Source organism: Macaca nemestrina, chromosome 1 (assembly GCF_043159975.1).
Source record: "Macaca nemestrina isolate mMacNem1 chromosome 1, mMacNem.hap1, whole genome shotgun sequence".
Lineage (NCBI taxonomy): Eukaryota > Metazoa > Chordata > Mammalia > Primates > Cercopithecidae > Macaca > Macaca nemestrina.
This window is the reverse complement of record NC_092125.1, coordinates 189,513,855-189,584,768: the sequence shown is the minus strand read 5'-3', so window position 1 is coordinate 189,584,768 and position 70,914 is coordinate 189,513,855. Positions and strand designations below refer to the sequence as shown.

At 44.1% G+C, this 70,914-nt stretch overlaps 2 protein-coding genes and 1 pseudogene across 3 annotated transcripts; 1 reads left to right on the top strand and 2 right to left on the bottom strand.

The window, feature by feature from the left end:
- The first annotated feature begins 15,095 nt into the window (after nucleotides 1–15,095).
- Nucleotides 15,096–32,411, top strand: LOC105494906 (KLF transcription factor 17). 2 transcript variants are annotated; one of them, XR_011621838.1, is made up of 5 exons: nucleotides 15,096–15,198; nucleotides 25,257–26,100; nucleotides 26,400–26,638; nucleotides 26,980–27,169; nucleotides 29,459–32,411. XR_011621838.1 is itself a non-coding variant. In XM_011763913.2 (4 exons), exons 1-3 carry the CDS (start codon nucleotides 15,118–15,120, stop codon nucleotides 26,636–26,638), a joined length of 1,164 nt encoding a protein of 387 aa, XP_011762215.2. In that variant the 5' UTR covers nucleotides 15,096–15,117; the 3' UTR covers nucleotides 29,459–32,409. The 2 variants fall into 2 exon arrangements, 1 of the variants encoding a protein (XP_011762215.2); XM_011763913.2 differs by lacking the exon at nucleotides 26,980–27,169 and having other exon boundaries at nucleotides 29,459–32,409.
- Nucleotides 32,412–34,101: 1,690 nt separating this feature from the next.
- LOC112428978 (KLF transcription factor 18) lies at nucleotides 34,102–36,996 on the bottom strand. Its single transcript, XM_071072106.1, has 2 exons — nucleotides 34,945–36,996; nucleotides 34,102–34,308 (listed from the first exon to the last, which is right to left on the bottom strand). The coding sequence occupies exons 1-2, from the start codon at nucleotides 36,872–36,874 to the stop codon at nucleotides 34,118–34,120; spliced, it is 2,121 nt and encodes a 706-aa protein (XP_070928207.1). The 5' UTR covers nucleotides 36,875–36,996; the 3' UTR covers nucleotides 34,102–34,117.
- A 9,812-nt stretch (nucleotides 36,997–46,808) lies between these two features.
- Nucleotides 46,809–68,975, bottom strand: LOC139356170 (zinc finger protein OZF-like; annotated as a pseudogene).
- Between the last annotated feature and the right edge of the window lie 1,939 nt (nucleotides 68,976–70,914).

Below are 70,914 nucleotides of genomic sequence, written 5' to 3'. Positions count from 1 at the left end.
TTTACTTATATTTTCCATTTTTTTCTTTTTAATTTTTTTATAGAACAGTGCGTCTTAAACTTTAGTGTGCACACTGGGGACTCTTACTAAATGCAGATTCTGGTTTAGTAGGTCCCAGGGAGGGACCAGGGATTCTGCATTTCTAACAAGCTCCCTGATGCGGTCCTTGCTGCTGGTTCACGGAACCCCTCTTTGAATGGCAAGAAGCTAGAGCATTTCCAAGTGGAAAGCGGCCTCTGCAGCCAGGTTCAGTGGCTCATGCCTGTAATCTCAGCAGTTTGGGAGGCTCAGGTGGGAGGATTGCTTGAGCTGAGGAGTTTAAGACCAGCCTGGGCAACATAGTGAGATCCCATCTCAGGAAGGAAAGAGGAAGGAAGGAAGGAAGGAAGGAAGGAAGGAAGGAAGGAAGGAAGGAAGGAAGGAAGGAAGGAAGGAAAGGAAGGGAGAAAGCTGTGAGTGTACTGTTCCCAGCCTGATGCCACACACTTCATGATTCCATCCTATTCCTGCTTCCACTCTCCTTCCATCGCCACTCCCATCTCCTTACGGGTTCTGAGTTCGTAGGTCCCAGGGAGGGGCTAAGGATCCCTACAGATCCACCTGCCCATCTCTATTCCATTCCCACTTATCTCCTTCTCTGTCCCTCTCTCCATCCTCAGATTCTTCCCCAACCCCATCCCCATCTGGTCTCCATTGCATCCATATTGCTATCTTCATTTCTGTCTGTTTTCCCGTCTGTCTCAATCTCCAGCTCCAGGTGAATCCCAGCTCCCATTGCTATCTCCATCCTATCCCCACTACATTCTGATACACTTCCTTTTCATCCCTATTCTGATACACTTCCTTTTCACCCTTACTTTCTCCAGAGTGAAAATTGAGGCAGATTCATAAAGAAGTCTAAGAGTTGTGGGGATGTTGGGGACTATCAAGGTTGACAGTCTCTCCATATAGAAATTCTTCCCCAGATTCCAAAGAGAAACTTTGAAAGAAATTACTCAAGTCAAGATTTCAGATATAACTTCTTCACTTCCCATGGTGAGTATGGGGGAGGGTTAGGACTGCAATGGGAAGCAGGAGGGAATCAAAGGGAGATAGGGCTCTCCGGAGAGACAAGAAGGGAACGAGGGAAGCTAAGAAGTCACAGACTGGGAGACAGATAGAGGCAAAAGAGAAATGTATGGATAACAGATCTCAAATATAGTTTAACCTCTTCTGCACCCTCCCATCCCCACACAGGTCAGACTTTGACACAAGGAATTTAGAGAAGAAAAAAGGTGTGGTCTGTTCTTTCATTCAATCCATTATCTGTTGAGCATTCCTTTTTTATTCAAATGGAGCAGAAGAAAGAAGCTTGAAATGGACAGTTATCTCTGGTTTATCTGGCTGCAGAGTGCAGAGATGATTCTCTTTCAGGATGGGAGAGGGGGTGGGGAGGAGGAGAGAGGTGGGAACATAATGATGATGGTGATGGGGTGATGAACGTGAGACTGGAGGTTTTTTGTTGTTGTTGTAGCTTTGGTTTTTTTTCAGACTGAGTCTCGCTCTTGTCCCCCAAGCTGGAGTGCAATGGCGCGATCTCAGCTCACTGCAGCCTCCGCCTTCTGGGTTCAAGCAATTCTCCTGCCTCAGCCTCCCCCCGAGTAGCTGGGATTACAGGTGCCTGCCATCTCGCCTGGCTAATTGTTGTATTTTTAAGTAGAGACGGGGTTTCACCATTTTGGCCAGGCTGGTCTCGAACTCCTGACCTCAGGTGGTCCACCCGCCTCGGCCTCCCAAAGTACTGGGATTACAGGCATGAGCCACTGTGCCTGGTCGAGACTGGAGTTTTAAATTACAGTAGTCCTTCCTCCTTCCTCAGGTATCTGCAGTTTCAGTTACCTGAGGTCGACCACATTCTGAAATTATTAAATGAGAAAATCCAGAAACTATTCATAAGTTTTAAATTGCGTGTTGTTCTGAGTAGCATGGTAAGATCTCAAGCAATTCCACTCCGTCCTGCTCGGGAGGAGTCATTTCTTTGACTTATCCCTTTGTCCAGCATCTCCACTCTGTCTATGCTACTCCCTCATTAGTTGCTTGGTAAAGATCTCGGTTACCAGATCAACTGTTGCGGTATCACAGTGCTTATGTTCAAGTCACCCTTATTTTACTTAATAATGGCCCCTGAGTGCTAGAGTAGTGATGCTGGCATATTGTTATAATTGTTCTATTACTACTGTTAAACTCTTACTATGCGTAATTTATAAATTAAACTTTATCATAGGTATGTGTTTTTAGGAAACAAACATAGCATATATAGGGTCTGATATTATTCAAATTTCAGGCATCCATTGAGCATCTTAGAAGGTATCCTCTTGGATAAGAGAGGACTATTGTATATCGAATGACTAGAACACGAATGAGCCCGCCCAAGATATTGTTAAGGCACAGAAAAGGGAAACATGACAAAACTGAGTTGAAGGCAGTGACTGGAGGATAATAAAACAGTTTCATGTTTGTACCCCCACTGAGTTTCAGATTATTCGACTAACCAGTCACCTGCTGCGTAGAGCCTCTTTCTTTCCCAAGACCTTGCTGTCTTCTCCCTTATATTTATGCTGGGAATTCAGCAGTGGAAGCTCTGTCCAGTTGCCTTCTGTTGGAATTAGCAATAGAATCTCACAAATTGTTTAAACCCAGTTATGTCTCTTCTCAACTTCTGGAGTGAAACCCAAGAAGCATTGGAACTTTACTTTTGCTGACTGTTTCCCCATTTTTCCTTCTGATTCTTTCAGTTTCTGGTTATTGGCTAGGGCTGCTTGTGACTCATCTAACTTGTATTTTGGCTGTTCCATAGCCTGTCCATGAATGCAGGGGATCGGGATGAGAAGGTAGCCCACACATTCAAGTTGAATGTGTGCAGGGTGGTGAGTTTCCACCTGGGTAGGTAGCAGCCTTGGTTAGGAGCCTGGTTTCATGGTTTGACCACTGGTGATCTCTGCTGGGTGGCTGGTGGGATCTAGTCTCTGATAGGTGGGAGATGACAGAGAATCTGGTTTGTTAGTTCTTTTTTTTTTTTTTTTTTTTTTGACAGAGTTTCCCTCTTGTTGCCCAAGCTGGAGTGCAATAGCCCGATCTCAGCTCACTGCACCCTCCACCTCCTGGGTTCAAGTGACTCTCCTGCCTCAGCTTCCCAAGTAGCTGGGATTATAGGTGCGTGCCACCACATCCTGCAAATTTTTTGTATTTTTAGTAGAAATGGAGTTTCACAATGTTAGCCAGGCTGGTCTCAAACTCCTGACCTCGGGTGATCTGCCCAACTCGGCCTCCCAAAGTGCCGGGATTACAGGCATGAGCCACCGTGCCCAGCCTGTTAGCTCTTTTTCTATGACAGATTGTTTATTTGTGAGATCAAGTCACTTAAACTCTTTTGTGCCCAAAAGAAGGAGAAGAGCCCTTTGAGATGTGTCTGAACTGGTGAGCTTTTGTGGTTCTGTGGCTACTGACCAATGAGGAGTTATAAAAATGAAGCTGCAAACTCTGGAGTCTCTAGGCCTGTAAATGAGAAAAGCCTTAAATCTCATTGTGTGAATGGGGAAAATTTTTCTACCTCCTGAGGGTATTAACAAATTAGATTGTAAAGATTTAAATTAAGGCCGGGCGCGGTGGCTCAAGCCTGTAATCCCAGCACTTTGGGAGGCCGAGACGGGCGGATCACAAGGTCAGGAGATCGAGACCATCCTGGCTAACACGGTGAAACCCCATCTCTACTAAAAACACAAAAAAAATTAGCCGGGCGAGGTGGTGGCGCCTGTGGTCCCAGCTACTCGGGAGGCTGAGGCAGGAGAATGGCGGGAACCTGGGAGGCGGAGCTTGCAGTGAGCTGAGATCCGGCCACTGTACTCCAGCCTGGGCAACAGAGTGAGACTCCGTCTCAAAAAAAAAAAAAAAAAAAAATTAAAGGGGCTTTGTCCTGATTGGTTTATAGAGACCAGTAAGAGCTTTTGTAAATCCAATTTTGCCCAAACTCCCAGAAAACAAAGAAGCTGAACTCCTAATACTTTAAATGGGATAAGCAAAACAAAACAAAAACCTTTTTCATAGAAACTGCTAGCTCAGAAGCAATTTTATACAAGAATCCATGGTTCATGTAATCAGGAAAGGTTTAATCCTTGGACAAGTCAGACTGGTTTGATGATTTTGCCCTAAAAACTAACATCTTTTTCCTGATTTTACCAGTGTAGAATATAATACAAACATATGTTTCAGTTCGTTTGATTTTTTTAAACTGTACCTGCTGGAATAGGATTAGTCTGATGTTTAAGAATTGCTTTTGTTTTCTCACGGAGAGAATAATCTGAATACCGAACACACAGACATACTCCTCTGCCTCTGTTGGTCCCGGTATCAATCATCCTCCTTCCAACTTTATCAATCACACTCATTCCAACTTTACCTAAGTAGCTAAGTTCTGTTTCAGGGAGAGAACTGGGAGGTAGGGCATTGAGAACTCTCTATGATATACAAACATTTTATCAAATCAACAGTGTTTACAAAGAACACATAATATGACCCCCACAGCCATATATGTCTTTTTTATACCTTTTTTTTTTTTTTTGAGATAAAGTCTCACCCTGTCACCCAGGCTGGAGTGTAATGACCCGATCTTTGCTCACTGCACCTCCGCCTCCCAGGTTCAAACAATTCTCCTGCCTCAGCCTCCTCAGTAGCTGGGATTACAGGCATGTGCCACCACGCCCGGCTAATTTTTGTATTTTTAGTAGAGACGAGGTTTTACCATGTTGGCCAGGCTGGTCTGGAACTCCTGATCTCAAGTGATCTGCCCGCCCCTGCCTCCCAAAGTGTGGAAGTATAGGTGTGAGCCACCGGCCCTGGCCTATACTTTCTTAAAATGGCAATGAAATGAACACACTCACGAAAATGACCCAAAGGTTAAGCCACTCCATAATATAGAAAAGAAGTAAAGGTAGACAGACTATGCTTGGTGACCCATGTTTGAGCATTCTATATTAATTAGAAATTATCCAGATACCCAAAAATTATTACTTAATATTTAACCTAGATTTTAAAGTTAGCTGGCCAGGCGTGGTGGCTCACTCCTGTAATCCCAATGCTTTGGGAGGCCAAGGCGGGCACCTGATCACCTGATGTTGGGAGTTTGAGACCAGCCTGAGCAACATGGACAAACCCCGTCTCTACTAAAAATAAAAAAAAAATTAGCTGGGCGTGGTTGTGCATGCCTGTAATCCCAGCTACTCAGGAGGCTGAGGTAGGAGAAGCATTTGAACCCGGGAGGCAGAGGTTGTGGTGAGGTTGCACTCCAGCCTGGACAACAAGAGTGAAACTCCATCTCAAAATAAATAAATAAATAAGATTAGCTAAAGAAGAAAAAAAAAAGTTAGCTAAAGATCTTGGGGATTATATTTGAACAGATGTATTGTAGAACCTTGCTACTACTTATACAAAAAATTGCTCAGAATTGTGCTTCAGCTGGCATGGTGGCTCACACCTGTAATCCTAGCACTTTGGGAGGCCAAGGCAGGAGGATTGCTTTGAGCCCAGGATTTGAGACCAGACTGGGCAACAAAGCGAAACCCCATCTTAAAAAAAAAAAAAAAAAAAAAAAAGTTTAGTTAAACACATTGTTTTGTTTTTCTTTTTTTTTTTTGAGAAAAGGTCTCTCTGCCACCCAGGTTGGAATGCAGTGGCATGTTCATGGCTCACTGCAGCCTCGATCTCCTGGCCTCAATTAATCTTCCTACTTCAGCCTCCCTAGCAGCTGGGACCACAAGTGCACACCACCACTCCCAGCTATATATATTTTTTTCAATGCTTTGTAGAGATGAAGAAGTCTCACCGTGTTGCCCAGGTTGGTCTCAAACTCCTGGGGTCAAGCGATCCACCTGCCTCAGCCTCCTAAAGCACTGGGATTACAGGCATAAGCCACCATGCTGGGCCTATGTTTTTCTTAATCTTACTATCTCAAATTAGGTTGAAAAACATGAATGTTTTTACGTCTTTATTACATACGTTGGTGTATCCATAAACAATTTCTACTATTTTGCATGTTTTAAAGCTTTTTGTAAATGCTGTTATTTTGCATGAATTCCTTTGCAACTTGCTTTTTTTCTTTTAGCTTATATTTTTAAACCTTTTCATTTGGGAATAATTTTAGGTTTACAGGAAAGTTGCAAAAGTAGTACAGTTACTGTATGCCTTTCAGTCAGCTTCTAATGTTAACATCATACATAACTGTGGTGCATTTATCAAAACTAAGAAATAGCCTGTAATCCCAGCACTTTGGGAGGCTGAGGTGGGCAGATTACGAGGTCAGGAGATTCAGACAATCTTGACTAACATGGTGAAACCCCGTCTCTACTAAAAATAAAAAAAATTAGCTGAGCATGGTGGCACGTGCCTGTAGTCCCAGCTACTCCAGAGGCTGAGACAGGAGAATCGCCTGAACCCAGGAGGTGGGTTGCAGTGAGCCGAGATCGCGCCATTGCACTCCAACCTGGGCGACAGAGCAAGACTCCATCTCAAAACAAAACAAAACAAAACAAAAACTAAGAAATAAACATTGGTACAATACTGTTAACTAAACTACAGACTTTATTCAGATTTCACCAGTTTTTCCACTAATGTCCTTTTTCAGGATCCAACCCAGGATACCACATTATGCCCAGCAGATTGCATTTTTGAGATTTATGATGACACAATGACATTCTAATTTATTCATTCTAATTGAAGTTGGATTCCCATTGTTTGACCATACCAACATATATTTATTCTCATATTGGTAAGTATTTAGGTTGTTTCCAAATTTCTTTTACTATTACAAACTATGGTGCAATACTTGTACCTCTGTCCTTATCTTCTTTACACTGTCAGGAAACAGAAAGCATCTACCTATAATTTATGATGAAGTCTAAGCCTGTACTTTCAAAACCTGCCTCTGACTTTTTCTTCCAGCTTCATCTTCATCTCCCACCAAACCTCCAGGTTCAGGACTGGTTACTCCAGCTCTCTCTAACGTTTTCCCTTCCTTCCTTCCTTCCTTCCTTCCTTCCTCCCTCCCTCCCTCCCTCCCTCCCTCCCTCCCTTCCTTCCTTCCTTCCTTCCTTCCTTCCTTCCTTCCTTCCTTCCTTCCTTCCTTTCTTTCCCTCCCTCCTTCCCTCTTTCTTTCTTTCTCTTTCCCTCCCTCCCTCTTTCTTTCTTTCTTTCCTTCTTATCTTTCTTTCTTTCCCTCCCTCCTTCCTTCCTTCCTTTCTCTCTCTTTCTTTTCTTTTCTTTCCTTCCTTCCTTTCTTTCTTTCTTTCCTTCTTTCCCTGCCTCCTTCCCTCCTTCTCTCTTTCTTTCTTTCCCTCCCTCCCTCCCTCTCTCTCTCTCTCTCTCTTTCTTTCTTTCTTTCTTTCTTTCTTTCTTTCTTTCTTATCTTTCTTTCTTTCCCTCCCTCCTTCCTTCCTTCCTTTCTCTCTCTTTCTTTTCTTTCCTTCCTTCCTTTCTTTCTTTCTTTCCTTCTTTCCCTCCCTCCTTCCCTCCTTCTCTCTTTCTTTCTTTCCCTCCCTCCCTCCCTCTCTCTCTCTCTTTCTTTCTTTCTTTCTTTCTTTCTTTCTTATCTTTCTTTCTTTCCCTCCCTCCTTCCTTCCTTTCTCTCTCTCTTCCTTTCTTTCTTTTCTTTTCTTTCCTTCCTTCCTTTCTTTCTTTCATCAGGGTCTCACTCTTTTTATCCAGGCTGGAGTACAGTGGCACCAACATAGCTCACTTTAACCTTGAACTCCTGGGCTCAAGCAATCCTCCCACCTTCGCCTCCCAAGTACTAGGACTACAGGCACTTGCCACCGTGCTGTCTATTTTTATTTTTTATTTTTGTAGAGATGGGGTCTTGCTTTGTTGCCCAGGCTGGTCTGGAGCTCCTGGGCTCAAGCAATTCTCCCACCTCAGCCCTGTAAAGTGCTGCAATTACGGATGTGAGTCACCACACCTGGACTCGAGCCTTCCCTTTTCTGGTCATCTCTCTTACCTCACTGTCAGCCCCAGCAGTGTCTCTTTGAAGCTGTGCAATTTAAGAATAAAATAGGGTTAGTAAGGAAAGCTTGGACTGAGCATGAAAGAGACTTAGGTTCATGTCTATCTACCTCTTCATTTGACAAAGGGTTCCTAATAATCTCCCATGTGGCAGACACAGTGGTAGGGTTGTCCTTAGATGCTCCCCTTTTCATTTCACATCTCAGGGGCTCTTGTTCGCACTAATGGCTTCAACTCTGAAATCCATACCTCCATCCCCAGACTTTGTTTCCTGAGCCTCTAGCTCATATGTCTGATTGCTTCCTGGACATTCCCATTTCTCATAGGTAACCTCAATTTGTTCAAAAATTACTTCATGGCTGGGTGCTGTGGCTTATGCCTGTAATCCCAGCATTTTGGGAGGCTGAAGTGGGAGGATCCCTTGAGCCCAAGAGTTCAAGAAATTTCAAGACAGCTTCTTTCAATTTCTGTAGCTATCCAGTTGCAGACTGGTGAAATTTGCAAACCGTTGTTAAGCACAGACCACACTTTGAGTAGCACCAAAGAGAGGCAACAGAACAGAATGTATATATGTGGCCCTTAGAGCAGGAGGGCAGAAGGCAGAAAAAGAAGATTCTCTTAAGCAAACAGATAATAACCACATCATCAGTAACTACAAAAGCAATCCGTTCTCTGTACTAAGATATGGGTAACCCGGGGCAGTGCGAGTGCAGAGGAGGCACCTAGGCCAACCTGGGTATCAGGGAAGGCACAAGACAGGTAGGAGTCGGGTGGGGGAAGCACTAGTGATGAGTGGGAAGGACACTCCAGGCAGAGAAACAAGTTCTGGAGTCATTCTGCAGCATATGGGTTAGGGGATGACCTTTCCTGTGATTTGATGGTTACTTGTCTCTGAGCATCAGCATTCATTTTCCATGTGTATAAAATAGATATGATAATCCTTTCTTTGAATCACAAACAAAAGAGAAAGCATGAGATGTGCCTGCTACAATGCCTGGTGCTTGCTAATGTTGTTGTTTTGTGTGTAAAAGATGCAGGAGTCAGAGCCGCCACAGACAGCGAGTTGCAGCACTTTGCAGGGGATAGTTCATGGACCCAGGACTGGAGCCCAGAATGACCAGGGTTCTGGGAGGTAACAGGGAAAATGGCAGAGGGGTGGGCAGCATGCCTGCCCCTGAGTCACGCCCAGGCCCAGGTGTGTGTCTCCAGGATGGACTGTCAGTGGAGGATAGGGTGCAGTGTAAGGTTGGGGGAGGAGGCAGGACCCCAGGGCAAACTCCTCTGACCCACAAGCCCTAGGCATTCCAGATGTCCACACAAAAATTGGCTCAGAATTAAAAGGCTGAAAGGTGGGGCTGGCTCTGTCTTATTTTGATATGTTTTGAGGCATTTGATAAAGATGTTAATGGGATCATTCATAAATCAGGAAACTAATCCTCTGAGGTGCTGGTTGCTAATGAAGCAAGTGAGAATCAGAAAGATGAAATCACAAATTTCAAAATCTCAGGCTGGAATTTAATCCCAGACCTTGAGTCCAGACTTCATCTCAAGCAGATGGCACCGTTCGAAACATATACCGACTGCAGTAGTCACTTGGAAATGAGTTCCCAGTGGTCCTTGCAGTTCACCCAAAGACTACTCCTGGGAATGGGACACGGAAATGGGAGGTCGGGGTGCAGCAAAGGCTTCCTAAAGGAGGTGACCCCAAGGGAGAGTAGCCTATAGTAGACACTCATTAAATGTTGGTAAAACAAATGCGATTAGTAGATGAAGAAATGGGGGAAGAACATTCCAGGCAGAGATAATACAGGGCCACCTGGCAGGGTCAAGAAGACTTACAGCCCCTGGGCATATTAAAGTGGGTGGTGGTAGCAGTCTGTCCATGTGCAGGCTAGAAGGGGTGTATATCTATAAAGAGCTTAACGATAATAGATCCAATTAAAAGTTGGTCTGCCTTTTATTATTGCTGTGTGCCAGTAATTTTTAAATACTATTGAAATACTCCTCTCCTAAAAAATATTTTGTTGGTTTAAGTTCTAAATAATTGCTATAGATACTGGATTTTATTTGTATATGTAAACTTCACACTAACACTTTTTTTTTTTTTTTTTTTTTTGAGATGGAGTCTCACTCTGTTGCCCAGGCTGGAGTGCAGTGGCCAGATCTCAGCTCACTGCAAGCTCCGCCTCCTGGGTTTAGGCCATTCTCCTGCCTCAGCCTTCTGAGTAGCTGGGACTACAGGCGCCCACCACCACACCCGGCTAGTTTTTTGTATTTTTTTAGTAGAGACGGGGTTTCACCCTGTTAGCCAGGATGGTCTCGATCTCCTGGCCTCATGATCCACCCACCAGGGCCTCCCAAAGTGCTGGGATTACAGGCTTGAGCCACCGTGCCCAGCCACACTAACACATTTTTATTAGCGATCCTTTAATAAATACTGCATTCTATGTAGAAATTCATTTGGAGTATGCTCGGTTATATAGTCACACCAATACCCATGTTTGGAGCTCACTTTAGGCAAGGGTCAGATCTCTAACCCCTGTGGTATTAGATACATCCAAGTTTACACTGTAGATTCAAAATAAACAATCATGAGTTACTGTCAGTGATGACAAAGACAAACAGGGCTTAACTTTTTTCAATTCTGTCATTCTTTTTTTTTTTTTTTGAGACGGAGTCTCGCTCTGTCGCCCAGGCTGGAGTGCAGTGACCGGATCTCGGCTCACTGCAAGCTGCGCCTCCCGGGTTCACGCCATTCTCCTGCCTCAGCCTCCGGAGTAGCTGGGACTACAGGCGCCCGCCAACTCGCCCGGCTAGTTTTTTTTTGTATTTTTTTAGTAGAGACGGGGTTTCACCGTGTTAGCCAGGATGGTCTCGATCTCCTGAGCTCGTGATCCGCCCGTCTTGGCCTCCCAAAGTGCTAGGATTACAGGCGTGAGCCACCGCGCCCGGCTATTCTGTCATTCTTTGTAACCAGTTAGACTTTTGTGTTAAAACAGTGGGACAGGCCGGGCGCAGTGGCTCACGCCTGTAATCCCAGCACTTTGGGAGGCCGAGGAGGGCGAATCATGAAGTCAGGAGATCCAGACCATCCTGGCTAACATGGTGAAACCCCGTATCCACTAAAAAAAAAAATAATAATCAAAAAATTAGCTGGGAGTGGTGGCAGGTGCCTGTAGTCCCAGCTACTTGGGAGGCTGAAGCAGGAGAATGGTGTGAACCCGGGAGGCGGAGCTTATAGTGAGCTGAGATTGCGCCACTGCACTCCAGCCTGGGCGACAGAGCGAGACTCCATCTCAAAAAAAAAAAAAGAAAAAAAGAAAAAAAAAAAAAAGTGGGACAGAGTGCAAACTGAGAGGCAAAACATTTTTGTTTGTTAAGTGCAAATTTTTAATTTGTACATGAAATATTTTACTGAATTTGAATAAAAATGTACCTTTGAAATGAAAACCTATTCCTTTAAACTTGTTAATGGTTTTGAAATGAAAGATGAATAAAGGAAATAAATGTTGTGGCCTAAGTGTTGTTGCCTATGTTGTATCTTATTTAGATGTTTTGGTTTTATTAAACTTGACTTGTTGGTTGCTGGATGATTATTTACATAAGGGAGTATATCAGATTGTAAGGAAAGGATCAAAATTTAAGCAGGTAGATGTGAAAGTGATTGAAATAAATAGTGTGCCTTTTTCATTTTTTGGAGCCATAATATTAATTTTATTATTTATTTTATGATGTGAGTATGCATACAAAGTTTTGGCAAATAAATTTTTCACTTTTGCCTTTCCTTTTTCTGGCCATTATTACAATTTGTTTCATTTTATAATCATGTGAAAATATGACATTTGAATTATGGAAATAATTTGGTTTTTTTTTTGAGATGGAGTCTTGCTTTGTTGCCCAGGCTGGAGTGCAGTGGTATGATCTCCGCTCACTGCAAGCTCTGCCTCCCGGGTTCACGCCATTCTCCTGCCTCAGCCTCCGGAGTAGCTGGGACTACAGCGCGTGCCACTACGCTCATCTAATTTGTATTTTTGTTTTGTTTTGTTTTGTTTTTTTGAGACGGAGTCTCGCTCAGTCGCCTAGGCTGGAGTGCAGTGGCACGATCTCAGCTCACTGCAAGCTCCGCCTCCCAGGTTCACGCCATCCTCCTGCCTTAGCCTCCGGAGTAGCTGGGACTACAGGCACCTGCCACCATGCCTGGCTAACTTTTCTGTATTTTTAGTAGAGACGGGGTTTCACCGTGTCAGCCGAGATGGTCTCGATCTCCTGACCTCGTGATCTGCCCGTCTTGGCCTCCTAAGGTGCTGGGATTATAGGCGTGAGCCACCGTGCCCGGCCTATGGTAATAATTTTATCTTTAGAGGAGGGGAGTATAAAAATGATCTGCTCTGTGTGTCAAACATGATCCATTCTACGAATATCTCCTAAATGCCAAGTTAGGAGAAACACTAGGTATGTGAGAACTGAAAGAGGCATCAAATGGGAGTCAGAGATGGCCCCAGAAGGAGGTGATCCTGGAGTTGAGAGCTGAGCAGTTGTTAGCCATAGAATCATAGCCACCACTTCTCAAGGGCCTGCTCTCAGCCCCACTTCATGCTAGTAGTTGGGGACCCTAAGATACATAAGAGCCTTCTTACCCACTTGTTATGATAGAGCAAATATCCCTGCTCTCACCAAAGGCCCACTTGTCTATTGGTACTCCAGATCCTGTCCTTTCGTAATTCATCCACGACTTTGCTCTTATAATTGAGCCCTCTATTTCTGTGTCAGTTTCTCCTTTGGTGCATCCCCATCAGCCTATAATATGCCCTCCCTTAACTGCCACCTCATTTTTCTGCTCTCATTCGTAGCAAAACTTCTTTGTTTAGAGTTTAGAGACAATGTCCCACTCCATCAACTCCTGTTCCCTTGGCAGTCCAGTCCAATCAGGCTTCCATCTTACTACACTTGGTTTTGGCAGAGTCACCAGTGACCTCTGTCTTGCCAAATCCAGTAGTCACTTACCTGTTTATCTCAACCTCTCAGGCTCTTTGGATGACTTTGCTGTTCTGCTGGGCCTTAAATGTAAGAGTCCCCAGGCTCTGTCCTCTGTCCTTTTCTCAAACTATCTCCGGTGTTGATAGCATCCACTCTAACTACCATCTCTCTATGCTGACAACACCCAAGTTTACATTTATAGCCCTGACCTTCTCTGAGCATAATTAATAGACATCTCAAAATCAATGTCTAAAATGGAATTCTTGTTTCAGCCACTTCCAAATCTGCTCCTCTTCCTATCTTTCCATATACCAAGTGGCACGATCATCACACAGTTGCTCAAGCCAATAATCTAGGAGTCTCTTCGATTCCTCTTTCCCTTCCTTCCTACCCCCTTCTGATCCATTACAAGTCCTGTTTTTCTTTTTCTTTTTTTTTTTTAGAGATGGGATCTCACTATGTTGCCAAGGGTGGAGTGCACTGGCCATTCACAAGTGCAGCAATCCCATTACTGATCAGCATGAGTTTTGACCTACTCCATTTCTGACCTGGGTCAGTTCATCCCTCCTTAGGCAACCTGGTGGTGCTCCACTCCTGGGAGCTCACCATACTGATGCTGAACTTAGTGTGGACACCAGATCAGCACAGCACACTACAGCCCAGAACTCCTGGGCTCAAGTGGTCTCCCGCCTCAGCCTCCTGAGTAGCTGGGACTACAGGTGGGCACCACCTCCATGACCAAACACTGACATCTCCTTCTTGGACAGCTCCTTTAGATTTATTTATTTTATTTTATTTTTTGAGACGGAGTTTCACTCTTGTTGCCCAGGCTGGAGTGCAATGGTGCGATCTCGGCTCACTGTAACCTCCGCCTCCCAGGTTCAAGTGATTCTCCTGCCTCAGCCTCCTGAGTAGCTGGGATTACAGGCATGCACCACCACGCCTGGCTAATTTTGTATTTTTAGTAGGTTTCTCCATGTTGGTCAGGCTGGTCTCAAACTCCCAACTCAGGTGATCCGCCCACCTCAGCCTTCCAAAGTGCTGGCATTACAGACATGACCATTGGCCCAGCCACAGCTCCTTTAGATTTCTAACTGGTGTCTCTGCACCCCTCTGGCCCTTTATAATCCATAAGGAGCCAAATGGCTTATTTTAAAAACATGTATCAGATCATATCAAGTTCCAGAATAAAACCCAAACTCCTTTCTACTGTCTTCAAGGCCCTATCCCTCTGTCCTCGTGTCACTGCCCATGCGGTATCACTGTGGTCACCCTGCCTTCAATTTCCTTCTAGCACTGTCGGGCTCTTTCTTGCCTTAGAGCCTTTCAATCTTCCTATGGCTGGCTCCTTTCAGGCATTTCGTTTTCAGCTCACATTTGTCTTTTGGTTTTCCATAGCACTCACCACCATCTAAAGTTATAATAGTTAACAACTTTATTACTCATTTCTTGTCTGCCCATGTAAAATGGAAATTGACAGCAAGGACTTTGTTCTGTCCTGTTCACCATTTTACCCCTAGTTCAGAGACCAATGCCCAACACACACTGGGCACTCAGTAAACACTGTGGAATAAATAGATTGTGCCATGAAGCTCGCAGTCTTCAGTTCGTACAGACAAGGGACAGAGGTGCACAGACTGTAGCAGAAAAGCTCCAGCCCTCCCAAAGTTTATGGCAACTCCCGACCTGATAGAGTGCTGGTGGAGGCTCTCCTGTCGGCAGACACCCTACACCCATCCTTGCCTCTCTCTCCAGCCTCCTCCTGGGTGGAGTCTGAGACCTGGGAGTCCTCAGCCCCTACTTGGGTGAAACAGTTGCTCAGACTGAAGGGTGGAATGGGTGGGTTGGGTGGGCGGACCAACTTCCTTTAGGAAGCGTTCAAGGCCTAAGGTGGCTGTCCGTGATGCCGCCTTGGTTGGGGTGGGCAGCCTAGGGCAGGGCTGCGGGGGCGGCGCAGGGCGGGACGGGTGGGGCTGACTCCGCCCCCTGGCGCAGTTGTAAATAGGTAAATAGAAGGTGATTGTGGCGTGGCGATGTCCCGATACCCGCCTGCGACGCCGTGGTGGCTGGTTTCCTGTCTGTTCAGTAGAGTCTAGACCCCACCCAGTCTTCATGTACAACCGACGGCAGGCTGAGATGGAACAGGAGGCTGGGGAGCTGAGCCGATGGCAGGTGGCGCACCAGGCTGCCCAGGTGAGTCAGGTGTCAGCTCCTGGCAGGCCGGGGGCGGGCCCAGGCTAGGGGGCGGCGGGGAGAGGAGGCCGTGTAGGAGAAGGGAGGCAGAGGGAAGCAGAAACCCGAGGGGTGGAAATCCGAGGGGAGGGGTTGCAAAGGAAGGAATGGGAGATTGGGGAGGGGCTGCAAAGGGAGGGATGCGAGATTGGGGAGGGACTGGAAAGGGAGGGTTGTGAGATTGAGGGTGTAAATCATACGTCGTTTATTCCAATAATGTTCGCCCAGCAGTAGAGCTTGTGTTGGTTGCATCGCGGGTAAGAGGGTTCCAGGCAACTTTCTGGCGAGGGACTTGAGTAGGCAGGACAGCAAAGACCAAGTTAAGAAGTGAGCAGAAAATGACAGGAAAAAAAAAATGTTAATTGGAGCCCTACTAAGTGGTAGGCTTTTTCCAGACCGTGGAAATACAATGATGAGGCCGGGCGCGGTGGCTCAAGCCTGTAATCCCAGCACTTTGGGAGGCCGAGACGGGCGGATCACGAGGTCAGGAGATCGAGACCATCCTGGCTAACACAATGAAACCCCGTCTCCACTAAAAATACAAAAAAATTAGCCGGGCGTGGTGGCGGCGCCTGTAGTCCCAGCTACTCGGGAGGCTGAGGCAGGAGAATGGCGGGAACCCGGGAGGCGGAGCTTGCAGTGAGCCGAGATCGCGCCACTGCACTCCAGCCTGGGCGACAGAGCGAGACTCCGCCTCAAAAAAAAAAAAAAAAAAAAAAAAAGAAAGAAATACAATGATGAATTTACCATGAAACAGATATATATAAAATTTTATTAATAAATCGTTAGCTGAATGATTGGAATTGTACAGCGTTACATGAAGGAGAAGTCGGGGGCGCATGGGAGCAGATACCAGAGGTGTTTGACCCAATTTGGGAGGCTTAATGACAGCTGAGACTCTGTTCTGGGACTAGAGAACCGGTCAGGTGAAGGGTTCCCCGGTCTAAGACCACAGGCTGTATGCTTCCTCTTAGGAGGAACTGAAAGACCAGGGCCTAGACAGTGATGGGAGGGTGGCCCCAGGGACACATTGAGATCATTCAGGGCTTGTTTATTCCAAGAGCAGTGGGAAGCCATTGATGAGTTTAAACATAGTCTGTCTCAATTAGATTTGCATTTTCAAAGGAGTGTCCTGGTGGATGTGGGCTGGATTCAAAGCAATAGTTAGAAAGCTTTTGTGATAATCCAGGTGAGAATTCAAATGGCGGCCTACCTAGAGAAGTGAGAGTGGAGATGGAGAAGCTAGATGTATCATAGATTGTGGAGATGTTTTGGAGACAGGGATCACAATCATTGCTCCCAAGTGGTGAGGGAGACATCTAGAGTAACAGATTTCTTGCTTGCACAATTGAGTGACAGCAGTGATATTTTCTGAGTGAGAAAGAAGGGTGAGAAGGACTAGGTTAATCCGTTGTTTGGGGGAGGTGGGCAAAGATGATAGTGAATTTTGGACACAGTCCATTGGAAGAACCCGTGGGCCATCCAAAAAGACCCAAACAATAGCTAGCTGGAAAATGCAGGAGCCATCTTCGCCAGAGCCATAGATTTAGGAATAGTTGGACTGTAAACAGCAACAGATCCACTGGCATGGGGAAGCTTGCCCAGAGAGAGTAGAAGAAGAGAAATCTGCAAAAGAGACTGTGAAGGAGGGGGTCTGAGAGAAAGGAAGGAGAAAAGGTCGGAAAGTGTGTCCATGCGTGTGAGAGGCCAAGGGAAGCATTATAGGAAGGGTGTGGCCAGTGGTCGTATAAACTGAGAGGTCAAGCCAGGAGTCTGGAAAGTGCTGCTTGGTCATAGTGGGATGGAAGTTGTCAGTGGTGACCTTTATGCAAGCTGGCTCTGTGGAGAGATGGAGGCCAGAGCAAATTTGGGAGAATCATAAGGCAAAGTAGTGGTGAAGGCATGTTTAGACAACTTAATTTGCCATGAAGGACTGGGAAAATGAGAGGGCCATTGCTAAGAGTTAGGGAAGACAGGCTGAGCACCCCAGAGGTGCCCACCCAATAGTCATTTACCTAGTCCCTATTATATGTCTGTCTTATGCTAGTTGCTGAGCATATAGTGGTAAATAAAACTGATAAGGCCAGGCACGGTGGCTCACACCTGTAGTCCCAGTGGCCCGGGAGGCTGAAGCAGAAGGATTGTTTGAGCTCAGGAGTTTTAGGCTGTGGTGCACCGCAATCACGCTTGTGAATAGCCACTGCACTCCAGCCTGGGCAACATAATGAGATCCTGTCTCTAAAATTATTTAAATTAAAAATAAAACAAGATCTTCCCAACTCTTCTAGAGTTTTTTTAAAAAAGAACATTTTCCTCTATAGCCAAAACCACATAATCAAATGTATCAAAATTGTGTGTGTATATATATATGTATATGTGTATATATGTGTATATATATATACACTGTTTTTTGAGACAGGGTCTTGGTGCTGTTGTCCAGGCTGGGATGCAGTGGCGCCATCTCGGCTCACTGCAACCTCTGCTTCCCAGGTTCAAGCAATTCTGGTGCCTCAGCCTCCCCCCAAGTAGCTGGGATTATAGGCGTGTGCCACTCCACCCAGCTAATTTTTTGTATTTTCAGTAGAGAGGTTTTGCTATGTTTGTCAGGCTGGTCTCAATCTTCTGCCCTCAAGTGATTTACCCGCCTCAGCCTCCCAAAGTGCTGGGATTACAGGAGTGAGCGGCCACGCCCAGCTGATAATTCCTTTAAATCATCTTAGATGCAAGCCTTATTCAAATGCCCCTAGCTATTCCTAAAATGTACTTCGTAGCTGGTATGTCCAACCAGAATTTAAGACCATACACTGTATCTGGTGATTATGTCCCTTGAGTCTCTGAAATTAGAATAGTTTTATTTTTTCATGATTGGGATTCAGTTTTTCATGATGCTGACTTTTGTCTTATAGCATGTTCCTTTCAGATATATCAGATTGCTTCCTCATGATAGCATTTAGCTTTATCTTCTATCACTTGTATTACCTTTAAGTTATGATTAGAACTTACAGCTTAACTGGATTCAAGATTTTTGGCAAGAGTGCCTCATGCCTCATGCAGGTTTTATCCTGCATAACATCAGGAGACACACCTGGCTACCATTTGGTGATACTTGTATTAAGGTAGTGAAAAGCTTCATTGATCTCTCTGTTGATATTTACCTTGCGGTCGGAAAGTAATCTGTGTGATTCTGCTTTGTGTGTATCCAATGTCCAGTTCCCTACCAGCCATTCATCTACTGGTTTTAACACCACATTTAAATTTTTCCTCAATTAAATTTCCTTAGGGGTGGCAAAATACATTTTCTTTTCCTTTTTTTTTTTCTCTTTTCCTTTCCTTTCCTTTTCTTTTTTTTGAGACAGAGTCTCACTCTCTCCCCCAGGCTGGAGTGCAGTGGCACAATCTTGGCTCACTGCAACTTCTGCCTCCCAGATTCAAGCGATTCTCGTGCCTCAGCCTCCCGAGCAGCTGGGATTACAGGCATGCACTACCACGCCCGGCTAATTTTTTGTATTTTTAGTAGAGACAAGGTTTTGCCATATTGGCCAGGCTGGTCTTGAACTCCTGACCTCAAGTGATCCACCCCCCTCGGCCTCCCAAAGTGCTAGGATTACAGGCGTAAGTCACTGGACCTGGCAGAAAAATAAATTTTGTAATTCCACCATTCATTCTACATTTATTAGTTTGTATTCTTCTGTAAAGTAGGAATTAATATTTAACTGCAATCATTTGGTAATTTTGAAATTTTTTTTTCTTTTAGAGGCAGAATAAATGCTTAATTTAATCACTTCAATTAGTAATGTTCAAAGTTAGGATAAGAGCTCAGCTTTTTCACTTGAGGTTGCAGTGAGCCATGATCATACCACTGTATTCCAGCTCAAAATGAGCCATGATTGATTGCACCACTCACATCTCAGCCTCTGGAGTAGCTGGGACTACAGACACTTGCCACCACACCTGGCAATTTTTAATTTTTTTTGTAGAGATGGGGGTCTCACCATGTTGCCCGGGCTGGTCTTGAACTCTGGGCCTCAAGCGATCCACCTGCTTCATAGTCTCAAAATGCTCAACCTGTGATAGTCTTGATAGGTTTTGTATTTCTAGGAATTTGTCCATTTTATCCAGGTTATCCAATTTGTTGGTGTGCAATTTTTCACAGTTCTGTATTATAATGTCTCCAATTTCATTTCTCATATTTAATCATTTGAGCTTTTTCTTTTTCCTTAGTTGATCTAGCTAAATGTTTCACAATGTTGTTAATCTTTCCTAAGGCCGGGCGCGGTGGCTCAAGCCTGTAATCCCAGCACTTTGGGAGGCCGAGACGGGCGGATCACGAGGTCGGGAGATCGAGACCATCCTGGCTAACATGGTGAAACCCCGTCTCTACTAAAAAATACAAAAAACTAGCTGGGCGAGGTGGCGGGCGCCTGTAGTCCCAGCTACTGGGGAGGCTGAGGCAGGAGAATGGCGTAAACCCGGGAGGCGGAGCTTGCAGTGAGCTGAGATCTGGCCACTGCACTCCAGCCTGGGCGGCAGAGCGAGACTCCGTCTCAAAAAAAAAAAAAAAAAAAAAAAAAATATTTCCTAAGAACTTAGTTTCATTGATTTTTCTCATTCCTTCCTTCTGCTGGTTTGGGGTTTAGTGTATTTTTCTAGTTCCTTAAGGTATAAAGTTAGGTTGTTGGTTTGAGATCTTTTTTATTGTAAGCATTTAAACCAGTAGATTTTCCCCTTACCACTGCTTTTGCTGTATCCCATAAGATTTGGTAGCTATGTTTTCATTTTTATTGGTCTCTAAGTATTTTCTAATTTTCATTGTGGTTTTTTTATTTGCCCCATTGATTGTTTCAGAGAGTGCTGTTTAATTTCCAGAGATTTGTAAATTTTCTAGTTTATCTGGTTGTGGGTCAGAGAATATTCTTTGTATGATACCTTATGATACCTTTTTTTTTTTTTTTGCTTTTTTTCTAAAAGCGGCAAGAGAAAAAATATCTTTCTTTTAAAATCTATTGAGACTTAATTTGTGATCTACTATCCATTTTTAATCCATTCTACCAATATCTGTCTTTTGGAAATTATTATCCATTTACTTTCCAAAGTATTTTACTTGCAAGGAAGGATTTAATTCTGCCATTTTTTCCCTCATTTCCAGCATTGTCTTTTTGTTTAATTGATTTTTTTTTATAGTGAAACTTACATTTCCTTATAACACAATTTCCTTTTGTGTGTGTGTGTGTGTGTGTGTGTGTGTGTGTGTGTGTGTGTATATATTTTATTTTATTTTATTTTTTTTGAGACAGAGTCTCACTCTATCGCCCAGGCTGGAGTGCAGTGGCTGGATCTCAGCTGACTGCAACCTCCACCTCCCGGGTTCAAGCGATTCTCCTGCCTCAGCCTCCCAAATAGCTGGGACTACAGGCATGTGCCACCATGCTCGGCTAATTTTTATATTTTTAGTAGAGATGGGGTTTTACCATGTTGGCCAGGCTGGTCTTGAACTCCTGATCTCAAGTGATCCACCCACCTTGGTCTCCCAAAGTGCTGGGATTACAGGCATGAGCTGCTGTGCCCGGCCCCTTTTGCATATATTCTCTAGCTATTTTCTTTGTGGTTGCCATGGGGAATACATTTGACATCCTACTTATAACATTCTAATTTGAATTTATACCAGATTAACTTTAATAGCACATAAAAACTGCTTCTGTATAGCTCCATTCCCACCTCTTTTCAGTTACTGATCTCACAAAATGACATTTTTATGCATCGTATGTCAAAAAATAAAATTATAAATTTTATGCATTCTTTTAAATCATGTAGAAAACAAAAAGTGGAGTTATATATCAAAGTTAAAATAATACTCACTTTTATCATTGTCCATATATTTACCCTTATCAGAAATTTTTCTTATGACAGATTTCTTCACATGGCTTCAAGCTACTGTCTAGCATTGTTTCATTTCAACCTGAAGGATTGCAATTAGCGTTTCTTGCAGGACATGTCTAGTGGTAATGGTCTCTCAGCTTTTGCCTATCTTGGAATGTCAAATTTCTTCCTCATTCTGGAAAGACAGTTTTGCCATATATAGGATGGTTGATAGTTATTTTTTTCCTTTAGTACTTTGAATATATCAACCCATGGTCTTAGTGTCCAAGGTTTTTGATTAAAGAACTACAGGTAATTTGTGGGATCCCCTATAAGCGATGAGTCACTTCTCTTGCTATTTTCAAGATTCTCTTTGTCTTGGGTTTTCAACAGTTTTATTTTTATTTTTTATTTTTGAGATAGGGTCTCGCTCTCTGGAATGCAATAGCACGATCTTGGCTCACTGCAATCTCCGCCTCCTGGGTTCAAGCGATTCTCCTGCCTCAGCCTCCCGAGTAGCTGGGATTACAGGCACCTGCCACCACACCTGGCTAATTTTTGTATTTTTAGTTGAGACGGGGTTTCACCATGTTGGCCAGCTGGCCTTGAACTTCTGACCTCAAGTGATCCACCTGCCTCAGCCTCCAAAAGTGTTGGAATTACAGGCATGAGCCACCGTGCCTGGCCTCAACCGTTTTATTATAATGTTTCTTGGTATAGGTCTGTGAGTTTATCCTACTTGAATTGTGTTGAGCTTCTTGGATGTTTGTATTCATATCTGGAAGTCTCTTCAGTGGGAAGGGGTGGGGGCTGTAACATTGGGGGTTAAGTTGCCACAATGGCTGCCTACCTCTGTCTGCACCTCATAATCAGAAACAGCAAATAACAATCAGGACATAGATCCCCAATAGTTGGAGGACAAGGTTTTTATTGCCCATTCTGGCTCGTGCAAGTTGCTCCAGGAACATGGGGTGTGTATGGGGAGTTAATACCTACCTAAGAATTTAGGTTGACCAAAATTAACTGCAATTTACTTTCAAAGCCTTCCCTTGGAAGGTACAAGCCTTAAAACCCTGCACCATTCCAAAAAACTTATGGCAAATGCTACCAGTGCGATAGTTACCTTGCTGGGGATACATGTTCCTGGTGCTTCCTACCCTGCCGTCTTCCTTGATATCACTTCCTGTCTCTTTTTGACCCAGTCCTAATCTTTGAAAGCTCTCTTATTTTCAGGCACGAAATGTACCAGCCTCCCTTAAACCTTCCTTTTCCCAGTCTTGGAGTCAGGAAATTCTTGGTCTAACTTCTAGCAAGGAATAGAATTAGAGACAAGTCTAGGTTCTAGAGGCATGCATTGTTACTAGAGTCACAGTTGCTTCGATGGGCTATTTTACTGGACAGAGCTAAAAAATATATATATTTTTTTTACACTGTGAATTTGTATAGAATATTGCCTATTTAAATTTAGCATTATTATTATTATTTTTTTTTTGAGATGGGGCCTCACTCTGTCACCTAGGCCGGACCGCAGTGATGCGATCACAGCTCGCTGCAGCTTCGACTTCCCAGGCTCAAGTGGTCCTTTCCACTTCAGTTTCCTGAGTGGCTGGGACCACAGGCACATGCTACCATGCCTGGCTAGTTTTTTGTTCTTTGTAGAGATGAGGATTCCCTATGTTGCTCAGGCTTGTCTTGAACTCCTAGACTCAAGCGATCCTTCCACCTGGGCCTCCCAAGGATCTAGGATCATAGGCATGAGCCACTGTGCCGAGCAATACTAACTTATTTTAAACCATATTGCTAAAAATAACACTCAAACAGAAAAGTGAATGTAAGTACAGCTTCTACAAAGTAATGAACTGTTACAAAGTAAAACCTGTGAAACTGTCATTCAGGTCAAGAAATAGAAGCCCGTCCAGTGTCCCTTTCTTATCTTTCCCCATTTCCTACTCTCTAATATAACTCCTATCCTGCTGTCTGGATGTTTTGTTTTGAATTTCCCTATTTCTGACCTGTGATGTTCCTATAATTGCTGCAAAAGTTGTAATTGCTTCAAGTTTTGCCTTATTTCCTCCCTTCCTTCCTTCTTTCCTTCCTTCCTTCTTTGAACTCCTGACCTCAAGTAATCTGCCCACCTCGGCGAGTCGATCTCTTCTCTTCTCCCCTCCCCTCCCCTCCCCTCCCCTCTCCTCCCCTCCTCTCCTTTCTCTTCTCTTCTCTTCTCTTCTCTTCTCTTCTCTTCTCTTCTCTTCTCTTCTCTTCTCTTCTCTTCTCTTCTCTTCTCTTCTCTTTTCTTGTATTTGAATGTTGTTACATTTTCCCTTGATTTGTAGTAATAATTTCTGGTGATTTTTTTTTATTGCAATCTTCAATTTCTTTCTTGATGGTTTAGTATCTCGTATGGATACCCTACTTTAAACTTCTCTTTTGGTTGTCATATTTGAATGGATTTTTCTTTTCTGGACCATCCCAATTGAAGAGTGAATAGGAGATGATGGGGTAGCTTTATTTGTTTCTCAACTCAACAGCTCCCTCTTCTATTGCTACAGTAATGGATTTTGTTGTTGTTGTTTGTTGCCTGTCTTGTTGAGATAGGGTCTCACTCTGTCAGCACAGGCTGGAGTACAGTGGCACAATCTCAGCTCACTGCAACCTCTGCCTCCTGGACTCAAGTGATTCTCCTGCCTCAGCCTCCCAAGTAGCTGGGATTACAGGCACACGCCACCATACCTAGCTGATTTTGTTTTTGTTTTTGAAATTTCTGAGCTCAAGCAATCCACCTGCCTTGGCCTCCCAAAGTGCTAGGATTACACAGTTGTGAGCCGCCGTGCCTGGCCTACTGACAGGTTTTAAAAACATGGTTCTTGGCTCCTATCCTATTTTAAGACCTTCTACCACCAATCTCTTTCCTACCCTTCATGCAAGTCAGTCATCGAGGGATACTGCCCCTGACTTCCAGACAACCCCCATCCCTTTTTTTAAGAAGTGTTTTTGTCATATCTGCCTTTTCCCCATATCTCCACCAATGCTTGATCTCCGACCTGCCCAGGCAGTTCCCACTCAGGCAGATGCTCTTCCATAGGCAAATATTTGCAGATGATGTCTAAGTTTTGCTAAAGCCAAGACCCATCTGCAGCCTCAATTCCTTCTATCTTTGTGGCTTTCTGCACCCGTTCTGCTGGTTTAGGATGTTCTTTCACTTTCACACTTAAGTATAATTTGGAGTTTGGGCTGAGCGCGATGGCTCACGCCTGTAATCCCAGCACTTTGGGAGGCCGAGGCAGGCAGATCACCTGAGATCGGGAGTTCGAGATCAGCCTAACCAACATGGAGAAACCCCGTCTCTACTAAAAATACAAAATTAGCCGGGCATGGTGGTGCATGCCTGTAATCCCAGCTACTCAGGAGGCTGAGGCAGGAGAATCACTTGAACCCAGAAGACAGAGGTTGCGGTGAGCCAAGATTGCGCCATTGCACTCCAGTCTGGGCAACAAGAATGAAACTGTCTCAAAAAAAAAGAAAAAAGCCGGGCGCGGTGGCTCAAGCCTGTAATCCCAGCACTTTGGGAGGCGGAGACGGGCGGATCACGAGGTCAGGAGATCGAGACCATCCTGGCTAACACGGTGAAACCCCGTCTCTACTAAAAAATACAAAAATCTAGCCGGGCGAGGTGGCGGGCGCCTGTAGTCCCAGCTGCTCGGGAGGCTGAGGCAGGAGAATGGCGTAAACCCGGGAGGCGGAGCTTGCAGTGAGCTGAGATCCGGCCACTGCAGTCCAGCCTGGGCAACAGAGCAAGACTCCGTCTCAAAAAAAAAAAAAAAAAAAAAGAAAAAAATAAATTGGAGTCTGAACATTTTCTCAGAGTTTTGCTGAAGGTGTAGGTTATGGACTGTTTTATTTGTTCTCTTTGTTGCTTTGTGTGAAATAAAAACCAAAAACATGTCCGAGAGAAAGTGGCATGAGTTACGGCTAGGCTTCTATGGGGCTTGTATCAGCCAGACCGCATGTGAGAAAGCCCAAGCTGGAAAATGGTCTGGAGGCAGGATATTTTTCAAGCAAGAGATGGAAACAGAGGGCTGGATTAGGATGGGGTCTGGGAATGAAGAAGAGGGACATGTGGAACTGGAATTTGAGCAAAAATCACCTGACTCTTTCTCCCCAAGGATAACGAGAACTCAGCGCCCATCTTGAACATGTCTTCATCTTCCGGAAGCTCTGGAGTGCACACCTCTTGGAACCAAGGCCTACCAAGCATTCAGCACTTTCCTCACAGTACAGAGATGCTGAGGTCCCCCTTGGTGTCTGTTGAGGCGCCGAGGCAGAATATGGATGAAGGAGGGCCACAGTTCAGTATGCCACTGCCTGAGCGTGGTGTGAGCTACTGCCCCCAAGCAACTCTCACTCCTTCCCAGATGATTTACTGTCAGAGAGTGTCTCCCCCTCAGCAAGAGATGATGATTTTCAGTGGGCCCCAACTAATGCCCATAGGAGAGCCCAATATTCCAAGGGTGGCCAGGCCCTTCAGCGGGAATCTAAGGATGCCCCCCAATGGGCTGCCAGTCTCGGCTTCCACTGGAATCCCAATGATGTCCCACGCTGGGAACCCTCCAATGCCTTACCCTGGCCTCTCGACAGTGCCTTCTGAAGAAACATTGTTAGGCCCGACCATGCCTTCCACTGAGGCCCAGGCAGTGCTCCCATCCATGGCTCAGATGTTGCCCCCACAAGATGCCCATGACCTTGGGATGCCTCCAGCTGAGCCCCAGTCATTGCTGGCTTTAGGGTCTCAGGACTCTCTTGTAACTCAGCCGGACTCTCAAGAAGACCCATTTCTACCAGAGCAGCCCAGACCTGCTCCACAGACAGCAGAGAAGAACTCCAGGCCTCAGGAAAGGACTGGTAGAGGGGGCTCCTCGGAGGCAAGGCCTTACCGCTGCAGCTACGAGAACTGCGGAAAAGCTTATACCAAACGCTCCCACCTGGTGAGCCACCAGCGCAAGCACACAGGTGAAGGAGGTGTCAGGTGGGGTGGGGATGGAGGAGTCTCTGGGCTTTTGATTTGTCCTGGGACACTGGTGGGTAATTGTTTGGGATGAGCCTTTCCTCTTCCAAGCTTGGAACTAAGCTAGACTGGCTCCCCGACTTGCCATACAGGAGGACTGGGGTGGGCACTCCTGATTATGTTGCCGCTCCCTGGTTCCCTGGACCTTCCCTTTTGAATCCTCAACCTGGACTGCTCTGCCTCAGAGTCGGACCCCTTCCTTCCTACTCTATTCTAAATTCCATCTCTCCCTTGTCATTCCCAGGTGAGAGGCCCTATTCTTGCAACTGGGAAAGTTGTTCGTGGTCTTTCTTCCGTTCTGATGAGCTGAGACGACATACACGGGTACACACCAGATATCGACCATATAAATGTGATCAGTGCAACCGGGAGTTCATGAGGTCTGACCATCTCAAGCAACACCAGAAAACTCATCGGCCAGGACCCTCAGACCCACAGACCAACAGTAGAGAGCAGGACGGTCCTCCTGCTGCTGGTCCTTAGGTCAGTCTCCTCTCCTCATTCTGGCTTTTTCCTTTTTTTTTCTTTTTTTTTTGAGATGGAGTCTCACTCTGTCTCCCAGGCTGGAGTGCAGTGGCGCGATCTGGTTCACTGTACCCTCCACCTCCCAGGTTCAAGTGATTTTCCTATCTCAGCCTCCCGAGTAGCTGGGACTACAGGCACGTGCCACCATGCCTGGGTAATTTTTTGTATTTTTAGGAGAGACAGGGTTTCACCGTGTTAGCCAGGATGGTCTCAATCTCCTGACCACCTCGGCCTCCCAAAGCGCTGGGATTACAGGCATGAGCCACCACACCCAGCCTCATTCTGGCTTTTCTACACAGATCTTACCTGCCTCTGGCTAGATCTTCTCTTCAGTAGGTGTAGGATTAGATGAAGATAGGAAGATTATGGGTCAGTGTTGAAGCCCACATGAAGTTCTGCAGCCAGTTAGAGACTCCTCAAACCTTGTCTTGGATGCTGTTAACCTCTCTGGGGCCACCTGCTTCTGCTGGAGTTTCGTCAGATGGGAATGTGGAGTACAGTAGAGATTGGGAGCTTCATTTAAAAGCTCTTGATTTCTTTTTTTTTTTTTTTTTTTTTTTTTTTGAGACGGAGTCTCGCTCTGTCGCCCAGGCTGGAGTGCAGTGGCCGGATCTCAGCTCACTGCAAGCTCCGCCACCCGGGTTTACGCCATTCTCCTGCCTCAACCTCCCGAGTAGCTGGGACTACAGGCGCCCGCCACCTCGCCCGGCTAGTTTTTTGTATTTTTAGTAGAGATGGGGTTTCACCATGTTAGCCAGGATGGTCTCGATCTCCTGACCTTGTGATCTGCCCGTCTCGGCCTCCCAAAGTGCTGGGATTACAGGCTTGAGCCACCGCGCCCGGCCTTAAAAGCTCTTGATTTCTGGTCGCTCTCCAGCTTAAAACCCTTTAATGACTCCTTCGCTTGCTACATAAAATCCAGTTTCCAGAGCCAGACTATTTTTAAATCCTGAATTTGCCACTTAATATCCTTGTGACCTTGGGAAAGTTCTTGGATCGCTATGCCTTGTTTCTTCTTCCAGAAAATGAAAAAACTAGTTTTGGACTGTATTGGACATGGCACATATGGCATCAGATTCTCCCTGGCACTCACTGGCCACATACCCAGAGTTTCTGTTTCTTCCCACCATTTCACAGACTTGGATGGAATGCCCTAGCATAGGGCATGGGATCTGGCATCCCAAGTTGCTGCTAGCAAACTTAGAAGTATGGGGAAATTTATTTATTTATTTGAGACAGAGTCTTGCTCTGTCACCATGGCTGGAGTGCAGTGGTGCAATCTCAGCTCACTGCAACCTCTGCCTCCTAGGTTCAAATGATTCTCCTGAGGCAGAAGAGCCTGGATAGCTGGGATTACAAACACACGCCACCACGCCCGGCTAATTTTTGTATTTTTTGTAGAGACAGGATTTCACCATGTTGGCCAGGCTAATCTCAAACTCCTGACCTCAAACGGCTCACCCGCCTCAGCCTCCCAAAATGCTGGGATTATAGGCATAAGCCACGGTGTCTGACTGGGAGTTAGTATTCATGGGATAAAATTTGAGGCCGGGTGTGGTGGCTCATGCTTGTAATCCCAATGCTTTGGGAGGCCAAGGCAGGTGGATCATAAGGTCAGGAGTTCGAGACTAGCCTGGCCAATATGGCGAAACCCTGTCTCTACTAAAAATACAAAATTAGCTGGGCATGGTGGCGTGTGCTTGTAGTCCCAGTTACTCGGGAGGCTGAGGCAGGAGAATGGCTTGAACCTAGGAGGTAGAGGTTGTGGTGAGCTGAGATTGCACCATTGCACTCCAGCCTGAGTGACAGAGCAAGACTCCATCTAAAAAACAAAAAAATTTTTTTAACTAGTGGAAAATGAGAGATAGTTGAGACTCGGGCAGATCAATTCTCCCCTTTTCCCTCCCTTTCATGAATTGCTGCCTGGCACCAATTCTCCAAAACAGTACCATCAATGGGGAGACCTCCCAAGTAGCTGGTGGACACAACTACTGTGGCCTCCGCAAGGCTTGTCATGAAGCAGTGCCCAGACTGCTAAATACATCACCTTGGGTTACTTCCCTTTCTTTCCTGCCTTTCTTCCGTTTTCTCACTTCCAATGCCTTGGGTTTGCACCTCTCCAAGTAAAACACCAGTACTGAGTTCTTGTTTTCAGGCTCTATTTTCTAGGTGACTGAGGGCTAGGAGGGAAAGGAGTGCCTAAGACTGGGGCAGATAAGGATGAATCCCACTGTAACTTCTGCTCCTCCCACCTTCCTTAGGTCCCTGGACTACCAAGCACCAGATATTAAGTGGCCTATCTTTCCCTGCTGTCCCTTGGGGTTAAGGGGATAATGACTATCCTGGCAAACCAGCCAGGTTGTTTAGAACCTCGTATCTAGACTTGGCAGGCTGTTTTACTCTAGCAAACTGATAGAGAGAAAGGAACTTGGCCAAGCTATCAAGTGCAGAGCTAGAATCCCAACCAGGATCTGTCTGCCCCAGAGGTGGTCTCTTCCCTAAGAAGATGGTGCCTTCTATGGGTGTTTCCTGAGCCCAGGCTGGTGCCAAGCACAGATGAATCAGAGCTGGTTTCTGTGCTCAAGGGACTGTCTTAATCTGGGGACTCAGAGGTCCACCTCTGTACAGTGGCCATGGGGAGGAGCCCCTAACTGGAGGGGTCAGAAAGGCTTGTCATGAAGCAGTGCCCAGACTGCTAAATACATCACCAGGTAATCCCTGGGCCCAGTAAGAGTGTAACACCTAGTAATCCCTCAAATTTTGAAATAAACTGAACAGGTGAATGAAGAAGGAAGAGGATTCCAGGCAGAGAACACTGGACGTGGCAACTGCTCAGAGGAGAGGCAGTCTTCAAGTTCTGCATTCATTCAGCAAATGTTTTTTGAGCCTATAATACTGAGCGCACCAAGGCTGTGGAGACCCATGGTGAGGAGCATGAAGTTAACTAAAGGATGTGTCAGAGAAAGACTTCTCAAGGAGATGCCTCCGTGAGACCCGAAGGACTCATGGGTGCTAGCTGCACCTCCCATTTCTTGGACATATACCGTTGGACATGTCTATCTTCTGGAAACTATGGCATGGACAGTAAGGATTCAGAGGTGCATGAAGGCACCCTGCCTCTGCAGAGCAGAAAGATCATAGACAACATTTTTGAATGTACCCAGGGCTGCCAAGAAGAGAAGCTGGTCCTCTGCAGGTTCAAGCCTATCTGGGCCTCTGGGGAAGCCCCACAGCCTTGGCTGTGCCTGCCCCTGCCCTCCCACCCCTACCCTGACCCTGTCCTGCTTTGCTGCCTTTGTCTGTGTTACTAGTGGCCCCAGTATACCTGGGATGGACATCCAGGTGCCCTTCATCCAAGCTCCCACGTGAGGGGAGTGGACGTGATTAAAAGAACAGGGGCAGAAGGGGCTCACTTATGACCCATTCCCTAGCCCCAGGGATTGAAGTCTTGGGTACTCAAAGTTTCTTTCTACCAGGGCACCAGATCCCTTCCATGGAGCAGGCCATCTCGGGTTCACTGGGCCAGGGCTGGTCTCTGTTCCCCAGCCCACCTGGCTCACACACAGCCTCGTGGGTAGGGTCAGCAAACCAGATTACTTGATATTGGAATGTAGGATGAGAGGTCTGCTTGGTGATCTAGCATTTTCACCAAGAAATGGATGTGGAGAGGACCAGAGTGATCAAGGGTGTGTGATGTGCACTACAACGGTGGGCAAAACAGGCTCCTGCTCTTGTGGAGATCACAATCTAGTGGAGGAGGGGTGTTACTAGAAGTGCACAAAGTGGGCCCGGCGCGGTGGCTTACGCCTGTAATCCCAGCACTTTTGGAGGTCGAGGCAGGCGGATCACTTGAGGTTAGAGGTTCGAGACCAGCCTAGCCAAAATGGTGAGACCCCGTCTCTACAAAATACAAAAATTAGCCTGGCATATGGTGGGTGCCTGTAATCCTAGCTACTCGGGAGGCTGATGGGAGAATCACTTGAACCCAGGAGACGGAGGTTGCAGTGAGCTGAGATCTTGCCATTGCACTCCAGCCTGGGTGACTGAGCAAGATTCTATCTCAAAACAAACAAACAAAGCAAAACAAAAAAGATCTGTGAACTCTTTAGTAGATTTTGAATCCTGCCTCTGCCATTTCCTGGCTATGAGGTGTCTTGGGAAATTTACTCGTCACTCTTGCTTCTGATAGCAAAGGGGATGGTGAGATCGATTCAAGATGGAGAGAGAAGGTTGAAAGTGTTTTCTTTGGCTGCAATGTGGAGATAAGATTAGAGCGAGGCTGTAAGGGAGAGGAAGGGACATAGCAGTATTTCAGGTGAGAGTCAAGGTGGCTTTGGCCAGGGTGTGAGAGTGGAGGTAGGGAGAAGTAGGAAAGTGATAGTTAACTGGATTTGGTAGATGAGGGCGAGGTCAAGGGTGACTTCCAGGTTCCTGGCTTGTGTTATAAGTAACACAGAAGAAGAATGGATGAACTTCATTTGTTTTCCATTGATTGTGATATCTATCATAACCTGCAAGAAATATTTTGTATATCTCCAATTTAATAATAAAATGCACTCATGTTAGGAAGGTCAAAAAAAAAAAAAAAAGAAAGAAAAATAATAAAAATATTTAGTTACCCCTAAGATCAGGCCTGTAATCCCAGCACTTTGGGATGCCAAGGCAGAGGATAACTTGAGGCCAGGAGTTTGAGACCAGCAAGACCTTGTCTCTATAAAAAATAAAATAAGAAAAAGAAGGAAAAATAATCTAGTACATTTAAAAAGCTTTGAATTCCCCATCCTTCTTTGCAGAGGTAACCACTATACTGAATTTTGATTAATCTCGCCTTAGCTATTTATTGTTTTTACCACATAATGTATCTGTTCTTAAATATAGTGATTGGTTTTATATGGTTTTGAACTTACCTTTATTCTGTTTAGGATTCATTGAACTTTTTGAATCTAAATGTTTAGTAGTCTTAATAAAATTTGGAAAAATTTTGGGCATTGTTTTGTCAAATTTTGGGGTTCTCCTCCACCTTCTATTTCTGACATACAGTCTGCCTGTATGATGGAGCACTTGATATTGTCCCTCAGGTCACTGATGCCCTGTTTATTTTTTCAGTTCTCTTTTCTTTTCTTTCTTTTTTTTTTTGAGACTGAGTCTTGCTCTGTTGCCCAGGCTGGAGTACAATGGCTCGATCTTGGCTCACCGTGACCTCCACCCCCCGGTTCAAGTGATTCTTATGCCTCAGCCTCCCGAGTAGCTGGGATTACAGGTGTGTGCCACCACACCCAGTTAATTTTGTATTTGTAGTAGAGACTGTGTTTCTCCACGTTGGTCAGGCTCGTCTTGAACTCCTGACCTCAGGTGATTTGCCCTCCTCGGCCTCCCAAAGTGCTGGGACTACAGGTGTGAGCCACCACACCTGGGGGTTTTATATAATGTGAAATCCTTGGTGGATTGTTATATAAGGGTTGTAGTGAAATTTGAAGAAATATTTGGTGTTTTTGAATGGGTTGGAAATATGTTACTATTTTTCATATTTAGGTTAATGAAATAAAAACTTTAAAAATTCATGATCTAGCAGATTAGATCTGGATAATGAGGAACAGCTGTATGATCTTTTCTTTTTATAATTGTGCTTCATGTAAGACTCTAGTGCATTCTCAGATTTCTCTGGTCTCTCACACCCCCGCCCCCACCCTGGTGTGTTAACAATGTAGAGAAGTTTTGTTTGGGGTTGTTATGGATTCTTTATATTGACCTTAGTCAATATGGATGAAATCTTAGAGAACATGGATGAAATCTTAGAGATATGTGTTGAAAACAAGGGAGTTTCAGAAGACTATATATAGCTCAGTATAATATTTATGAAGCTCAAAATAAAAAAACCTACAAATTATCTTTGAATACATGCATTTTTGATAAACGTATCAAAGGGATTTATATATACAAAATTCAGGGTAGTCATCAATTCTAGAAGATAGAAGGATGGGTAGGGGAGCTCACCAAACTTGGCACACAGCCAGGGCATTGCAGTTTTCTGAAAGGAGCCATAGTCAAGGACTTGGCATCCCCACCGTAAGGCAGATTCACTGTGCACTGGTTATCAGCTTGTCTGAGTCCAGTGAGATCCAATGACACCCATACACACAACAAGTTAAATAAAACAGGTTTATTACTAACAGGCAGCAAAGGACAACAATCTAGGATTCCTTGGGAGTTAGTCCCCGAAGGTTCAGGAAAGCTGCCCGGGGGGATGGAGTCTTAACTGCATGTGCCCCACTTGTACCACAGCTGAAGGGCCCCAGAAAGCAGCCAGCCCAGAGTTTTATACCTTGGGTTTATGTGGGTCGTTGAAGGACGATCGTGCTTCCGTGCAGAGGCCTCCTTATTTGGGGTCTTGGCTAAGGCTGTCTCTCCTATCTGTTCTGTAGCAGTCAGTAAGTAAGGCTTCATCATTCCTTTCCATCTGGCTCATTGTTCTGACTGGCCATCTCAACACTTGATTGCATGACACTGATTGCATGACACTGGGTGATGAGGTCTTACAGGTGCTCATTTTTTTCTACTTATAACTTAAATATCTTATTCAATATATTTCATATATAATATTACACAATATCTTTTTTTTCTTTTTTTTGAGACAAGGTCTCACTATGTCACCCACGCTAGAGTGCAGTGGTGCAGTGGTGTGAATACAGCTCACTGCAACTCCAACTACTGAGCTCGTGATCCTCCCACCTCAGCCTCCCAAGTAGCTGGGACTATAGGTGCACACCACCACACCCAGCTAATTTTTTTTTTTTTTTTTTTTGCAGAGGCAGAGTTTCACCATATTGCCCAGGCTAGTCTAGAACTCCCCAGGCTCAAGCAATCTGCCCATCTTGGCCTCCCAAAGTACTGGGATTACAGGCGTGAGCCACATCTGACCCAGGTTGAACTTCTGAATAGGCTAAGTACTCATCTAAGCAAAGTCCATTTAACCTGAGACCACTTTACACTGGACGTGACTGAGCATCCCCTCCTTTTCAACACAGGAATGAAACTCCAAAGAAACATAGACTCAGCTACAGACAAAAAAAAAGTTCCATATTCTTTACCCTCTAAGTTATATACATATCAATCTCAATCATCTACACAGATACATTTTTACAAGTACACATACAGGTAAATGCAGAGTAAGATCTAGAAGGATTCACAGCATGCTGATAAAAGCAGTTACCCTGAGAGAGGGTAATGAATGAAGAGTGCTTCCGGTTTCAAGTTGAAAGTCATCCAGTTTTTATATGAAAATCCATATACCTATTTTCTCTGTATGTTTTAGAAAACTTATGAATATTAAGCACCTACTAGCTACTGGCATAGGGAAATAGGGGAGCTTGTTCAAGGGAAACAAACTCAGTAGGGAGAATCTTTTAGCTGTACACATTTCCTCATGGACTGAAGGGTTCATAATCCTGGGTGAACGTTGTGGACCTTTGCATGCTGCTTTAGGTGATCAGATCTTGCAAAATTCTTGTTGCATATTGAACACAGGTAGGGCCGTTCCCCTGTGTGCCTTTTCTTGTGTCTGTTGAGCTCATCTGAGCGGGTGAATTTCCACATACATCCCTCTACATCGCATATGTAGGGCTTCTCCCCTGGGCCAGACAGAGAGAGAGAGACCCGTCATACATCAGGGTGAGGTAGGGCAGGGACATTGAAAGTGAACAAGAAAAAGTTTTTGAGCAAGTTGGAGTGGGAGAGGGAGAGCCAAAGGAGACGGAGGTGGGGGAGGTGAGTGAAGGAGGGGAATGAGGGCCACAAAAGCTGGAAAGACAAGAGGAAAACTGTGAAGAAGGGAACAAAAGGAAAGGAAGAAGAAAAAAAAAAACAGGAGGAGAGACAGTTATTGGCAGGCAAGTTAGTGGGGGGAATAAGGAGGATGAGGGAAGTGGGGCCTGGGGGCGCTGTCACTATGAAGTGACGATCCCAGTAGAAATAGCGTCAAGAACATCTACCTGCAAGAGGCCAAAGAAATCCCTTCACTTCTTCCCATCAAACCAGCAGTCAACATCACTAAAGGCTATAGCCAGCCTGGCTCTGGTCCAAGACTAGAGCCTGTCCCTAGGACTGCTTTATCCCTGCTTCTGAAGGTGCCAACCTTTTCTATTATAGAATCTTCTTGAATTCTTGGCTTAAAGGAAGTGGCAGCAATCTCAAATGCTCCCAGGGCTTTGTAAAGGCACAAATCTGTAGCCACTTGCCCCTCACCCCGTTCCCAGGCCCTCACTCACCGGTGTGCTTGCGCATATGGGTTCGGAGGTGGCAAGCCTTTTTATAAGACTTCTTGCAGTTCTCGTAAGTGCAGATGTAGGGCCTCGAAACCTCAGGATTCTTCCAGAACTGGCAGCTCTGTGTCTTCTGCTTTTCTGGAACTTGTCCTTGAATCAAATGGGAACTTGAAAAGCATGGGAATCCTGGGTGTGGCAATGATGAGAACTGATGGGATATATATCCCCCATAAAGGCTGTGGTCATTAGTGAGCATTGTCATATTGCCCACCTGAAGAGTCAGCATCTGGTCCCCATAGTGGGTCGGGTTGCCACTATATGTTGCCATCTGGCCTCCACAGAGAGCCTGGTTATCAATGGAGGTCATATTCTGCCCCCCATAGAGGGTCTGATTACCAGTGGAGGTCGTCACCTGCTCCCCACAGAGGGTCTGGTTACTAGTGGAGGTCATCATCTGCTCCCCACAGAGGGTCTGGTTACTAGTGGAGGTCGTCATCTGCTCCCCACAGAGGGTCTGGTTACCAGTGGAGGTCGTCACCTGCTCCCCATAGAGGGTCTGGTTACCAGTGGAGGTCATCATCTGCTCCCCACAGAGGGTCTGGTTACTAGTGGAGGTCGTCATCTGCTCCCCACAGAGGGTCTGGTTACTAGTGGAGGTCATCATCTGTCCCCCGTAAAGGGCCTGGTTACCAGTGGAGGTCGTCATCTGCTCTCCACAGAGGGTCTGGTTACCAGTGGAGGTCGTCATCTGCTCCCCGTAGAGGGTCTGGTTACTAGTGGAGGTCGTCATCTGCTCCCCGTAGAGGGTCTGGTTACCAGTGGAGGTCGTCATCTGCTCCCCATAGAGGGTCTGGTTACTAGTGGAGGTCATCATCTGCTCCCCGTAGAGGGTCTGGTTACCAGTGGAAGTCATCATCTGCTCCCCGTAGAGGGTCTGGTTACCAGTGGATGTCGTCATCTGCTCCCCGTAGAGGGTCTGGTTACTAGTGGAGGTTGTCGCCTGCTCCCCGTAGAGGGTCTGGTTACTAGTGGAGGTCATCATCTGCTCCCCGTAGAGGGTCTGGTTACTAGTGGAGGTCATCATCTGCTCCCCGTAGAGGGTCTGGTTACCAGTGGAGGTCGTCATCTGCTCCCCGTAGAGGGTCTGGTTACTAGTGGAGGTCGTCATCTGCTCCCCGTAGAGGGTCTGGTTACCAGTGGAGGTTGTCGCCTGCTCCCCATAGAGAGTCTGGTTATCAGTGGAAGTCATCATTTTCCCTCCATAGAGGTCTAGACTGGTTGTCATCTGGCCCCCAGAGAGAGCCTCATCGCCACTGGAAGTCACTGTATGACTATCAGTGAGGGTCTGGTCACTACTGAAGGTCACCTGGTCCCCACAGAGAGTCTGGTTATCACTGAGGGTCTTCATCTGATCTCCATGCAGGGCTGGTATCTGACTCTCATTGAGGGTCTGGTCACTACTTGGAGTGTTCAGCTGGTTACTTTCACTGGAGATTGTCATGTTGCTTGCAGTGATGGCTGTCTTCTGGCAATCAGTGGGTGATGACTTTGGGGTATCTGTAACATCTGTCATCTGGGAGCCTGCTGTGTGTTTTATCTGATCAAAGGAAGTCACTTTCTGGCCCATGGAATAAGTCTCATTTAGGTCTTCAAGTGCCATATCAAGGGCTTTAAGAGGGTGCATTGTTAAGTCCTGGGTGAGAACTGTCCCAGGGATGTTAGTGTATGCGGAAGTCATCATTGTGGGCCCCAAGGGAGGCATCGTCTTGCTCCTGGTTGACTCATGTTGGCTCTCCTCAGCATGGGCAGTCAGAGGCATACAGTTCTGTGGTTCTGGTGCATCTGGGGTTTCTGCCTGTTTTGTATGTCGCTCAGAGAGATGCTGGAAAAAATTCTCAATTTCCTCAATTGCCTGGAGGAGACTGGAATCCATCTCTTTGCTGTTGCCTGATAACTAACTGAATCTTTAGTTATGGGATCCTGCAAAAAAGTTAATAGGTCAGGGGTTCATCCCAGCTCAAATTCTCCTTCTCCATCCCTGTTGAGCCCACCATTATCTCTTGCCTAGAAGCCTGTAGTTGCCTCTCAACTGACTCTGGAGTTAACTTCATCCAGTGTACCCTCCACACACAGAGTAACATTTCAAAAGCGAAAACATTTCTCAAATGCAAACTTTTACTAAGCCACTCCTATCTACCGATGGAGGCAAGAATCTAGATGGATGCTGTGAATGTCCCATTATCCTCTGAAGAGATCTGACCCCAGAGACTTTTCCAAAGTCTCCTCTCCAGACATCTTACCGGAGATTCAGCTGATTAAACTTTCAAATAAATTATCTCATTTCATTTCCACCATGACCCCAGAAAATAAGGGTCACAATTAATCTCATTTTAAAGAAAATAGAGGTCCAGGGAGGTGAATTAGCTTGGCCCAGGTGGAAGACTCTTAACTTGTACTGGACCTATCTGGCTTTGGGTCCTTACAGTCCCCTAGATAAATGGGGACATTTCTCCCAGAGATCTCCCTGGGGGCACCCACTGATTCTGGCCTCCTGAGAACCATCCTGGAAACCACCAGCTTCTAGGAACCATTCTACTATGGACTGAATGTGTTTCTCCAAATTTTGTATGTTAAAACTGAATTTCCAATGTGATTGGAAGGTAGGGCCTTTGGGAGATGATTAGGTCATGGAGACAGAGCCTTCAAGAATGAGATGAGTGTTCTTCTAAGGGGCTGAGTTCTTTACTTCTACCAAGTGAGGACCCAGCTAAAAGGTGCCATCTATAAATCAGAAAGCATGCCCTTACCAGACACCAAATCTACCAGCTCCTGGACAGAACAGACTAAGACACATTCCAAGGAGCAGTTTCTTTGGAGACAGAGGCGTAATTGTGCATATATTTCTGTTCAAAGTGGCCATCCATATGCTTCTAGGCTTCCTATGTCTCTGGTATGATGTGTATGTATGTATGTATGTATTTATTGTTTTCTCTGCCCCATATGATCTGCAAGAAAAGTGTCAAATTTATAATGAGCTCCCCAAAGCCATTATCTGGGTAGCCTCACATCTTTTTCATTCCCTGTGCTTCTTCCCTGCTTTTGTCCTACTCTGGCCAGATCAGTCCACTCAGTTTTGCCATGTTCCTATCCAATCCATTGCTCAGTCTGCCCTACCTAGCCAAGTTATCTTATCTAATACGTTCTCCTTTCCTATCTCTGCCATCAAAGCCTGGTCCCTCCTGCCTTGTCCTGACTCTCAGAATAGAGAAATACCATAATTCTCCCAGGCTGTATTCAAAATGTGTGACAGGACTGCCATTAAATATGGGGGACTGAGGAGACCCTGAAGTCCTTCCCTTCTATACCAAATCATAGAAATGATAGATGGCTTTAAATATGTACATATATACAATGTATATATATTATATCAATATTTATATTTATTTATATATATGTTTTTTATATTTTTTATTTTATTTATTATTTATTTTATTTTATTATTTTATATATATATTTATAATATTTATATATAATACATATAAATTATAATATATAAAAATATTATATATAATATATAACATATAAATATAATATATAATATACAATGTTTAATATTATAATATATAAATATATATTATATACACTTAAAGAAAAAATTTTCTGTATTATATATACTGTAAAAATTTAAAAACTGCAAAGAATATATATATAATATATATCTATTTATGGTTGGAAATAAGTGGATTTTCCCAAGAACTAGGAGGTACCCTTAAAAGAAGGGAGATAATTAAAGCCATAGTGGAAGCAGAAGCCACTTTCACTTGGAGGTCTAGGCTGATGCCACTTCCTATGGTGACACCCTACCAAGAGGAGCTCTCAAAACCTAGGAATTATTTTTATTTTTATTTTCAGAGTTGGATTCTCTCCAAGTTGCCCCAGCTGGATTTGAACTACTAGGCTCAAGCGATCTTCCTGTCTCAGACTCCCTAGTATGTGGGACTAGAGGTGCTTGCCACCACATCCACCTCTAAATCCATAATAGAAATCCATAATAGAAATCCATAATAGAAGTAAAACTGGAAGGCTAGGCATGGTGGCTCACACCTGTAATCCCACCACTTTGGGAGGCCAAGGCGGGTGGATCATGAGGCCAGGAGTTCAAGACCAGCCTGGCCAAGATGGTGAAACCCTGAACCTACTAAAAATACAAAAATTAGCTGGTGGTGGGCACCTGTAATCTCAGCTACTTGGGAGGCTGAGGCAGGAGAATCGCTTGAATCTGGGAGGTGGACTCCACCCTGGGTGACAGAGTGAGACTCCATCTCAAAAAAAAAAAAAAAGAAGAAGAAGAGGAAGAAGTAAAGCTGGAAAATTCACAAATTTGTGGAAATGAAAGAACATACTCTTAAACAAACAATGGATCAAAAAGAAATCACAAGGGAAGTTATAAAATGCTTAGAGATGAATGAAAATAAAAACACAATAGACCAAAATTTATGGGATGTAGCAAAAGCAATGCTAGAACAGAAATTTACAGCTATAAACACTTACATTTCAAAAAACAAGAAATAGCTCAAATCAGTAACCTAACTTTACAATTTAGGGAACTAGAAAAAGAACTAAAAGTTTGCAGAAGGAAGAAAATAATAAAGAATAGAACAGGCCAGGCACAGTGGGTTAGGCCTGTCATCCCAGCACGTTGGAAGGCTGAGGTGGGAGGATCCCTTTGCCCAGGAATTCTAGACTAACCTGGGCAACACAGTGAGATCCTGCCTCTACAATTTTTTTTTTAATTAGTTGAGTGTGGTGGCACATACCTGTAGTCCCAGCTGCTTGGGAGGATGAGGCAGGAGGATCACTTGAGCCCAGGAGATGGAGGCTACAGTGAGCTGTTATCGTGCCACTGCACTCCAGCCTGGGTGACAAAGCAAAACCCCATCTGTAAAAAAACAAAACAAAAAAGAACACAGCAGAGATAAATGAAATGGAAATTTTTTTTAATTTTTAAAAATAGAGAAAAATTAATGAAACAAAAAATCAATCTTTGAAAAGATCAGCAAAATTGACAAACCTTTAAGCTAGGTGGACTAAGAAAAAGAGACTCAAATTACTAAAATCAGAAAGAAAAGTGGGGACATTACTACTGCTTCTACAGCAATAGAAAGGATTTTAAGACAGTACTATGAACAGTTTGTACACCAACAAATTGGATAACCTAGGTAAAATGAAGAAATTCATAGAAACACAAAACCAGGCCAGGCACGGTGGCTCAAGCCTGTAATCCCAGCACTTTGGGAGGCCGAGACAGGTGGATCACGAGGTCAGGAGATCGAGACTATCCTGGCTAACACGGTGAAACCCCGTCTCTACTAAAAAATACAAAAAACTAGCTGGGCGAGGTGGCGGGCGCCTGTAGTCCCAGCTACTCGGGAGGCTGAGGCAGGAGAATGGCGTGAACCCGGGAGGCGGAGCTTGCAGTGAGCTGAGATCCGGCCACTGCACTCCAGCCTGGGTGACAGAGCGAGACTCCGTCTCAAAAAAAAAAAAAAAAAAAAAAAAGAAACACAAAACCTACCAAGACTGAACCATCATGAAGAAAGAAAATCTGAACAGGCCTATAACTAACGAGATTGAATCAGTAATCATTATCTCCTAATGAAAAAAAAGCTGTGGACCTGATAGTTTCACTGGTCAATTCTACCAAATTTCAAAGAACTAATATCAATCCTTCAAACTTTGACAAAATATTGAAGAGGAGAGAATACTTCCTAACTTACTCTATGAGCCGAGCAAATACCCAGTGTCAAAGCCAGAAATGATGCTGCAAGAAAAGAAAACTACAAACTCATATCTCTTAAGAACATTGATGCAAAAATCCCAAGAAAATACTAGTAATCCCAATTCAGCAGCATATTACAAGGATTAAACAACAAGACCAAGTGGGATTTATTCCCAGAATGCAAGGATGGTTCAACATATGAAAATCTATTTTCAATATATTTATTGAAAAAATATAGCTATAAGTATATATGCAGTTCAAACCTATGTTGTTCAAGGGCCAAATGTATACACAAACAACTGAATATACAACTGAATATCCAGCCTTAAAATGGAAGGATATTCTGACACATGCTACAACATGGATGAACTCTGAGGATATTATGCTAAGTGAAATAATCCAGCCACAAAAAAGTGACTCGCATAAAAAAAATCATGTGATTCCACTTATATGAAGTATCTAAGAGTAATCAAACTGAGAGGCAGACAGATGGTTGGGGGGGAAGCGGGGAGGGGGAGTGAAGAGTTAACTGTAACTGGTACAGAGTTTCACTTTTATAAGATGAAAGAGTTCTGGAGATGGATGGTGGTGATGATTGCACAATATTATGACTGTATCTAAATACTGCCACTGATCTGTAAACTTAAAAATGATTAAGATGGTAATTTTATGTTATATACATTTGAAGATCATACAAATAACTGAGAAAAATTTAAAAAAAAATCCCAAACAGGAAATCTTTGAAATTATATCCTCTGAGATTAAAATCAATCTCTAGCTATCACAGCACCTCTAGCTCTAGGTACTCAGAGGCTGTGGGGTGAGGTTCCCTTGAGCCCAGCAGTTTGAAGCCAGCTTGGGCAATATAGCAAGACCCCCTCCTCTCTAAAAAGTAAATACATAAAATTAAACTTTAAAAATCAACCTCTAATAGCATCTTACTCTTACACTTAGTTTCCCACCATTCCTGCCCATGTAAAAGCTTAACTCCTGTCTACCCCATCTCCCCACTAGAGCTCCTCTGAGCAGAACTCTATTTCATGCTGAGCAAGGCCTGATGGATCCCACTGGGAACCTTAGAAAACAGGAACTCAGTGAAGGACTCATTCCCACTCCACCTGCTCTAGGTCTGCTTCTGGTCCCTAAAGTTTCTGGCCCTTGGAAAAACAGATGGATTTCATCCCCAGTTAAAGGAATTATTAAAACGATAGTTCTGGCTGGGAGCGATAGCTCAGGTCTGTAATCCCAGCACTTTGGGAGGCCAAGGCAGGCAGATCACCTGAGGTCAGGAGTTTGAGACCAGCCTGGCCAAAACAGTGAAACTCTGTCTCTACTAAAAATACAAAAAAAAAAAAAGAAAGAAAGAAAAAAAATTAGTCGGGCATGGTGGTGCACATCTGTAGTCCCAGCTACTGGGGAGGCTGAGGCATGAGAATTGCTTGAACCTGGGAGGCAGAGGTTGCAGTGTGCGGAGATCGTGCACTCCAGCCTGGGCGACACAGCAAGACTGTCAAAAAAACAAAAAACAAAAAACAAATAACAAAAAAAACAAACCCATACCAAACCAAAACAAACAATAAACCCTGATAGTTCCATCCACGGGCTATGCCTCCTTCTCTTGATCTCTAATAATTCAACCGAACCCACCCAGGCCCCTCTGACTCATGGGCCTAGCATTCCTTGTATACTTCCATGAGCCTTCGACCAGACCACGATCTCGTCCTGGGCTCCTGCCAACATGATAGCAAGACTTCGGGTGCCGTGGAGAGACCCCCAGGAATTACAACCACAGCTGCCTCTGCAGACCCCACGTCTGATGAAAGGCATGCCCTGCACAGGGCAGGCTCGTGGAAGTAAAAATGATCCTCAATAAATGAACCGTTTCAGACACCTCTCTGTCCTTCCCTATTAATGGGTTCCCTTGCTAGCATTCTGGACGCCTACATCTTTGAATTTCTGACCTACCGCTCCATGACACCAACCTTTGCCCTTTCGTTTGGAGGCAGACTCACCAGAAATTGATCCGTATTGCAGGCCGGGCACTTTGCTACTTGCAGACAGAAAGGAACACACTCTGAAACTGCTGGGCGCCTTCTGGGGCCTGGGCTTTTATAGAGCCTGGCCGGATGCACCCAGGTCACTGCTTTGCGTCTTTGGTCGGCCACACCCCTCGGGGCGGAGCCCAGGGCACCAGCGACCTACCGCCTGTAAAAGCAGACTGATTGAGCTACCTACCAGAGGCCTCCGGACATTAATGCAATCACTGCCCCTGTTCTCATTGTGCCCGCAAGCAATTGGCATTAATTAGCGAATTTTACCCTCACCAGTATTAGGAGGTGGATTTTATCATTGTTATCATGTAAAGCAAAAACTGAGACTCAGAAATATTAAATATTTGCAGGAGGTCGCAGAATCAAACACAGATAGTAGATTTGAACTCAAACGGTTTTGCTCCTACGATCTGAGTCCTTAAACACACTAGAGGCGTCAGATTCAATAAGCTGTTCACTTATGCAGACTCCACCTCTTTGGCAGCTGTAAACTTAATCAAATTATTTCTACTATGAAATCCTGATAATTCCATCAGTTTACCCTGAAAAAGATTATGACTTTTTTTTTTTTTTGGCTGTGATTTTGACTTATTTACTTATTTATTTATTATTTATTTATTTAATCTTGCATAATTATCTTGATAATTCCATCAGATTACCCTAGAAATTATCATAGTACCCTTTTTTTCTTTCTTTCTTTTCTTTTTCTTTCTTTCTTTCTTTTTTTCTTTCTCTCTTTCTCCTTCTTCTTTCTTTGTTTTTTTCTTTCTCTCTCTCTTTTTGGCTGTAGTTTTTACTTACTTATTTTTAATTTTATCTTGCCATTTATTTAGTTTTGAGACAGGGTTTTACTGTGTTGCCCAAGCTGGAGTGCAGTGGTGCAATCATGGCTCACTGTGGATAATTTTTAAATTCTTTGTAGAGATGGAGTCTCATCATGTTGCCCAGGATGCTCTCAAACTCCTGGACTCAAGCAGTCCTCTCACCTCAGCCTCCTAAAGTGCAAAGATTACAGGCATGAGCCACCATGCCCAGCCTTCATTTTGAATGTAAAAAAACAGATAATTTTATTTTACATACAGAGCATGTTCATCCACTCATCGTTGATAAAGTTTTAGAAATATTTGCTATACAAATTTAGTATTTGGGAATTAATTTTTGTTTCGTTCTGTTTTGTTTTGTTTTTTTTGAGATAGAGTCTCGCTCTGTTGCCCAGGCTGGAGTGCAGTGGTACGATCTCGGCTGACTGCAACCTCAGCTTCCTAGGCTTAAGTGATTCTCCTGCCTCAGCCTCCCAAGTAGCTGGGATCACAGGTTATGCTGCCACGCCCGGCTAACTTTTTATATTTTAGTAGAGACGGGGTTTCACTGTGTTGCCCAAGCTGGTCTCGACCTGAGCTCAGGCAATCCACCCACCTCGGCCTCCCAAAGTGCTGGAATTATATGTGTGAGCCACTGCACCCAGCCAGGAATGAATATTACAGCGTGATTTCCACAGACACAGAGTTCCCATACTCACCCTCATTCCTACTAATTCTGAGAAATTCTAAAAACACGGAAAAGTATAAAAGATAAGACTAGAGATCCACATACTACAATCCAGAATTATCAGTATCTTCATCTATTTACTTGTAGTCTTTTTTTTTTTCTTTTTTTTTTGACACGGAGTCTCGCTCTGTCGCCAAGGCTGGAGTGCAGTGGCGCGATCTCGGCTCACTACTTGCAGTCTTTTTAAAGAGAAGAAGATATTTAGACACAAAGCTGAAGTCTCACACTCACTCTTCCCTTCTTCACTCTTCACAGGCGACCACTAGCAAGTGTTGGGCTATATTCTTCCAAACCATTTCAGAAACATTTACGTACATACATGTATAGTATGTGTATAGTACTGAATTTTGTGAGGGAACTTTTAATTCAAATTTACAAAAAGTGGCTGGACATGTAACCCTACCCTTTGAGAGCCTGAGGTGGGAGAATTGCTTCAGTCCAGGAGTTCCAGACTAGCCTGAGTAATGTAGCAAGACCCTGTCTCTATTTAAAAATAAATTAAAAATTAGGTCGGGAGCAGTGGCTCACGCCTGTAATCCCAGCCCTTTTGGAGGCTGAGGCGGGCGAATCACTTGAGGTCAGGAGTTGGAGACCAGCCTGGCCAACATGATGAAATACTATCTGTACCAAAAAATACACAAAAACTTAGCCGGGAGTGGTGGCATGCACCTGTAGTCCCAGCTACTCAGGAGGCTGAGGTGGGAGAATTGCTTGAACCTGGGAGGTGGAGGTTGCAGTGAGCCGAGATCACGCCACAGCACGCCAGCCTGGGCGACAAAGCGAGATCCTGTCTCAAAAATAATTAAACAAATAAATAAATAACACAAAATAGCAAACACATTTACAGAAAATCATTGTACTATAGCATCATTCTGCAACTTGATATTCCCCCCTCTCAACATGATTCTGAGATCTTCCTGTTAATACATGAGGATCTCAGGTGTTGCACTTACAGATATATATTATTCTATCATAAGAATTTCTCCTTTTCAATGTTTCTAGTTTTTGACTACTACAAATCAAACCGTAGTAAATATCGTAGTACATATTTCCTGAGCACAAACATTCAAAAGTAGAATTGCTAAGTATTTCTGAAGTTGTTACAAGGAATGTTTCCCTACTCCCAAAGTCATACAATTTTAGTACATAGCTTTTTCTCTTTTTTTTTTGAGACGGAGTCTTGCTCTGTTGCCCAGGCTGGAGTGCAGTGGCATGATTTCGACTCACTGCAAGCTCCGCCTCCCAGGTTCACACCATTCTCCTGCCTCAGCCTCCCGACTAGCTGGGACTACAGGCGCCCGCCACCACGCCTGGCTAATTTTTCTGCATTTTTAGTAGAGACGGGGTTTCACCGTGTTAGTCAGGATGGTCTCGATCTCCTGACCTTGTGGTCTGCCCTCCTTGGCCTCCCAAAGTGCTGGGATTACAGGCGTGAGCCACCGTGCCCAGCTGTACATAGCTTTTTCAATGCCTGCTTTTCATCTCTGTGGATTTCACTTTTGTATATAGTTCATGGTCTATTTTCCCCCACTTGGAGAACAAATTACCTCCAAACCATTTTTAAAATTGTCCCATATTTCCTCCCATCCTGATCCACTTCTATCATTATCATATTCCAAATTCAAATAATGCATAGGTCTCTTTCTGAAATCTGTTCTGCTCTGTTCAGTCAACACAAGAGTCTTATATATTTATAGATGATCATATCTAATTTTGTGTCTTCCTTTCCAATGCTTACAACTTACTGCACTGGTGAAGATCTCCAGATCAATGCTGACAGTAATGCTAATAGGCATCTGTTTTCTGTTCCCAATTTTAGTGGAAATGTGTCTAAAGATTCATCATTGCCTTTGCTGTAGGTTTCTTTGTTGGACCTAGGCTTTTTTTTGTTGTTTTTGAGATGCAGTCTCACTCTGTCGCCCAGGCTAGAGTGCAGTGGTGCCATCTTGACTCACTGCAACCTCTGTCTCACAGGTTCAAGTGATTCTCCTGCCTCAGCCTCCCAAGTAGCTGGGATTACAGGCACCTGCTACCACACCCAGCTAATTTTTGTATTTTTGGTAGTTACAGGGTTCACCATGTCAGCCAGGCTGATCTCGTACTCTTGACCTCAGGTGATCCGCCTGCCTCAGCCTCCCAAAGTGCTGGAATTATAGGCATGAGCCACTGCACCCGGCCAGACTCAGGCTTTTTATCATATGAATACCCCTCTCTTCAGAAGGACATTGAATTTTCTGATGTCCCACAAGTTACATACATAAAGTATCTGTTAAAATTTACTTTATTGATGGTGCTTTGCTACAAAATGATTATTTCTGATGCATTATGAGGTGTACATTCCTGATAAAAGCGTTCCCATTTTCAAAGTTTTTATTAATTAATTTTTTTTTTTTTTTTTGTAGAGGCGGGGTCTCCCTATGTTACCCAGGCTTGTCTTGAACTCCTGGGCTCAAGTGATCCTCCTGCCTCAGCCTTTAACAGTGTTGGGATTATAGGCGTGAGTCATCACGTCCTGCTGTGGTTTTTAAATGAGTATGACTTTTCTGGAGTCTGAGGTGGTGTGACTTCTGGCTGAAAGCTTCCCACATTCACCATATTGATAAATCTTCCTACCTGTGTGGATTCTCAAATACAGAGCAAGAGTTGAGAATTAGGAGAAAGCTTCCCCGTAGCCATGGAAACCACAGGGCTGCTCACCTGCGGGGCTGCTCGCACACACAGGAAGTGATGAACTCTGAGACAAGGCTCTTCCACAGCAAGTTCATAGGGTTGATCATCTGAAATCTCACATCTACACTAAGGGGTATTTGCTGACAGAAGACGTTTTCACATTCCTTACACTCACAGCATTTCTATCCAGTGTGTATGTTTTGGTTTCTTATGAGGTACTTCTTCTGGCCAATAGCTGTTCCACACCCACTACATTTTTTTTTTTTTTTTTTTTTTGAGACGGAGTCTTGCTCTGCCGCCCAGGCTGGAGTGTGGTGGCCGGATCTCAGCTCACTGCAAGCTCCGCCTCCCGGGTTCCCGCCATTCTCCTGCCTCAGCCTCCCGAGTAGCTGGGACTACAGGCGCCGCCACCACGCCCGGCTAGTTTTTTGTATTTTTTTTAGTAGAGACGGGGTTTCACCGTGTTAGCCAGGATGGTCTCGATCTCCTGACCTCGTGATCCGCCCGTCTCGGCCTCCCAAAGTGCTGGGATTACAGGCTTGAGCCACCACGCCCGGCCCACACCCACTACATTTAAAGGGTTTCTCTCCAACATGAAATGTCTCTTGCTCAGTAAGGTTTGATTGTCCGCTCAAGGTTCTTCCACACTCCTTACACACAAAGGGTTTCTCTTCCGTGTGCGTTCTCTGGTGCTGGATGAGGTTAGACTTCCGAATGAGAACTTTCCCACAATCTTTACACTCAGAAGGTCTCTCTTCAGTGTGAATTTTCTGACTGGTAAGCAGACTTTCCTTCTGGAAAAAGAATTTTCCACATTTCTTATATTCACCAAGCTTCTCTGTGGTGTGAGCGTTCGGATGGTTAATCAGATACTGCTTTTAGTAAAGGCTTTTCCACAGTCATTACATTCAAAGGGTTTCTCTCTACAGTGAAAATGCTCGTGCGCAGTGAAACTGACTCGTGGCCGAAGACTTTCCCACATACCATGCAGGCGGAGGGGCTTTCCCCACAGAAACCCTCTGCTGACTGAGAGGGATGTCCAAACAAAAGCTTTCCTGCATTCACGAGGTTTCTCTCTAGTGTACCTTTTTTTTTTTTTTTTTTAATGATTTACTTTTGGCTGAAGATATTCCACACTTCTTACATTTATAAGGTTTATCTGTGTAAGAACTTTCAAATGCAGGGTAAGGAATAACGTGTGAGAGAAAATGTTGTCATATGTAGCACATTCAAAGCTTTCTTTGCAGTATAAATTTTCTAATATTCAATGACGTTTTTGCTGCTTTCACTGGCTTCTCTCCAGCATGAATTTTCTGCTGCTTTATGAGGCTGGTAATCTAGCTAAAGGCTTTTCAGTATTCCCTAGAGGCACAGGGTTTCTCTTCAGTGTGACTTCTATGTTCCATGAGATGGCATGTGAGTAAGTTTCCCCACATTTGGTAACTTCATACTTTCTCTTCAGTATGAATGCTCTTGTCTCAGATGGGGTACAAATTTTTTTACCCCATCTGAGGTAAAATGCCTTTTTAAACTGAAGGCATTTTCACACTGATGTATACTTAAAGGAGGTTAATATCATAAGGAGTAAACTGTGGTGGAGGGGATTCAAATTAATTAAATGAATGATTCTTTCCTACACAACATCCCTCGTGATTAACTCCAAACTGTGTTTCAAACTCAAAACTTCAAAAGTATATTTCCTAAAAAGAAATAAGGTCTGAGATCAGAGGAGGTAGTTTTCCAATTTTCTTTTTTTCATTTTTATTTTAATTTTTTGAGACAGGGTCTTGCTCTGTGGCGTAGTGCAGCAGCTTGATCTTGGCTCCCTGCAGCCTGGACCTCCTGGGCTCAAGCAATCGTCCCACTTCAGTCCCCAGATTAGCTGGGGCTACTGGCACTCTCCACCACACCTGGCTAATTTTTAAAATTTTTTGTAGAGATGGAGGTCTCACTATGTTGCCAAGGCTAGTTTTGAACTCCTGGGCTTACACGATCCTCTTGTCTCCACCGTCTAAAGTATTGGGATTATAGGCATGAGCCACCATGCCCAGTCTGCCTTCTAAGTCTTGTTACCTCTCTATCTGCTAATCATCTTCTCAGGCTTCTGGATAGATTTCTTTTTGACTTCTTGCTCCACCATCCAGTTTGTCTTCTTGCTTCAATAGGGGATCATATAACCTACTATTGGGGAAATGACACAGCACTCCAATGTTAATGCTAGGGCTGAAGTACCATCCTAGAGGTCAGGATGAGACCTGGGGCCTCTCAGCCTTCTCCAGGATGAAGAAGGCAAGATGAAGTTTCCAAGTTTGCACAAGGAAGCAGCCCCATTGGGCAATTCCACCAGTAGCAATAGATTTTAGACATACTCCTACTTTTATTTTTAATTAATTAATTAATTTATTATTTTTATTATTATTATACTTTAAATTCTAGGGTGCATGTGCACAACGTGCAGGTGTGTTACATATGTATACATGTGCCATGTTGGTGTGCTGCACCCATTAACTCGCCATTTACATTAGGTGTGTCTCCTAATGCTATCCCTCCCCGCCTCCCCTCACCCCACGACAGGCCCCAGTGTGCGATGTTCCCCATCCTGTGTCCAAGTGTTCTCATTGTTCAATTCTCATCTATGAGTGGAGGTACTCCTATTTTACCCCACATGGACCCAGGGACCATACTGACCCTGCCAGTAAAGATCAAAATGTCTACCCATAATGGCGTTTTTTAAAAGCCAGCCAAATTTCGCAGTGGGGGGTTGTATACCAACTTTAGCAACACTAATGTTGATAAGTTCTGATAACCCACTATCATTGGGCCAGCCATGATAATGGCATTTTTTGATGTCCATCTCTTCCCTGTCTCCAGGTCCAGAGACTATTGCACCCTAGCAGGGCCCAACACACACTTGGAGTCACGCAAGTGACTTCTGACTTCATTCCGACTCCACTCTAAGTCTCCGTTGGGTCCTCATCACTTCTGGCTCATCCATCACCAACAAGCCCTGGGCTCTACCAATTTTTAGAACGACCAGTCCCACCCAAGGCCACCCCTCTTGGCCCAGGGTTCTATAATAAAATTTTTCACCAACATCCCCTGGAGAGTGAGGAGTTTAAAAAATGGTCCATGGTATGAGTCTGTGATTTTACCACTATGAGAAATAAACATGCAATATATCATTTTAACTGATGCAAGATTGGATTTTGTTTAAATAAAAAGGCTAAATTAATCACCTAAATTATTTAGAATTGTTTATGAGTCTTATAGTTTATTACTATTTACACTATTTTAAAGAATCCTAAATGTAAACATGGATATACAATTAAGTTGAATCCTAATTTAACCAATGTTTTTATAAATTCTGTTCTTGTAAATCTGAGACAAAACTGAAACTTATGTGAATCTGTGGAGTTATTCTATCTACACTAACTGGGGAACTTTTTTATTTGTTTAGTTTTTAGAGACAGGGTCTTGCTATGTCACCTAATATTCTTGGCCTCAAGCGATGCACCCGCCTCTGCCTCTCAAAGTAATAGGATTATAGGCCTGAGCCACTGGGCCCCGCCCACCTGAATAAAGTTTTAAGGGGTCATATTTCACTGTCAGATTCTTAAGATTAACAGTGATTGTATCATTCTTTAATGACAATTTAATTATGTTATCCAAAATGAACTGACTTAAGGATCTTGGACTTAATACCACATTGAAATAATTAGTAATCACTGTTTACCTGGAAGCCTTCAAAGAAATTAAAATTCGGAGAAGAGAAGTAAATAAAATTCATAATAGCCGTAGACTATTCAAATGAATTTTATTCTGAATATATATTTTAATAATACGGGCTTTATTCATAAATAAGACTCCATAGAGTTAAAAGCAGGAACAGTTCCTGTTTTAAAAAGGGAATATACAAATGCAACATGCCATTTTATTTATAATTGCAAATTAGGTTATTTTAGATGGATGAGAATTGAGATATCATTAAATCCCATTCCTGCTTCTCAGATGCCACAAAATAATAGAACCTCAAGTCCTCAGATCTAAGCAATCATAGCAGATTCCAAATGGCCTCTAAATATTGGCGGCAACAGCCCAGTTTCTTCTCTTGCAATAAATGTGCATCATTTGGTAAACAAGGGAACATGGCATTCAGATTCCTACACGATTGTGTCGTAGAAGTAACTTCCATGTCTTCATTCCCAGTGTGTATTCTCACCTTTATTTCCCATTCAGTAACACGGCCAGTTTCATCATCTTTCGTTTCAGCTTTATTTATGAGAGAATGCTGATTGCAGACAACATACAACAGAGGCATTTCAAATCAGACAGTAGAGTTACTTGAGATATACTTGATTTTAGTTTCAGGCAGAATGACTTCCTGGAGAGTCTTAGTTACAATACCACAGTAATGATGATGGCAGAAAAATTTACAATAAACATTTGGCAAAATGTTAGGTTACAAGGCAGTCATCACCTAAAAACACTTCATCAGGGTGCATATACGAATTGTGAAATATTGTGGATTTAAGCCTGGCACAGAACCAAAACTGGGTGCACTGGACTTGAACAGCTGCTCAGTCCCCAGCACAGGTCCATATCAAGGAGCGAACCAGAAAGAGCCCTTTTAACCCCAGGAAAGTCTTCATTTGCCCAGACTAGAAACCGAATCTCATTCAGAAATCAGTTATAGGCCGTACAGTGACTCACGTCTGTAATCCCAGCACTTTGGGAGGCAGATGCAGATGGATCATTTAAGGTCAGAAGTTCGAGACCAGCCTGGCCAACATGGTGAAACCCTGTCTCCACTAAAAATACAAAAATTAGCCAGGTGTGGTGTCATGTGCCTGTAATCCCAGCTACTCGGGTGGCTGAGGCGGGAGAATTGCTTGAACCTGGGAGGCAGAGGTTGCAGTGAGCCGAGATTGCACCACTGCACTCCAGCCTGGGTGACAGAGCAAGACTCTATCTCAAAAAAAAAGAGAAAAAAAAGAAAATAGTTATGCATTTTTGACTATGTATTTGTTCTTCATGATGTTCAAATTAAGATAATAAAGCCAAGTCTTAAAATCATTGCTCCAAGATAGCACCTTTGGGCTGGGGGTGGTGGCTCACATCTGCAATCCCAGCAGTTTGGGAGGCCGAGAGAAATAGATCACCTGAGGTCAGGAGTTCAAGACCAGCCTGGTCAACATGGTGAAACCCCACCTTTACCAAAAATACAAAAAAATTAGCTGGGTGTGGTGGCACACTCCTGTAGTCCCAGCTACTCTGGAGGCTGAGACAGGAGAATCGCTTGAACCTGATTGTGCCACTGCTCTCCAGCTGGGCAAGACAGAGAAAGACTCCATCTCAAAAAACAAAACACAACAAAACAAAAAACACGAAATAGCACCTTTGCATTAACTTTAGCGTTTGTAAGCACCACCTGGAGAATACATTCAAATACAGATTTGTGGGCCCGGCCAGCCGGGCACAGTAGTTCACGCCTGTAATTCTAGCACTCTGGGAGGCCGAGGCGGGTGCGTCACTTGAGGTCAGGAGTTTGAGACCAGCTTGGCCAACATAGTGAAACCCCGTCTCTACTAAAAATACAAAAATTAGCCGGGGGCGGTGGCTGCATGCCTGTAGTCCCAGCTACTTGTGAGACTGATGCAGGAGACTCACTTGAACCCGGGAGGTGGAGGTTGCAGTGAGCCAAGATCACACCACACTCCAGCCTGGGCAACTGAGCAAGACTCCATCTCAAAAAAAAAAAAAAGAAAAGAAAAGAAAAAAGCTTTCAACAAATAATCATTTAATCATGTTGTTTGGTGTGACTATATAAATATGTAGATGTACACACATATATACCAGTGCATAATAAAATTATTGAATATAATGCCGGGCGCGGTGGCTCACGCCTGTAATCCCAGCACTTTGGGAGGCCGAGGCGGGCGGATCACAAGGTCAGGAGATCGAGACCACGGTGAAACCCCGTTTCTACTAAAAATACAAAAAATTAGCCAGGCGCGGTGGCGGGCGCCTGTAGTCCCAGCTACTCAGGAGGCTGAGGCAGGAGAATGGCGTGAACCCGGGAGGCGGAGCTTGCAGTGAGCCGAGATTGCGCCACTGCACTCCAACCTGGGCGACAGAGCGAGACTCTGTCTCAAAAAAAAAAAAAAAAAAAAAAAAAAAAAAATTATTGAATATAAGGAATGTATAAAAGAGATACTGGTAGCTCAGAGAAAAAAGAATTGTGCTCTGGGTATATAATCTGTTTTCAAAATTCTGTACAAAAATATTCTTTGTTTTTCATCTCTTAGACAAGGATCTCACTCTGTCACCCAGGCTGGAGTGCAGTGGTGCAATCACAGCTCACTGCAGCCTGGAACCCCTGGGCTCCAGAGATCCTCCCACCTCAGCCCCCAGAGTAGCTGGAACTACAGGCATGCACCACCATGCCCGACTAATTTTTGTGTGTTTTTTTTGTTTTTTTGGTAGAGATGAGGTTTTGCCATGTTGCCCAGGCTGGTCTCGAAGTCCTGGGTTCAAGCTCTCCGCCAGCCTTCTTGGCCTCTCAAAGTGCTGGGACTACAGGCACGAGCCACCTCAACCAGCCGCCTGGCTAATTTTTTTTCTTCAATTTTTATTTATTTTTTTATTTTTTGAGACAGAATCTCACTCTGTCACCCAGGCTGGAGTGCAGTCGTGTAATCACAGCTCTCTGCAGCCTCAACCTCCTGGCTCAAGCGATTCTCCCACTTCAGCCCCTCAAGTAGCTGGGACTACAGGCATGCCCTACCACGCCTGGCTAAGTTTTGTATTTTTTGTAGCGATTGGGTTTCACCACATTTCCCAGACTGGCCTCCAACTGAGTTCAAGTAATCCACCTCCCTTGTCCTCCCAAAGTGCTAGGATTACAGGCGTGAACCACTAACCGCGGCTCTGCTGATTTTTAAAATAACTTTTTTAGGTTCGGAATGATTGCTTGTGGGTGGAGTCAGTGGAAGGAAACCGTGATCAGGCACAGTGTGGCTAATTCCTGCAATCCCAGTGCTTTGGGAGGCTTCGGCAGAAGGATTGCTTGAAGCCAAAGTTGGAGACCAGCCTGGGCAACAGAGAGAGGCCGTGTCTTTAAATAATAATATGTGTGTGTGTGTGTGTGTGTATGTGTATATATATATATATATTTTTTTTTTTTTTTTTTTCTTTTTTTTTGAGACAAAGTCTTGCTCTGCCGCCAGGCTGGAGTGCAGTGGCAAGATTTCGGCTCACTGCAACCTCGGCCTCCCAGGTTCAAGTGATTCTCCTGCCTCACCTTCCCGAGTAGCTGGGACTATAGGTGCACGCCACCATGCCCAGCTAATTTTTATATTTATACTAAAGATGCAGTTTCACCATGTTGGCCAGGATGTTCTCAATCTCTTGACCTTGTGATCCGCCCACTTGGCCTCCAAAAGTGCTGGGATTACAGGCGTGAACCACTGTGCCTGGCCTAATAGCAATACATTAAAAAAGAAAAATAAATCAATAAATTAATAATTTTTTAGGCACGTGGCCTCACTCTGTTGCCCAGTCTGATCTGGAGCTCCTGGCCTCGAGATCTACAGCCTCAGCATCTTGAGTAGCTGAGATTACACACATGAGCCACCACGGGCTTTTATCTCTTCTGCCTATGCTGTCTCATGAGGCTACTCCCTGAGAGTGTTAACCTTCGGGTTGACTTGCATTACATTTTTGGATAGTTCGACTTGGGACATCTTTGAAACCATAAGGCATCTTCCATTTGAAGGAGTATTTCTAATAATCCTCATGTAACTTTCTGTTGAGATGTAATACAAATATTCTCACTGATTAATAACATAGGCAGATGTGTGGCTGTTGCTCATTGTCAAGTCACCTTTGGTCTTATCTCTGTGAACCGACCCGTTCTTTCTCGCCACTTTTCCTGATACTGCCTTTCTCTATGATCATGGTTTCTCTTGCACCCAGGCTCTTTTTGCCTGTGCCCCTCCCAGATGGCCACTTAATAGCATCAAAGATTTGCTTCCTCATTTTGCTTGGGCATCCAAAGGCAATGCACCCTCAAAGGCATTCTAGAAACAGTTTGCTACACTCCAACTTCTTCTAGAGTTGTTCAACGGTATATTAAAAATTGCCTTGTCATTTTTACAACGTGGGAAAAACTGGCAAGACAAAGAGAAAAACATTACGGGTGCCGTAAGGTTGTTTCTACCCGGAAGAGTACTAAGTTATCTTCTGGTCATATTCCCTGGGGAAGGTGCTTCAAGTCTGTGGAATTCTTTCCCCAAACCTATAACCTCAGCCTGATCGTGAAAAACCCAAACTGAGGGACATTCTAAAAGAATATGTGGCTAGGCATGGTGGCTCATGCCTGCAATCCCAGCACTTTGGGAGACCAAGGTGGACGGATCACTTGAGGTCAGGAGTTCGAGACCAACCTGGACAACATGGCGAAATCCTGTCTCTACTAAATATACAAAAATTAGCCAGGCGTGGTGGTGCACACCTGTAATCCCAGCTACTGGGCAGGCTAAGGCAGGAGAATCGCTTGAACACAGGAGACAGAGGTTGCAGTGAGCCGAGATTGCACCACTGCACCCCAGCCTGGGTGACAGAGCAAGACTCTTCATCTCAAAAATAAATAATATAATATAATATAATATAATATAATATAATATAATATAATATGTGACCAGCACTCTTCAAAAATGTCGAGGTCATGAAAATCAAGGCAACACAGAGAAACTCATAAATTGGTGGAGAGTGATGAAACATGCCAATTAATGCTATGTGGTATCTTGGCCTGGATTCTGCAAAAGAAAAAAGAGTCTAGTGGACAAACTGTTTTAAACCAAATATAGTCCTCTTAGTCAATCTAGTTAAAGGTCCATCAATTTTGTTAATGTTTTAGAACAACCAGCGTTAGGTCTCATTAATTTTCTATTTCTGTTTTCTATTCTTTATTTCATCTCTGCTCTAATCTTTGTTATTTCCTTCCTCTTGCTAGTTTTGGGTTAGTTTGCTGTTCTTTTTCTAACTATTAAAGTCTAAAGTTAGGTTGTTGATTTGCAATCTTTCTTTCTTACTTTCTTTCTCTCTCTCTCTCTCTCTCTCTCTCTTTCTCTGTCTCCCCCCCTTTTTTTTTTTTTTTTTGAGACAGAGTCTCACTCTGTTGCCCAGGCTGGAGTGCAGTGTTACGATCACAGTTTACTACAACCATCCAGGCTCAAGCGATCCTCCCACCTCAGCCTCCTGATAACTCTCCTGATAACCGGGACTACAGGTGCGCACCACCATGCCCAGCTAATTTTTGTATTTTTTTGTAGAGACAGGGTTTTGCCATGCCCAGGTTGGTCTCAAACTCCTGGACTTAAGGAATCCACCCGCCATGGCCACCCAAAGTGCTGGAATTACAGACGTGAGCCACAGCACATGGCCTGATTTGAGATCTTTTTTCTTTTTTAAAGTTAAACATTGATAGCTATACATTTCTCCCTTAGCACTGCTTTTACTACCTCACAGAAGTTTTCTTTATTTTTTTGAGATGGAGTCTCGCTCGTCACCCAGGCTGGAGTGCAGTGGCGCGATCTTGGCTCACTGCAAGCTCTGCCTCCTGGGTTCATGCCATTCTCCTGCCTCAGCCTTCCGAGTAGCTGGGTCTATAGCCGCCTGCCACCACGCCCGGCTAATTTTTTGTATTTTTATAGAGACGGGGTTTCACCGTGTTAGCCAGGATGGTCTCAATCTCCTGACCTCGTGATCCGCCCACCTCGGCCTCCCAAAGTGCTGGGATCACAGGCGTGAGCCACCACGCTCGGCCAGTTTTCATATTGTTATTAGGTATTTTCATTTATTGAGGAAATAAAAATAGTGTGTTTTAAATTCCATTTGTCTCTATCTCCTAATTTCTCTAGGATTTCTTGTTTGACCCATTGGTTGTTTAAGAGTGTGTTTTTTAAATTTCCACAAATTTGTGCATTTTTCAGGTTTTATTCTGTTATTGATTTTTAACTTACTTTTGTGGTCAGATAAGGTACTTTGTATCACACCTATTTTTTAAAAATCTATTGAGAATTGATTAGTGGCCTACTCTGTGGTCTATATTGGGGAAGGCCCACGTGCGCTTGAGAAGAATATGATTGTGTTGTTGTCGGGTAGAGTGTTCTGCATATGTCTGTTAGATGTAGTCCGTATATTGTGTTGTTCAGGGCCTCTGCTTCTTTCCTTATATTCTGTCTGATTGTACTATCCATTACTGCGAGTGGGGCATTGAGGTCTCCGATTTCTTTCTTTTTTTTTTTTGAGAGATGGTCTTGTTCTATAGCCCAGGCTGGAGTGCAGTGGCACCACCTGATCTCGTCAGCTCACTACAACCTCCATCTCCTGGGTTCAAGTGATTCTCCCGCCTCAACCTCCGAGTAGCTGGGATTACAGACATGTACTACCATGCCCAGCTAATTTTTGTATTTTTAGTAGAGACAGTGGTCTCTGCCATGTTGGCCAGGCTGGTCTTGAACTCCTGGCCTCATGTGATCTGCCCATCTCGGCCTCCGAAAGTGCTGGGATTACAGGCATGAGCTACCATGCCCAGCTCACATCTCTGACTATTATTGTAGAGCTGTTTCGTTCCCCCTTCAATTCTTTTTTTTTTTTTTTTTTGAGACGGAGTCTCACTCTGTTGCCCAGGCTGGAGTGCAGTGGCCGGATCTCAGCTCACTGCAAGCTCCGCTTCCCGGGTTTATGCCATCCTCCTGCCTCAGCCTCCCGAGTAGCTGGGACTACAGGCGCCCGCCACCTTGCCCGGCTAGTTTTTTGTATTTTTTTAGTAGAGACGGGGTTTCACCGTGTTCACCAGGATGGTCTTGATCTTCTGACCTCATGATCCGCCCATCTCCCAAAGTGCTGGGATTACAGGCTTGAGCCACCGCGCCCGGCCTTCTCCCTTCAATTCTATCAGTTTTTGCTTTATATATTTTGATGGTCTGTTATTAAGTACATAAATGTTTATAATTGTTTTATCTTCATGCTTTATTTTACCTTTTATTAACATGTAATCCATTTCTTTGTCTTGTGTAATCTTTTTTGATTTAAAGTCTGTTTTGTGTGATGTTAGTATAGACACCCCACTCTCTTTTGTTTACTATTTGTATATAATATCTTTTTCCATCCTTTTACTTTCAACCTATTTGTGTCTTTATCTAATGTGATCTCTTGTAGACATCATATATTTGATTCATGTTTTTTATCCATTATGCTGATTTCTGTATTTTGATTGGAGAGTTTAATCCATTTACATTTAAAGTATCTACTGACAAAGAGGGATTTAATTCTGTTTTCTATATACCTTATAGCCTTTTTGTTCTTCATTCCTTGCATTACTGTCCTGTGTTTAGTTAAGATTTTTGTAGTGAAAAGTTTTAAATGCTTGTGTGTATGTGTGTGTGTGTGTGTGTGTGTGTATCCTTTTGCACATATGCTATGGATGTTTTCTCTGTGGTTATCATAAGAATTACATTTGACATCCTGAAATTATAATACTAATTTGAATTTATTTATGTATTTATTTAGATGGAGTCTTCTCTGCTTCCCAGGCTAGAGTGCAGTGGTGCAATCTCAGCTCACTACAACCTCTGCCTCCCTGTTTCAAGTGATTCTCCTGCCTCAGCCTCCTGAGTAGCTGGGATTACAGAAGTGTGCAACCATGGCTAACTTCTGTATTTTTAGTAGAGATGCGGTTTTGCCATGTTGGCCAGGCTAGCCTTGAACTCCTGACCTCAGGTGATCCACCTGCCTTGGCCTCCCAAAGTGCTAGGGTTACAGGTGTGAGCCACCGCGCCCAGCCTAATTTGAATTTATACCACCTTAACTTCAAAGGCATACAAAAACTCTGCTCCTATACAGCTCTGTGCCCATCCGTTTCAGTTACTGATGTCATAAAATTACATTTTTGTGCATTGTATGTCCAAAAACACAAGGTTCTAATTGATTTTTTTAATGCTTATTCTCTTAAATAACATAAACAAAACGTGGTGTTTTAAATGAAAGTTACATTAATACTAGCTTTTATAATGGCACATGTATTTTTTTGTAGAGATGGGGTCTCACTATGTTGCCTATGCTGGTCTCAAACTCCTGGGTTCAAGTGATCCACCCATATTGATCTCCCAAAGTGCTGCGATTACAGTTATGAGCTACCATGGCTGGCCTCTTAATTTCTTCTTCATTTTTGATGGACAGTTTTGCCAGGTAGAGGATTCTTGCTTGACAGTTTTTTCCTTTCAGCATTTTTGCATCTATCAATCCACTGCCTTCTGGCCTCCACAGTTTCTGGTAAGAAATCAGGAGACAATCTTATTCAGAATCTCTTGTATGTAAACAGTTGCTTCTTCCTTGCTGTTTTCAAGATTTTCCCTTTGCCTTTGGCCTTCACAGTTTAGCTATATTTCCTGGTGGGACCTCTCTTGAGTTTATTCCACTTCAACTTTGTTGAACAACTTGCATGTTTGTATTCATGTCTTTCATCCAGTTTGGGGCATTTCTAGCCCTTATTTCTGGAAAAAAAAATTCCTTTTTCCCTTTCCCTCTTTTTCTTATGAAACTCCTACAGTGCATATGTTGGTCTGAATCTTCCTTCTACCTACTCAAATCTGCTTTTTAATCCCTTTAGTCAAATTTACATTGTAGTTATTGTACTTTTCAGTTCCAGAATTTTTTCTTCCTTTCTATGTTTTCTGTCTCTCTGTTGAAAGTTCCATTTTATTTATATATCATTTTCTTGACTTTGTCCACATCTTCATTTAGCTCTTTGAGCATCTTTAAGACAGTTGTTCCGGAATGTTTTCTGTTGACATTTTTTTCCTTAGATAGGCCACACTTTACTGTTTCTTTGTATGTCTTGTGATTTTGTTGTTGTAGTTGAAAACTGGACTTTTGAATCTTATAATGTGGTAACTCTGGAAATAAAATTCTCTCCTTCCCCAGGGTTTACTTTTTTTTTTTTTTTTTTTTTTTTGGCACATGGATAAAAAAGCATGCTGTTTTTATTTTATTTTATTTTATTTTTATGGTCATATGGTGTCTCTAAGCTGGGGATAAGATTGGGAAATAAATTGAAGGTCTTCTCTGAGTCTGTGCCTTTCCCTGGACATGCATTGTGACTTTCCATATTCCCTTGTATATGTAGTTACTTTGGATGTCCTAGTCCTTAAATGTCTGGCCCCTAAAAGGGGGAAAAAGGAAAGATGAGGGGAGAAAAAACAGTCATTGGCTTTTTAAGTCTCCTGGAAGTCACTTTTCCAGTGTGGATTGTAAAAATGGCAATGGGGGTTACAACAATGGCAGCTCACTTCTGTGTCTACACCTCTGCCATCAGAAGCAGCAATCAGAGATCAAAACATAGATCCCAGATACATGGAGGACAAGGTTCTTATTGCCTACCCTGGCTCCTGCAAGCCAAATTCAAATTGCTCCAAGATTGTGAGAGCTGAAATTGACTGAAATTAGCCACAGTCTTCTCCTGGAAGTTGCAAGCTTTGTAATAGATTCCAGAGTTCCAACATAGTTATATCAGACAGATTCTGTCAGTACAATTGACTAGATAGAGAGATTGATTCCTGGTGTTTTCTACTCTGCCACCTTCCCTGATGTCATTATGATCTTATTATTTTATTTTGAGACAGGGTCTCACTCTGTCACCCAGGCTGGTGGGTGACAATCACAGCTCACTGCAGCCACAACCTCCCGGGCTCAAGTGATCATCCCACAACAGCCTCCTGAGTAGCTGAGACTACAGGCACCATGCCACCATGCCCAGCTAATTTTTGTTGTTGTTGTTGTATTTTTGTAGAGACAGAGTTTTGACACGTTGCCCAGGCTGGTCTTGAACTCCTAGGCTCAACCGATTTACCCACCTCAGCCTCCCAAAGTGCCAGGACTATAGGCATGAGCCACCGCACTCAACCCTTATTACTTTGTATTTACTCTTTTCAATAGTTATTTCTCACTTGTCATTTATTTGATTTTTATTGTTGTTGTTGTTGATTTGTTTTTGAAACAAGATCTCACACTGTTGACTAGCTGTGTAATGTTGCAGTCACGACTCACTGCAGCCTCAACCTCCTGGGCTCAAGTAATCCTCCCGCCTCAGTCTCCAAGTAGCTGGCATGTGCTACCATGCCCAGCTAATTTTTAATTTGTTTTGTAGAGACAGGGTCTCATTATGTTGCCCAGGTTGGCCTTGAACTCCTGAGATCAAGCAGTCCCCTCACCTTTGCCTCCCAAAATGCTGGGATTATAGGCATGAGCCACTGCATCCCATTCATTTGTCATTTCTTACTTGGTTATGCTAGATAATGGTTTTCTATAGTTTTGATATTTTTCAAGGAACTAATTTTTAATTGCTTGATTAGCATACTTTTAATTATGTAGACTTTTTTGTTTTCTGATTCAATATTTCCCGTTTTCATATTTAGCAATTTCATCCTTCTGTATTTTTTCAACTTGTTTTGCCATTCTTTTCCTTTTTGAGTTGTGTGTTTAATCCGTTTATTTTAATCCACTTATCAATCATTTATTTTTGTTTTCTTCTAATAGGTCTTTTAAGCTTATTTACATTTATTTATACAATGTATTTGTTTAGTCTCAGTTGTATTATTTTGCATTATCTTTTCTGAATTTTCTGTTTTTACCATACTCGGTTGTCTGTTTCCTTTGCTCATTTTCATCCTTAAAAAAAAAAAAAAAACTCAGAGCAGCTGAACCACTGCAAATGGTACAAATAACAGATTTATTATAGGTACTAGGCCTTATATAACTTTAGGATTTAGTGAATAAGTCTTTGTGAGACTTGCCTGTGTGACTGATGCTGGTCTGAAGTCAGCATGGCCAGCAGTAAGGAAGGGAAGATGGATGCGAAGTTAGGAAATCAGGGATGGGCAAACGGGAACTTTTGAGGACAAACTAGAATGGCATCCAATCTCATGCCTCAGGTCTCAATGTTGTAGGTGACCTGTAGGAGAAACTGGTTCTCTTCACCATGGGTAGCACACATACCTGGCCCAGGATTCAGAGAATTTGAGAGAGATGGGACAGGAGCTGGGGTAGCAGCTGGTCTGGCTGTCCCACTGCAACAAAGTGAGCAGTAGATCAGGAACAATGCAACTATAATTGTATCTTGTGGCCAATCCTAACTCAGAATGATACAGGGAAGGACATTTGGAGAAACCGTTTAAATGGATTTAGCTAAACTGAAACATCACAAAGTCCGTGTGTGTGTGTGTGTGTGTGTGTGTGTGTGTGTGTGTGTGTGTGTAAAATGTAAGGTTTTAATTTTTTCTAATATTTTGTACTTTCAGTTCCCACTTTCCTTTAGGCAATGACTTAAACAAAAATTTTTAAACAATATTTTCTGTAAGTTGTTACTTTTTTAAGAGATGGGATCTCACTATGTTGCCCAGGCAGGTCTTGAAGTCCTGGGCTCAAGCAATCCTCCCACCTTGGCCTCTCAAAGTGCTAGGATTACAGGCATGAACCACCAGGCCTGACCTCCTTTTGTTATAAAACTATTGTTATAAAATTAATTTGTGCCAGGCACAATGGTTCATGCCTGTAATCCCAGTACTTTGGGAGGCTGAGACAGGCAGACTGCTTGAGGTCAGGAGTTCAAGACCAGCCTGGCCAACATGGTGAAACCCCATCTCTACTAAAAATGCCAAAAATCAGCTGGGTGTGATGGTGGGCGCCTGTAATCCCAGCTACTCAGGAGGTTGAGGCAGGAGAATTGCTTGAACCCAGGAGGCAGAGGTTGCAGTGAGCTGAGATTGTGTCATTACACTCCAGGCTGGGTGACAGAGCGAGACTCCTCATAAAAAGAAAAACAAAACAAAACAAAAACTAGCTTGTAACCTCTTCCTCACTCTTCCCTCTTTTCCCCCATCATCCAAAGTTTAGTTTTTCTTTGTACTTTCAAATAAACCTAGGCTTCCATGTTTTGATTTCTCCGCTTTATGTAGTATCTTGTGACATATATCTATTGCTTCTGAATCAGTTAATGAGTTTCTGGGCTTTCCTGTCTTCTTCCCCTTTTTAAGTGATATTATTTCCATTTTGACAGAACATATCAGATTTTCATATTAGTTACTATCCTTATCTCCACATTTGTTTTAGTCTCACATTTTCAGCTAAACGCAGTCAAGGTGTGCCACAAATATTTTTGCCAACGTTTTTCCAATTATCTTTTCTAGCCCATTCCCTCTTAGGTTCATCAAGAAGAGGCAATGGGAACATTATTCTCCAAGTTCTGGCATGTTTAAAATTGCTCTCCTATAGCCTTGATATTGCAAGTTAACTTATCCACAGTGTCTTTCCTGTGTCTTCTTGTATTGAATGTTTACGTCAAGAACATAATGTCAATATATGTATCATGGTCCATGGCTATTCCTGCACACGCTTTTAGTTTTTGTTTGTGTGGATTTTTTCCCCATCCCTTCATGTCTTTTTTGTTTGTTTGTTTGTTTTTGTTTTGTTGAGACTGAGTTTTGCTCTTGTCGCCCAAGCTGGAATGCAATGGCGTGATCTCAGCTCCCTTCAACTTCCGCCTCTCAGGTTCAAGCTATTCTCCTGCCTCAGCCTCCTGAGTAGTTGAGATTACAAGCACGCACCACCACGCCTGGCTAATTTTTGTATTTTCAGTAGAGACGGGGTTTCACCATGTTGCCCAAGCTGTTCTCAAACTCCTGACCTCAGGTGATCTGCCCAACTCGGCCTCTCAAAGTGCTTGGATTACAGGCATGAGCCACCACGCCTGGCCTCTCACCGTTCATGTCTATGTATGTCTTTTTTTTTTTTTTGAGAGAGTCTTGCTCTGTCACCTAAGCTAGAGTGCAGTGGCACGATCTCTGCTCACTACAACTTCCACCTCCCGGGTTTAAGCAATTCTCCTGCCTCAGCCTCCGGAGTAGCTGGGATTACAGGCGCCCACCACTGTGCCTGGCTAAGTTTTGTATTTTTAGTAGAGACGGGGTTTCACCATCTTGGCCAGGTTGGTCTCAAACTCCTGACCTCAAGTGGTCCACCTGCCTCAGCCTCCCAAAGTGCTGGGGTTACAGGCGTGAGCCACCACGCCCAGCCCTAGGCAAAGTGAGTTTCCTGCAGGTGGCATACTGTTGGGTCTTGTTTGCTTTTTTTTTTTAATCCATTCAGGCAGTTTGTTTTTTAATTGGGGAATTTAAATCATTTACATTCAAATTCAAGGTTATTATTGATAGGTTGAAAGTAAAATACTCCTGTCATTTTGTTAGTTGTTTTCTGATTGTTTTGTATGTCTTATGTTCCTTTCTTTATCTTTTATTGTTTACCTTTATGATTTGGTGTTTTTTTGTAGTGATAATGTTTGAGTGCTTTCTCTTTCTCGTTTGCGTGTCCTCTCCACCAGTGAGTTTTATACTTTCGTGATAGTTATTGTCCTTTTTCTTTCAGATGTAGGACTTCCTTAAGCATTTCTTGTAGGGCCAGTGTAGTGATGATGAATTCCCTCAATATTTCTTTTTCATTTTTGAAGAATAGCTTTGATGGATATAGTATGCTTGTCTGAAAATTCTTTTCTTTTCGCACTTGGAATATATCATCCCATTCTTTCCGGGTCTATACAATTTCTGCTGAGAAATCCAGTTAGTCTGATGGAAATTTCCTTATATGTGACTTGATGCTTTTTGCTTGTCGTGTTTAGAATTCCCTCTTTGTCTTTTACTTCATTTTTTATTTTTTTGAGACAAGGTCTTGCTATGTTGCCCAGGCTCGAGTGCAGTGGCTACTTTACAGGCACAAACATAGCACACTACAGCCTCAAACTCCTGGCCTCAAGCCTTCCAAGTAGCTGCCTCAGCCTCCCAAGTAGCTGGGATTACAGCTGTGTGCCCAACATCTTTGACTTTTGGTAGTTTGATGATAATGTGCTTTGATGAAGACTATTTTTGGGTTGAATCTATTTGGGGATCTTTAAGCTTCCTGTATCTCGATATCTATATATCTTAGAGAAGACTGTAAAAGTTTTCAGCTATTATTTTGTTAAATAGGTTTTCTATGCCTTTGCCCATCTCTTCTCCTTCTGAAATTGCCAAAGTTTGAATATTTGGTTGCTTTATAGTATCTCATATGTCATCCATGCTTTTTTTCATTCTTTTTTCATTTATTTTTGTCTGACTGGGTTATTTCAAATGACCTGACTTCAGGTTCTGAAATTCTTTCTTGTGCTTGATCTGGTTTATTGTTAAAGCTCTTGAATGAATTTTTTATTGATTCATTGAATTGTTTGGTTCTAGGATTTCTGTTTTTCTTTTACATCTTTTTGTTGTATTTTTGTTGTATTTTGTATCTTTGTTGAATTTTATATTTTTGTTGAATTTTATCTCTGTTGAATTTCTCATTCAGATCATGAATTTTCTGGATTTATTTCTATCATTTATCTGTGTTCGCTTGTATCTCACTGAGTTTCTTTAATATCATTATTTGTATTCTTTTTCTGGCCACTTTATAGATTTCCTTTTCTTTGTGTTGCTACTGGAGAATTATTGTCTTCATTTAGAAGCATCATGTTTCCTTGCTTTTTCATGTGTCTTGTGTCCTTATATTGATATCTGCAAGTCTGGTGTAACAGTTGCTTGTTCCAGTTTTATAGACTGGCTTTTGTAGGGGAAGGCTCTTTCCTAGAGTTGCATCTATAGTTGGTTGGCAGGGTACTTTGGCTTTGACTCTGGGTGGATGCAGTAGTGTAGTCTCCATGTGATGTCTTCACCTATAATCAGCATCAGTGGTGGTTGTGAGTTCCTCAGTGGCTTGGGATGTGGTTATTAGTAGGAGCTGTGACAAGGCTTTCCTGCAGAAGGGGATACCAGTTGGGCCAATTCTCAACTGCCAGTGGTGGCAGTGGTGGGTCAAGTGTGCCAGTCCTCAGGCCCTGGATGGTGTATGTGGGTGCTGGCAGTGGTGGGTATGAGCAGGCCAGTGTTTAGGCTTCCAGGTTGTATGCTCAGGTACCAGTGGTGGCAGTAGTGAGCTGAATGGGTATGCCCTTGGACCACCAGGTGGTGTGTATGGCATTGGTGGTGGTAGTAGCATCAGCGGACAACCCTTAGGCCTTGGAGCAGGATGCATAGCAGTCAGTGCTGGTGGTGGACTGGGAGGGCCAGCCCCTTGTCCCCTGAGAGGTACACATGTAATCTGGTGGTGGGTGGGTGGGCCTGTCCTTATGCCCCTAGATGGCATACACATGCACCAGTGGTGGAGGGCAAGGTGGCCAAATTATCCCCAGGCCCCTGGATAGTATAAGTGGGTGGTGGTGGCAGATGGGGCAGACTCATCCTGAGGTCCCTGGATGATGCACATGGGTGCCAACACCTCTCCTCCAGCATAAGGACAGTACACAGGTGGGCTGTTCCCCAGGCTTTCTGTAAAGGCACATGCAGGTGCACGGTGGCCCTTCTTCTGAAAGTAGTGGGGTTGCTGTCAGTGGCAGTGGCCCTGGGGCAGGCAGCACTCAGGCTCTGGGAAACGGATGCTTTGGCTTCCTTTGTCCCAAGTCAATCTTCCTGGTGCACTCCTTTGCCTGTTCCCTAGGGTATAGAACATGGCATGGGCTAGAGTGTTGGAAACCCAGCAACACTGCTAGGTCCAGCTGGCATCTCAATACTACTGGCTTCTGAGGATGTGAGGGGATGTCACTGGGGTCCAGGGATGTGGAAGTGCAGGGGCTCTTGGGCCCCAGGGCAGGATGCAGTCTGGTGGGGAGCTCTCAAACGCCCTATGCTGCAGCTGCTTGGGTCTCGGGGGGATGTGGGACTTAGCATGAACTCCCTCTCTGAAACAATGCCATCACGTGTCTCCAGGCAGCTCCCTATTCTAGTCTCAGGGCTTGCAAGAGCCAAGGGGCCTTCCCACAGCTGGGCTTGCAGGAGTCTGCAGTGGGAATGTAGGCTGCTGGGGATCTCTCAACATCTCCCTGCAATTGGGAGTTGTAAGCCGATCCTGGCAGGCCTGGCTGCTTTACTTCTCTTGCCTTCCATGCCTCAGAGATTCCCTGCCACTTCCCTGACGAATTCCAGTGTTCTCTCTTAGAAGCTCTATTTGACATGTGGTTATCTACTTGCTGTGTTGGTCATTCTTTGTGGAGGAGGCACAGAAATCAATTATGCCTACGTAATGGCGCCTCTAGTCAGCTATCTTGAATCCCCCTCTTAAGGGTTTTTATAATCTCTTGGAGTGCAATAGCAAGCTAGTTCTCAAAGGAAGAGTGTACTGAAGAGGACGTGCTTTCCAAATGATACTCTATCTAATAGAGGAAAGCTGGCCTCCACTGGAAATTTCAAATGAATAGTCCTTGTAGCCTTAATGTACTTATATTAATATCAAACCAGAGATTCTCAAACCAAAGGTCCTAAAGCTCCCATAGTTTCATTGTTTTAACTAGTCAAGTAAGAAATTACTTCAGGCTTCAATGTTTTCCCTCATCTTCTCCTACTGATTAAGGAAAAGAAGAAAAGGAAGAATGGAGTGTTAGAAAGCCTGTGATACAATAAGAAATATACATCTGGTCTTTGTCTTCAGTTGCTGACAGTTTCCAAAACTTGGAATTTTCTGAGTGATAGGGGTGATAGGGCATCTTTTGTTATTCATAAAAAGCCCTTTCAGCCACACCTAAGTTTATGCTAATAAGGTGGCTCTTGGTGGCTTCTGGGGAGCTAGGGGGCTGGCGGCCAGAGGAACCAGTCTTGTGATTAGAGGGCTGGAACTTTCAGCCTCATCCCTGGACCTCTAGGGGGAGGAGCTGAGCTGGAGATTGAGTTAATCACCAGTGGCCACTGATTTAATCAATTACGCCTACGTAATGAAGCCTCTGTAAAAATCCCAAAACAATGGGGTTCAGGACCATCTGGGTCAGTGAACACATCCCCATGCCAGGAGGGTGATGCTCCTCAAACTCCATGGAGACAGAAGCTCCTGTGCTCAGCACCCTTCCAGACCTCGCCCTAGGTGCCTCTTCGTTTGGCTGCTCACTGGTGTCCTTTATAATATCTTTTACAATAAACCAATAAACCCAAGTAAAGGGTTTCCCTGAGTTTTGTGGGCCATTTTAGCAAATTATCAAAAGTGAAGAGGGGGTCGTGGAAACCTCCAATTTATATTTGGTTGGTCAGAAGTATGTGTGGTAACCTGGGACTTTCAACTGGTAGTTGGGGCAGTGTTGTGGGACTGAGCCCTCAACAGGTTAGGCCTGCACTAACTCCAGGTAGCTTGTATCAGAATTAAATGGAATTGTTGGACACCTAGTTGGAGAACTGGTTGTTGGTGGTGTGTAAAAAATCCACACACTGGTGTTTGAAGTGATGTGAGTAAAAACAGTGCTGAGAGTCCTCTGGGAAATTTTCCTATAGTGGGCCCTGGATCCCATAAAACTGTCATATAACTATTTATCCTTCTCAGGGGAAGCATATGGGATTAACAGACTGTGACAGTGGTCTTTTACTTTTCCATAATATTTTAACTTTTATCTGTTAAAACACATCCAAGGCCAAAGAAAGCAACTTTTCTTCCCCCCTCAAAACAAACCAGATGCTTTAATGGCCTGCCACCAGGGCCCACGGGCTCATCACAAACCCCTAAATAAGGCCCAGAGCTTGCCAGCCTCTGGTTCAGCCCAGCACCCCACAGGCAGGTGGCCCACAGCAGGCCTGGCTGGTGGGTTCTGGCTTGAGGAGTACCAGGATTCCCAGTCCAGATCTTCAGAGACTTTCCAGGACTAAGCTGTCACTCAGCCTGCCTGCACCAGTCCCTGAGTCCCAGCAGCTGCTTGGCTTCCAGAAAACATGTTTCCCGGCATAATGCCTGGGGTGGGAGAGGCAGCTCAGGGAAGCCACTGAGGACAGGTCTGGGGCGTCCTGGGGTGGGAGCAGCAGGCCCAGAACAAGGATGCCAGCCCCAGGTGGCATCGCTGCACCAATAGCGGGGATTGGGAGTGGGCAGCGCAGGCCCCCTCAGGGAGCTCCAGGCTTGGGGGTTGGGCCAGCCCAATCCCAAATACTGATGAGGAGGTGACTCTAGAAAATGTGAGCCACATCCACTGCACAATGTACCACTCTAAGACAGCCAAGTCCTAGGACACATGAAGACTTTCTACAGGAAGGCTCTCAGCCTCTGATTCCAGGCCCTGTCCCGGGGAGGAAGCAGAGACCAAACCTTAACGGGATATGTGTCAGGCAGCATCTCCACAACAACCCTGTGAGGTAGGTTGCGTTGTTCTATTGTACAGATGGAGGATGAGGGCTCAGCAGAGGTGAAGAGTCTTGCTCAGGTCATGCAGCAAGGCACGCCAGCCAGGATGCAAGTCCAGATCTGTCAGGTTCCGAAGCCCACATGTTTTCTTTAGGGAAGACATAGGAAGTGGTCCTATCCAATGAAGACCCTCAGGTTAAAAGCTCAGGGGCTCTCAGCCCACCCTGGACGGATCAAAAGCTGAAACCCCTCCAGGGGAGTAGCCCCAGCCCCAGCATCTACTTCTGGCCCTGGGGCAGCCAGGCAGGCAGGAGGGAGGGTTAAGAGTGATCGCTACCCACAAAGCACCAGTGACCAGTGCTACAGGTGATGGCTCTGGCTGCCCAGAAGCTGTGGGCGGGGCAAAGGCCGGTCTGGTCCTGAGGCCCTGTGGCCCCAGGTGGGCAGAGCCAGGCCATTGAGCCAGGCAGTCTCTAGCAGGCTGCAGAAGTGGGCCTTCAGTGTGGGGCCAGATGGGTTGGCACTGGCAGCAGGGGTCGGTGGGGCCCCACAGGACTCTTCCCCAGCAGCTGCTTTTGCTCAAAGAAAGCAACTTATTTGATCTAACACTTGACCTTTTTAGCTCAGTGCTTCACCTGGGGAGATGGGAATGAGGGAATTAATACCTTTTTATTATGGAAAATGTCAAACACACACAAAGCAGAGAGAATGGTATAATAAGCATCCACACACCTATCACTCAGTTTCAACAGTGAGCAACATTCCGTTGCTTTTATTTATACTCTATCCTCCCTACCACTTTTTGTTCATTTGCTAGAGTATTTTAAAGCAATCAAGGATAAAATATCCTTTTACTTGTGAATTTTTCAAGAAAAATCTCTAACATAGACAAATTGCATAACCATAACACAAACACAATTTTATGACCATACCCAGAAAACTTAACAATAATTCCTTGTGAACACAAAATATCTAAGCCAGGTCTCAGTCAATTTAAGAAGTTTACTTTGCCAAAGTTAAGGATGCACGCCTGTGACCGAGCCTCAGGAGGTCCTGATGACATGCGCCCAAGGTGGTTGGAGCATAGCTTGCTTTTACACATTTTAGGGAGACATGAGATATCAATCCATATGTGTAAGTTGTACATTGGTTCAGTCTGGAAAGGTGGGGACAACTTGAAACAGGGAGGGGGTTTCAGTTTCCAGGTCATAGGTAGGTGAGAGACTAACAGGTTGCATTCTTTTGAGTTTCTGATTAGCATTTCCAAGAGAGACAGTCAGATGTGCATTTATCTCAGTGAGCAGAGGGATGACCTTGAATAGAATTGGAGGCAGGTTTGCCCTAAGCAGTTCCCAGCTTGATCTTTCCCTTTAGCATAGTGATTTGGGGATCCCAAGTTTATTTTCCCTTCATATTTCCCCTTTTCTTTTTGAAATCTTTCAGAGAAAGCATTTTAGAAGAAAATGAGTCTCTGGTCTCAGGTTTCCTGTGATTTCTCATTGTTAGGATGGTTTTCTACCTAGACAGGTAGGTCTCATGTTATTAGGAAAGTTCATTTTTAGCAGGAGTTTCATATCCTAGGAAGAGAAAATAGAGGGAGGAAGGGAGAAAACAACAACAAACAAAAAAGAATCCACACATCAGCAGGCAGGTGTG

What these genes read in the sequence shown, in the direction of transcription:
- LOC112428978 (XM_071072106.1), bottom strand. Translation starts at nt 36,874, where the DNA reads ATGGATTCCAGTCTCCTCCAGGCAATTGAGGAAATTGAGAATTTTTTC. An exon ending in CCATATGCGCAAGCACACCG is followed by an intron (nt 34,309 to 34,944) that starts GTGAGTGAGGGC and finishes TGTCTGGCCCAG; the next exon opens with GGGAGAAGCCCTACATATGC.
- LOC105494906 (XM_011763913.2), top strand. Translation starts at nt 15,118, where the DNA reads ATGTACAACCGACGGCAGGCTGAGATGGAACAGGAGGCTGGGGAGCTG. An exon ending in TGGCGCACCAGGCTGCCCAG is followed by an intron (nt 15,199 to 25,256) that starts GTGAGTCAGGTG and finishes TTTCTCCCCAAG; the next exon opens with GATAACGAGAACTCAGCGCC. An exon ending in CCACCAGCGCAAGCACACAG is followed by an intron (nt 26,101 to 26,399) that starts GTGAAGGAGGTG and finishes TGTCATTCCCAG; the next exon opens with GTGAGAGGCCCTATTCTTGC.